Source organism: Kogia breviceps, chromosome 3 (assembly GCF_026419965.1).
Source record: "Kogia breviceps isolate mKogBre1 chromosome 3, mKogBre1 haplotype 1, whole genome shotgun sequence".
Taxonomy (NCBI): Eukaryota; Metazoa; Chordata; class Mammalia; order Artiodactyla; family Physeteridae; genus Kogia; species Kogia breviceps.
The window spans coordinates 82,093,298-82,165,386 of record NC_081312.1 but is presented as its reverse complement, the minus strand read 5'-3'; the positions used below and the strand labels follow the sequence as shown (position 1 = coordinate 82,165,386).

Genomic DNA, 72,089 nt, shown 5'->3' with positions numbered 1-72,089 from the left:
TCCTCCTAAAGGTAGGCTTTCCTATGTAATTTTCACAGCATTAGCCTTGCCTAATGCAGTTCATTCTTTGCTGTTACTTGTTGTTCGTGTTAAATAGCACATTAACACCTCCTTGCTACTTCCATAAGAAACACCAATGACTTAGTTGGTTTTCAATCCACTTCAGCTCTCAAGCCTCTGCGGGCATCAGATTCTGTGCAGCACTGTTTCCCTTCTGAATTCTCCTCTTAACTGTCTCTGCTCAAGTGTCTCTTAAACTAGGAGTGTGTAAGTTATTAGTACATTATCAGGGGCACTCATTCTTGAATTCATCTAACAATCATGTCACTTTGTTTTGTGTTTGTTTCGTGCCAACCACTGTGCTGGGAACTAAGAATATAAAGATAAATAAAACATTATTCCCTGACCTGGAAGGACGTCCAAAGATGGAGAGCGTCACATAAGCACATCATTATGACAGGATTTATGTGCTCCAGCAGGGCTAGGAGCACTGAATCAGCCTGGAGGAGTCAGAGAAGGTGATGTTGCAGTTGGGTGGTGACAGATGCATAAGAATTTAGCAGATGTGTAGTTATGTGGGGGTGGCAGCTGCAGAAATGATTTCTAGATTGAGGAAACAGCATGAATGGCTATGTAGAGACATGAAAGGACACAGCTGGCTTGGAGAATAGTGAGAAATTGGGTGTGACTGGAGTGTAGGGTGTGTGTGTGTGTGTGTGTGTGTGTGAGTATGAGAGAGAGAGAGAGAGAGAGAGAGAGAGAGAGAGAGAGAGAGAGAGAGAGAGAGAAAAGGAGATGGGCTCTCTGAGAGATGAGCTGGGCATGGGGAAGCTTGGGGAGAGAGAAGGATGCTGTAGACTGGGTGTGGAATTCTGACTTGTTGTGTAGCAGTGGGGGACAGTGGAAGTCCTAAAACAGAATAGTAACATGATAGGAAGATAGAACAAATAGAAGTATATAGATGAGAGTACAGTTGGGAGAGATGGGTCAGAAAGAGGCTCCATAAAAAGACACCTAACGCTGCCTACAGGAGGCAGCTGCCATGGAGCCCTCCATTAGTAGATCTGGGTTTGAGGTGCTTGGATTGGGCCAGGACTCAACCCAGTCATAGGGAGGGAAATGCAGAGGAGGGGCTCCAGCTGAGAAAATTACAGAGGTAGAATTTTCAAGATATTGTAACTGATGGGATGAGAAGGATGAGGGAGGGGGAATGAGGGAGAGTCCAGAATTTTCTCCTTGGGTGATTCATTGGCTATTGGCATTATTAATAAAAATAGAATACAGGAGAAGGATATAAGTTTAGGCTGGGAGGAAGGGAGGTAGGGTGGTATAGCAATCATCTGGTGTCCAATTCATATCCACTTGGCCTTCCCTCTGGGGTTTTTTTTTTTTTTTTTTTTTTTCGGTACGCAGTCCTGCCAACATTGTGGCCTCTCCCATTGCGGAGTACAGGCTCCGGATGTGCAGGCTCAGCGGCCATGGCTCACGGGCCCAGCCGCTCCGCGGCATGTGGGATCTTCCCGGACCGAGGCACGAACCCGTGTCACATGCATCGGCAGGCTGACTCTCAACCACTGCGCCACCAGGGAAGCCCCTTCCCTCTGTTTTTGACCATGACTGGGGTCGACCATTATAGGGCAGCTTCAATTCACTTGCGCTGAGAGCATCTTGCCTCCTGTGTGTGCACACTACGTCTTCACTTTCTGTTTTGGGGCTCTGAGTCCAAGCGTATACCTCGAAGGAGGTAACACTCACAGCACAATGTCAATCAATGCAGAAGGGATACAGAGGATAAATGCTCCCACTTCTATCCTGTGAGTGGTCAATCTCAAGATGCATTCTGTACCTTCTCAGGAATGTCTGTCAGAATCAAGCCTTGATGCTCACTGTGGAACCTCAATAATGCACTTTTATGTTGGCTTTTCTTGTCTTTTCCCTTTTCCTTGTCTCATTCTTTCGACTCCTACAGGTCTGCTCCTTTAGAATCACCTCTCAAGTAAACTACTTGCAACTAAGTTCTTATTTCAGGCATGACTTCTCAAGCAACCTAAGCTAAGATAGGTGGAGAGGCAAAGATTGGTTTGGCTTTAGACAAATTAAGTCTGTGGTGACTGCACCCTCTGCTTATATTTGGGGCTTGGTTAAAGGTTACAAATGGAGGCTCACATCTCATATTTCTAAATATTTAGGAGTTATAAATCAAGCAAACACGTTATTAAATAAAATGTTACCTTCTCCCACACACCTGTATGTATTTGAATGTTGAATTCTTGGACTCCTCTGAGTTCCATGCCAGAATGTGGCTATGTGAAAATGCCCAGGCCCACCGCTTACCCCCCTTCCCTTTCAACCTCTTTTTCTATCACATAACTGTGTGTGGACACCCCAGCCTGCAAGCTCTGCCCACACCTCCAACAAAGAGCCACCTTCACACCTAGGGATGTGTACAAAGCCATGCAGCTTGCCCTCAGGAGGATCAGTGTGGGAACGAGGACGCTGAAGGCTCTGAGAGTGGGTCCCGGCTACCTGGAGCACTGTTTAGAGGTGGGGGCCTGAGCTCTGGTGGACACCTTCCACTGGCCCGGAGAATTCTCATGTAGTGGTGAGGGTCCTACTCAGAGGAAAGCCACAGTGGAGCTGCTGAGACCTTGGGGCTCAGGGGGCCTTTCTGGCAACATTTAGGCATGGTGCAACCATGGGGCATCCTGCTGGAACTGTCCGGTGGGTGATTGGTAACATAGATCTGGAGCTTGGAGAAGTTGGAGCTTGATATAAATATTTGAAAGTTGGCAGCATATGGATCATCTTGCAATGGTGGGAGTAGAGGGACTCAACTAGGAAGATGAAGTAGACTGAGCAGAGAAGCAGGTCTAAGAACAGAACCCCGGGGGTGGCTGGGAGGTGGAGCCAGGGAAGGAGGCAAAGGAGCAGCAGCCTCTTGGAGTGACTCAGAGCCGTTTAGTCTTGACATTTTAAAGGAATTTTATTCTCCTAAGCTAAAAGGCAAACATAAGTTGATCCTTAAAGCAGCAAGATAGAGTTAAAGTGTTCTCTTCTTGTACTCACTCAGTGTCCTGTGTATGTAGACTCTTAATTATATCACTGGTCATATTATGCTCACCAGGCCGTCTGAGACTGAGGACTCAAGTGTTCAATGTCCACATGAAACAAAGTCTAACCTGGGGAGAAGCCTAGTGACTTTTGGAAGCATTAATATGATATTTAGACAAAGGATGTTATGGGACTGAGGGGGAAATTCCTCAGATCTCAAGTTCTCATATGTCTCTAGGTGTTCATTTCCTTAACTGTAATATAGGATTAATACTATCATCCTTAGTTTATTGTAAGAGTCAGGTAAAATAATAGATAGGGAAGCCCTTTGACAAAAATTAAATGTTCTATACAGATGCAGTGTATTGGGCTGATTCTAATGCTTTAATGTAGAAGAATATCAGATAGAAGCTTAGAGCTCTGGAAGAGCTTAAGTGATCATCTAATATGACTCATCCATTTTCCAAATAAAGAAAGAGAGGGTGCAGAAAGTGTAGAGAATTACCCCCAATTTTACAGCTATTTAGTGGCAAAGAAAGACCAAAAAAATCTAGGTTCATTGATTTAGTCTACTTCTATTCATAGCCCTTTGTGCTATAAGTAAGGATATTTGATGTCCTTAGGGAGAAAAGGAGGAAGGAAAAGAAAGATAAGCATATGAAAGTGTGACAAAAGAATCTGTTAGGAAGGTAAGGGAGAATGAGTTTTGTGATGTTTCCTAATAGTTCTACTCTCGGTTCGTTGTGCAGTGCTCTGATCAGGATTTGAATGAATGAAAGCATGGCTAGATACTCGGGCAATCCTGGGGAACAGCAAGGTGTAGTCCCCATGGGATTTTTTTCCCCAAACTTCTTTTTTTGAAATTTTATTATTATTTTTTCAATTGAAGTATAGTTGATTTACAATGTTGTGCCAATCTCTGCTGTAGAGCATAGTGACTCAGTTATATATATACAGACATTCTTTTTTTAATATTCTTTTCCATTATGGTTTCTCACAGGATATTGAATTATAGTTCACTGTGCTATACAGTAGGACCTTGTTGTTTATCCATCCTATATATAATAGTTTACATCTGCTAATCCCAAGCTCCCAGTCCTTCCCCACCCCCGACAACCACAAGTCTGTTCTCTTTGTCTGTGAGTCTGCTTCTGTTTCATAGATAGGTTCATTTGTGCCCTATTTTAGATTCCACATATAAGTGATATCATATGGTATTTGTCTTTCTCTTTTTGACGTACTTCACTTAGTATGATAACCTCTAGTTACATGCATGTTGCTGCAAAGACATTATTTCGTTCTTTTTTATGGCTAAGTAATATTCCATTGTATATATGTACTACATCTTCTTTATCCATTCGTCTGTAGATGGACATTTTGGTTGTTTCCATATCTTGGCTATTCTGAATAGTGCTTCTATGAACATAGGGATGCACGTATCTTTTTGAATTATGGTTTTATTATTGTATACATTTCTTGAGGTGGGAGATCCTAACTTAGTGATCCAATCACACATAGTGGATCTATATATACATACATAGATACAATCACACATACATTGTGACTCAAACATACAAGTCTGTTCATTTCAGGAATCTGGTCAAGTAAATCACACACAGTGGTCTGTCCAAGTGGGGTTGCTGGATCATATAGTAATTCTATTTTCAGTTTTCTGAGGAACCTCCACACTGTTTTCCATAGTGGCTGTACCAACTTCCCCATGGGATTTTATGCCAGCAGAGAAGATGGAAGTTAACAAGTAGTTATAAATATCAAATTTATATAATCAAGTAAATGATTGTGTGAATAATTAAGTGAAGAATTACTCTAGATTATGAACTTTATGAGGGCAGGATAATGCTTGTTTTGCCCCTTACATAGTCCCTTACATAGTACAGCATTTGACAAATAGTTGGTGATCTCCCAATAGTTACTGAATGATATGATAGATATTAAAATGGATACGAAGGAAAAAATTCCTGCTGTCCTGAAAGCATATAAAAGGTGGTCTAACCTGGTCTGTGGGGACAGGGAAAGCTCCTGAGGAAATGCTGTTTAGGCTGTTACAAAAAACAGTTGTCATGGTGACAGAAAGGCAAGGGAACAGCATGTGAGAAGACCTACAGGCAGGAGGGAGCCTGTCATGGTTCTGGAACTGAGGGAAGTCTAGCAAGGGGCAGTGGGCAGTGGAGGGGCTAGCGTGTTATACTGGATAACACTGACTGTATAACAAATGACTCTAGAACTTAGGGCCTTAAAACAACAAAATCTAATGGTCTCATAGTTTCTGTGGGTCAGGTATTGAGGAGTGGCTTAGGTGGTGATTCTGGCTCAGGGTCTGTTGTGGGGTTATAGTCAAAATATTGGATGGGGCTGTAGTAATCTGAAGGATTGACTGGGGTTGGAGCATTTGCTTCCAAGAGGCTCTTATATTTGGCTAATTGCTGGAGACTTCAATTCTTCCATGGCTTTAGAACCTTGCTTCTTCACCAAAGGGTGAAGTCTCTCCATAGGGTTCCTTAGAACACAGCAGCTAACTTTCTCCAAAGTAAGCAATCCACAAAAGAAAGAGAGGCAGAAGATGCAATGACTTTTATGATCTAGCCTCAAAAGTGGTATGTCATCACTTTTAATGTATGCTGTTGTTCGCACAAACTAATACTGATACAATGTGTGGTAGACTACAAAAGAATATGAATACCAGGAGGCTGGTGTCATTGGGGTCATCTTGGAGGCTGACTACCACAAGGCTAGATGGACTAGAGGCCATATTTAGGGTTTTAGACTTTATTATAAGAACAATGAGAAGACTTGGAAGGGTTTTAAGCAGAGTCTAGCCACAAGACTACAAGTCTAGCCACTGAAGAGTGTAAGGAAGTGGCAAGGTAGAGGCATGACCTCATTCCTAGGGCCTGAGTGTGCAGTAGTTCATTCAGCCAATGTTTACCTGGGAGCCTGGATGTGCTACCACACTTACCAGATGTGAGAATGCAGAGGTGAGAGGACCTACTCATAGTCTGACCTCCTGCAGCTTACAGTTCAAGGGGACATAGAAATTAATAAGTGGGCAGTTACACTTTAGCATGATAACTTCTATAATAGGGTAAAGTACAGGTTTCTATGAGAGCATTAGAAGGGAACATAACTCCTTCGGGAGAATCAGGAAAGGACTTCTGGAGGAGGTGCCATCTAAACAGGGACCTAAAGAATGAATAGGCAAAGGGTAATGTTCCAGGCATGGACATAGGCTGGGAAATAATCAAGAGAATGGCGTGTTTGGGGAACTGAAAGTAATTCAGTGTGTCTGGAGTCTAGATTGGAGGTGAGTATGGGTGGAGGGGTGAGCAACATAAAGTCAGTACAGTATCAGGATGAGCCCTTTATTCTTGTTAAAGAGTTTGGCCTTTATTTGGGGAGCAAGAGCAAGTTACTAAAGGCTTTAGGGAGAGAATACTCACTTAAGAAAGATTACTCTGGCTGCCACATGGTGAATAATTTGAAATCAGCGAATGTGGAGGCTGGGAGAGGCATTTAGAAGCCATGGTAATAATACAGGTGCAAATTGATGGTGGCCCAAATTGGGGTCAGTGAAAACTGGACTGGAGATATTTAGGAGGTAAAGTTGCTAGAATCTGATAATTATTAGTTGGAAGGTAGGGAAGAGGAACTTTAGGGTAATGCCCAGGATCATGGCTTAATTGTCTGTGACCCACTGGCACGAAAGAAGGCAGGAAGGGATATGATGACCAGAAATGAGGTACAAGTTCTGGGCTGTGTCCCTTTGATCCAGTTACTGGGATTCAGCTACAGGGGTAGAAGTACATCATCGGTAAGGTGGACTTTGTTCTAAATCTTCTGAAAATTATGTCACAGACCCTGGGAAGAGGGGAGCTTGCAAATGTAGCTCCTCCTTACTGTGGAGGTTGGAGTACAGGAAGTAAAACAATTCCTAAGAATTATAAAGGTTTCCTCCAACTCAAGGGCAAACTAGTATGAACTCATATACCCCAGAAGACAATGGAGTGAGTTCCAGGAGGTTTTATATGGTGGCAAAGGAAAAGTCAATTCTTACCTGAGATAATTTAACCAAAAATGTTCTATAGCAGCGAATGTGCCTCCGGTAAGAAACTTCATTTTTTCCCCTACTGGTATAAAAGCCTCTTATTTGTAAATACACATCAGTTATTCAGTACTTTTCTTTTCAAACTTCTCAGTTCTGAGAGAATTGAATTAGTGATGAAATCTACTTTACAATACCGATTTCCTGAATTACACTTCTAGGAATAGTGAACGATCAGCAGGCAACCACTCTGTGTGTGTGTTTGTGTGTGTGTGTTTATGTGTGTGTGTGTGTGTGTGTGTGTGTGTGTGTGTGTGTGTAGATACTATATATATAACAGCAACCCTAAGTGAGACCTAACTGGCATTGGGGGTCAAGATTTAAAATTATATCAAACACAGAGAGCCAAATAACTCTCCATTTGGCTCTCTCTTCTCTCCACTTTATTCCAGATCATTACTACTCCCACTAGTCCTTTTATACACCCTAGCTAGTCTGATTCATCTGCCTCTCTTTCCTCCTTTCCTCCTACAGAAACTGCTAAAATTATTTTCTATTGAACAGTATAACAGTATTTCTCTAGAATCTCAAGCTCCACCTTTAGGTTCCAGTGAGTATAGGCTCAAAGTAAGTCTCTATTTCGGATGATTTTTCTGACTTTCTTGTTGTGTCAAAGAATTCCTTTGTGGTCCATTCTGTGAGCTTATGGAAGAAGTTTTGGAGTCTGGTAGGACTAACTGTTTTGTACCAAGTGAGTTGGAGCCCCTTTCCAGGCAGAAAAAGCAGTTTTCTTAAGCTGTTTACTACCCTGTCCCTTGCCTCTCACCTCTCATTGCTGTTCTGTACATTCCGTCCCCCGCTGATTGTTAATGCTTGACTCCCTGCCCTTTTGGAAGAAACCATTTATACAACCACAATTATCTTGACTATATTTTTCCCCAAAAGTGATTCTGCAAACAGATCCTGTGCTGTGCTCTCTTCCAAAATACTTGTGTTTGAGACAATTCATAGAGAAATTAACCTGTAAGCACAAGTGAGTTTGCACAGGTAGATGCATTTGCTGAGAATTATTGAATGGAACATCAGCACTGGCTGAGCCAGTCACTCAAGTCAGAGGCTTATCCCATGTGGCAGCTGTCATATAAAGAGGCTTGAAACAGGCTGAATTAATGTGAAGCTAGCAATTCACTTCTAAACTCTTGAGCTCACTTCCTCAGCCTGTTACCTATGAAACTGGTTATTTGGGCTATGTTTTAACAAACACTCAGACAAAAACAATTCTGTTGAACACTACTTGCTCACAAACTTCAAATATCTTTTAAGGTGTCTACATATTATCAAGTTTTGTTCCATTTTACTGATGAAGAAAGTTAAGAATAGGGGGGTAAGTGACTGGATCTAGGTACTATGTTACACTGAGTAAGGAAGTGAGTTAGATGGAGAAGCCAGTTTTCTTAAATTGTGGCTTAATATTAGATCCTCTTAAAATATTCCAAATTTTCTTTTTCTTTTTCTTCAACAACAAATATTTATTGAGTACCTCTTTGTAAGAGATGCATATGATACCATGCCATATGTTAAGGTCCAAAGACATAGTTCCTACCTGCGTGGACCTTGTAGGTGTGAAGATCCTGGGAATAATGATGTACTTAGAAAGAAATAAAATGAGTCAGAATATGTCAAAGATAGTTCCAATGTATAAATACTATGAAAAGTAGGTCGTCAGGGTGGTTAGAAAAGGATTCTAGAAAAAGAGGTGACAAACATGAGATAAGATCCTTCTACTACACTATCCTCCAGACTGATAGGTAGAAATGCAGGCTAGCAGGAGGCTTCTAGAGACAAGGTGAGCATTTTGGTCGAAGAAAGATATAGGGTGGTGGTGGGAGCTTCCTTTCTGGAGGTTAGTAGGCCTGACTGCAAAGTCTTCAATAACCAGTTGAGTGTGAACTTCCCTTTGAAAGTTACTAATAAGGTCCTGAAGGTTTTGAACAGCAAAATGATAGCTTCCCAAAATATATTTATTGAGTGACAATTACATGCCAGACACTATTCTAGTCTAGGGATTCAATATCAAGGAAGACAGTATCTGTACTGTTGCCAGGCTTGTAGTTTAGTGAAGACAAACAAGTAGACAGGCATCTACAAAACTGTAGACACATTTGTTAACAGTCCTATAGACACCTATAGACAAGTATAGGTGGACCTGGGAACAGATAGAGGAAGGATCCCCAACCTGGGATTGAAGAATTAGGAAAGGCTTCCTGGAGGAACTTATAATTGAACTAAGTCTTTCAAAGCACATATTTTACTTTCTCTGATTGAGAAAATAATACATATTTTAAACACCAAACTGTTGCCAAGGCAATGAAGTAGTTGTACACCTGGCAGTAATGAGCTGGTGATAACCTATCCCCACCCCCGCTTCCCCTGCTGGAGTGTTGTCAGAAGAAACCAGGTAAAACAGAAAGTTTAATTAAGATTCAGAGTCCCAGAAGATCATATGCCAAATATCCAGACTTTAATTGAAAATCACTTATATCAACAACCAGGAATATCTCTTACTGAATGAAAAAAGACAATCAATAGATGCTGTGAACTAGCATCTTGAATAGAAAAAAGACAAATATTGAGATGACACAAATATTAGAATGATCTGCTAAAGACTGTAAAGGAGCTGTCATAAAAATCTTTCAATGAGCAATTATGAACGTGCATGAAATAAGTGAAAAAAAAATCTCAGGACAGAAATAGAAAATGTAAAGAAAAGCCAAATGGAAATTATGCAACTAAAAAAATAATAATTGAAATGAAAACTCAGTTAATGGACTCAACTGAAGAAAGGGAGAGGACAGAGGATGGAATCAGTGAACTGGAAAATAGAACAATAGAAGTTACCTAATCTGAACAACAGAGAATATAGACTGAAAAAAATTAACAGGGCCTTAGGGACATGTGGAACTGTAACAAATGTGTCATTAGAGTCCTGGAAGGGAAGGAGAAAGAGGGAAGTGTTTAAAAATGACTTGAAGGAATAAGGACTGAAAACCTTATAAATGTGGCAAAAAATAATATATTTACAGATCCGAGAAGCTGAGCTAACTTTAAACCAAAAAACATGCCAAGGTATATCATTGTCAAACTTGTGAAAGCTAAAGACAAAGAAAAAACTTGAAAGCAGCGAGAGGGAAATGACACCTGACCTTTGGGGAAGAATGATTTGAATGGTAGCAGTTATTGATCAGAAACCATGGAGACAGAAGGAACTGATACAACAGTTTTTTCAAGTGCTGAAAGAAAAGAACTGTCAGCCCAGAATCCTATAACCAGCAAAATATGCTTCCAGAATGTAGGGGAAATCAAGATGTTTTTGGATGAAGAAAAGCTAAAAGAATTTGTTGTCAGTAGACCTAACATAAAAGAATAGCTTAAGGAATTTTAGCCATCCTTTTCTTTCTTCCTATCATAGAAATAATAAAAGAAGGAATCTTAGAACATCAGAAAGGAAGAAAAAAAACACAGTAAGCAAAAATATAGGTAAGTACAATACAGTTTCCTCCTCCTCTGGAGTTTTCTAAATTATATTTGATTGTTGAAGCAAAAATTGTAACGCTTCTATTGTTATTCCCAATGTATATAGAGGAGTTATTTAAGATAATTATAAACAAAGGGGGGGTAAAAGTATATAAGAGTGGTAAGGATTCTATACCTTACTTAAGCTGGTAAAATGACTAGTAGACTATGATGTTATGTATATAATGTATACATATAATGTAATACATAGAGCACACACTAAAAAGCTATACAAAGAGATATACTCAAAAATATTATAGACAAATCAGAGTGGAATTCTAAAAAAGGTTCCAGTAATCCATAAGAAGGTGAGAAAAAGAAAACAAATGAAAAAAAACCCCAGAACAAACAGAAAACAAAAAATGACATGGTAGGGCTTCCCTGGTGGTGCAGCGGTTGAGAGTCCTCCTGCTGATGCAGGGGACGCGGGTTCGTGCCCTGGTCCGGGAGGATCCCACATGCCGCGGAGTGGCTGGGCCTGCGAGCCATGGCCGCTGAGCCTGTGCGTCTGGAGGCCGTGCTCTGCAACGGGAGAGGCCACAACAGCCACAACAGTGAGAGGCCCCGCGTACTGCAAAAAAAAAAAAAAAAAAAAAAAATGACATGGTAGATTTAAACCCTAATATACTAATAATTACACTAACTGTAAGTTCAAATGCACCAATTAAATGACATAATAGGGGAACCCCCACCCAATTTGAACTGAATAAAAGTTAATATTGAAGTAAATGAAAATGGAAATAAAACAAGTAAAAATTTATGGAATACAGCTGAAGCAATGCTAAGAAGGAAATTTATATCATTAAATGTTTACATTAGGAAAGGAGGATGGGTCTCATATAATTTATTCAAACATACACCTCAAGAACCTGAGAAAAAGAGCAAAATAAACCCAAAGCAAGCAAGAGGAAGGAAATACTAATAAAAATAAGAGCAGAAACGAGTTCAGTTTCAATGAAATTGAAAACAGAAAACAATGGAGAAAACCATTTCAATAAAGTGGCTAGTTCTTTGAAAAGATCCATAAAATTGACAAACATCCAGCAAAACTGATTAAGAAATAGAGAAGGCTTAAATTACCAATATCAGGAATGAAACAGGTGATATTACTACAGATCCTACAAATATCAAAAGGATAGTAAGGGAAAACTATGAACAACTATAAACATAGATTTGACAACTTAATATGAAATGGACCAATTCCTCAAAAAACAAAAACTTCCATTCACTATGGAATAGTTACTTACAGTGGCCTATAACTCATAAGGAAATGGAATATTTTTTAAAAAATTATTTTATTTTTATTTATTTTTGGCTGCGTTGGGTCTTGTTGCTGCATGTGGGCTTTCTCTAGTTGCAGTGAGCGGGGGCTACTCTTCATTGCAGTGCGCCGGCTTCTCTTCGCGGTGACTTCTCGTTGTGGAGCATGGGCTATAGTCGCGTGGGCTTCAGCAGTTGTGGCTCGCGGGCTCTAGAGTGCAGGCTCAGTAGTTGTGGCGCACGGGCTTAGTTGTTCTGTGGAATGTGGGATCTTCCCAGACCAGGGCTCGAACCTGTGTCCCCTGCATTGGCAGGTGGATTCTTAACCACTGTGCCACCAGGGAAGCCCCAAGGAAATGGAATTTTTAATGAAAAGACTCTCCAAACAGAAATTTCTAGAACCAGAGGCTTTCGCTGGAGAATTTTACTTTTAAAGAAGAATTAGCACCATTTCTCTATCATCTTTTCCAAAAGACAGAAGAAGAGGGAGTATTTCTTAATTCATTTTATGAATCTAGAATTACCCTGATTCCAAAACTGGACAAAGATAGTGTAAAAAAAGAAAACTACAGACCAGTGTCCCTTAAGAATATAGATGCAAAATTCTTAACAATATATTGGCAGATAGAATTGAATAATATATAAAAGAATTATATACCATTTCCAGGTAGGGTCTATTCCAGGCATGCAAAATTGGTCCAATATTTTAAAAAAATCAATATAATCCACCATGTTAACAAGATAAAGACAAATCACATAATTGTATCAATGAATGCAGAAAAATCATTTGCCAAATTCAACATTCATTCAAGATAAAAATCCTCAGACAAATAGGACTAGAGGGTAACCTCCTGAACTTGTTAAAGAACATCTATTAAAAAACCTACAGCTAACATTATACTTAATGATGAATGACTGAATGCTTTCTTTCAAAGATCAGGAGCAAGACAAAGATGTCTGCTCTCACCACTCTTATTCAGCATAGTGATTGAAGTTCTAACCAGTGCAACAAGGCAAGAAAAAATGGCATGCAGATCAGAAAGGAAGAAATAAAACTGCCCTTATTTGCAGATAACCTGATTTTCTATGTAGAAAATTTTAAGGAACCTACGAAAAAAAAAATCTGCTAGAACTAATAAGTGAATTCAGTGAGGTAGCAGGTACAAGATCAACATAAAAAATCAATTGTATTTCTGTATAATAGCAATAAACATGTGAACACTAAAATTAAAAATACTATTTACAATCAAAATAAATAAAATACTGAAGGTGCAAATCTAACAACTTGTGTAGGACTTTGCTAAAACTAGAAAATGCTGTTTAAAGTAATCACAGAAATTAACTACATGGAGTGACATACTCTCTTTGTGGACTGGAAGACTCAACAAAGTATAGTTGTCATTCTCTATAAATTGATATGCAGAATTAATGTATTCCCTATCAAAATCCCAGCAAGATGTTTTTGTAGACATAGACAGGATTATTCTAAAATGTATATGGAAAAGCAGAAGAACCAGAATAGATACAATGATTTTGATAAAAACAACGTAAGTTGGAGGAATCAGTCTTCCTGATTTCAAGACTTATTATTTAGCTATAGTAATCAAGATTGTGCAGTACTGATGGAGGGATAGACACATAAATCAATGGAACAGAATTGAGAACCCAGAAATAAATATACACAAATATGTCCAGCTTTTTTTTTTTTTTTCCTGTACACGGGCCTCTCACTGTTGTGGCCTCTCCCGTTGGTGAGCACATGCTCCGGATGCACAGGCCCAGTGGCCATGGCTCATGGGCTCAGCCACTCCTTGGCATGTGGGATCTTCCCGGACCAGGGCACGAACCCATGTCCTCTGCATTGGCAGGCTGACTCTCAACCACTGTGCCACTAGGGAAGCCCTGTCCAGCTTATTTTTGATAAAGGTGAAAAAAAATCAATTCAATGGAGGAAAGATATCTCATACCTTATACAAAAATTTCCTCAAAATGGATCATGGATTTAAATATAAAATGTAAAACTATAAAACTTTAAGGAAAAAAAATGGGAGGGGAACTTCCCTGGTGGCGAAGTGGTTAAGAATCTGCCTGACAATGCTGGGGACACGGGTTTGAGCCTTGGTCCGGGAAGATCCCACATGTGGTGGATCCCACAACTAACTGAGCCTGTGCGCTAGAGCCCGCGAGCCACAGTACTGTGCCCTCATGCCACAACTACTGAAGCCCGCGCGCCTAGAGCCCGTGCTCTTCAACAAGAGAAGCCACTGCGATGAGAAGACCACGCTCCTCAACAATGAGTAGCCCCCGCTCGCCACAGCTAGAGAAAGCCTGCGTGCAGCAACGAAGACCCAACGCAGCCAAAAAAATAAATAAATAAATAAATAAAAGTAGGAGAAAAATCTTTGGGATTTAAGATAAGATAAAGAGTTCTTAGACTTGATGGTAAAAGTACAGTCCATAAAAGGAAAGTTTGATAAATTGGGATTAATCAAAATTGAAACCTTTTTCTCCATGGGAGACTCAGTTAATACAACGAATAGGCAAGTTATAGGCTGGAGAAAGTATTTGCAAACCACGTATCTGACAGAGGACTAGTATCTGGAATATATATCTTAAAACTCAACAGTTTAAAAAAAATTGGGGGCTTCACTGGTGGCACAGTGGTTGAGAGTCCGCCTGACGATGCAGGGGACATGGGTTTGTGCTCCGGTCCGGGAAGATCCGACGTGCCATGGAGCGGCTGGGCCCGTGAGCCAGGGCTGCTGAGCCTGCGTGTCCGGAGCCTGTGCTCCGCAACGGGAGAGGCCACAACAGTGAGAGGCCCGCGTACTGAAAAAAAAAGGAAAAAAATCCATGAAGAGACATTTTACTAAAGAGGATATTCAGGTAAGTAAACACATGAAAAGTTGTTCAGCATCATTAGCCATTAGGAGAATGCAAATTATAACCACAATAAGGTATCACTTACATCTATCAGAATGGCTAAAATTAAAAAAAAAACACCACTAAATGCTGGTGAGGATGCAGAGAGGCTGGATAACTCGTACATTGCTGGTGGTAATGTGAAATGTAATAGCCACTCTGGAAAATATTTTGGCAGTAAAAAACAAAAACAAATTAAACATGCAACAACATATGATCCAGCAATTACACTCCTGGATATTTATCCCAAAGAAATGAAAACTTATGTTCACACAAAAACCTTTACATAAATGTTTATAGCAGCTTTATTCATAATAGAAAAAAAAAACTTTAAACAACCCAGATGGTTTTAATGGGTCAATGATTGAACAAATGGGCTGATGGATGAACAGGAACATCCACTCCATGTAATACTATTCAGCAATAAAGGAATAAACTACTGGTACATGCAACAACATGGATGATTCTCCAGAGAATTATGCTGAGTGAAATAAGCCAATCTCAAAAGGTTACATACCTTGTGATCATTTATATATCATTCTTGAAATGACAAAATTATAAAAAGGGAGAACAGGTTAGTGATTGCAAGGGGTTGAGAAGAGTACAGGGGTGGGAGGGAAGTGAGTGTGACTGTCATAGGGCATTTTGAGGGATCCTTGTGGTGGTAGAACACTTCTCTATCTTGATTGTATCAGCATTAATATTGGGTTGGCCAAAAAGTTTGTTTGGGTTTTTCATAAGATGTTACAGAAAACCTGAACAAACTTTCTGGCCAACCCAGTATTTTGGTTCTGATATTGTACTATAGTTTTGCAAGATGTTAGCATTGGGGGAATGTGGGTAAAGGGTACATGGGTTATCTCTGTATTATGTCTTACAACTGCATGTGAATCCACAATTATCTTAAAGTCAAAAGTTTAGTTTAAAAAATTAAACTCTTTTTAAGATTGGGTTAGCTGAGAGGCGATAGTAAGAGGGGCATTCTAGGTGGATGGACAAGTGGAACTGAAACTAGGCCAGTAAAACTGGAGTGCAGGGTGTGTGTTGGGCAGTGAGTAAGGATGGAGTGGTCAGTCAAGGCCAAATTGTAAAAAAACATTGTTTAAGGAATTTGAAATTTCTAAAACTTATAAAGAGCCTCTGAAGAATTTTAAGTAGGAGAGTAACACAGTCCAGTCAATAGAAAGGGGCAGGCAGACTGGGGGGAAATGTAGAATTAAAATTTTAGAGGTTGGGCTTCCCTGGTGGCGCAGTGGTTGAGAATCCGCCTGCCGATGCAGGGGACACGGGTTCGTGCCCTGGTCCGGGAAGATCCCACATGCCGCGGAGCAACTAAGCCCGTGAGCCATGGCCTCTAGGCCTGCGCGTCCGGAGCCTGTGCTCCGCAACGGGAGAAGCCACAACAGTGAGAGGCCCGCATACCGCAAAAAAAAAAAAAAAAAAAAATTTTAGAGGTATTGATAAGGTTTAAAATAGGGATACAGAAAATAAAGAGTAAGAGAATGTGGGAAGATGCAGTTTGGGGTGGATATCAGGATTTTAGCGTAAGAGGTGGAATAGATTTAGCAAATGGCAAAGAACTGGATTTGGAATAAGAGTAAATTGCTGCGATAGAATGGAGAGTCAAGGAACCATGATGCCAGATACCTTGTACACATGGACATCAGATTCACGTAGGACCTAAAATGATGACAGCACTAGAGAAGAATGGAAGGTAATAGTATGATCCAGGTGCTCTAACCTGTATTAAATGTGAGTAGTCACTATAAAATCAATAATAACAATGACAAGGGAAACAGTGGGGACTATAGACAGATGATATAATCCTCAGTAGAAGTGTTTTTATATGAAGGAGGAGGGGTAGTTCTCTGAAGGCAGCAACGCAGAGCAAGAAAAATGTGATGTGTCCCTCCCCTCATCATATGGATAGTGAGAAAATGAGCAGCCTAGGATTAGGAGGTGGAAACAGGCAGGTAGAGGGTGTGTTTGGGAGAAAGGTGGATAATCAGGGATAGTTTACAAAGAATGGGAATCCTAGAGAATAACATGAGAAGGGCTGATGGCTATGTCAGTATGGGGAGGATGATAGGTGAATATTGGGGACAGAGACACAGAACTGAATGGGGGTGAGCATAGAAGAAAGGACATGTGACCGGAGGGGCTTGCATTTTGGGTAGTGGTGAAGGATGACAGTCAGTGACAGGCATGGGTGAATTAACTGGCCCCAAGACACTGACTGGATTTCTGCCATCAAACAGCTTTTAGACTGGCAGAGCCATTAGGCCCTGGTGTTGTCTGAGACAGGATGACATGTGTTGTTTGTGTCCTGGTCAGTGGACTGTAGCCTTCAGAAAGCAGTTGGTTTCTGTTTCAGTAAAGCCCAACCCAAAGGATGGGAAGGAAGCACAGTTAGGCCAACATGAGATTGGAAAGAATTTCCAGCATTCGAAACACTTGGGCCTTGGTAGAGAAGGTTCATGTGGTTAAGTTCAGACTGGCCACTCCTGACATTTGTGGGACGTGGAGCAAAAGGACGAATTGAGGCCCCCAGCCTTGTTTTCCCCCTTGTCTTCGCAGTCCTGGCTTTGCTGTACACCAGGTAGTGTCCTGGGGAATCCCCAGCCCACACATCTGAGCTTTGTCCACTAAATCCTGACAACTGCTTTTGCCTGCCATTCTGGCCCAGTGGGGAGGACATTATTGGCCCAGTTCTTGTTCAGGAGATATGTCCTTGGACAAAGTCCAGGCAGGCCCTGGAAATGAGCTCAGGGCTATTAGCCGGGAATTCAAAGGTTCTGGGTACCTAGACTCTTGTCTAGATCGGGAGGTATGGGCACCACACTGGCATGTCCCCATGAACTCCTTGGCCTTTAAAAAGGGGCACAGCCCCAATGATGGTTGTTAAAGAGGGACCATTTAAATGACAGGCACAGTGCAGGGACTAAGGGTGGGGACCAATTTTGCATGGGTCTAAGGGTGGCACTAGGTTCAAGTCAAGGTAGAATGATGTTCCTCAGGTCTTTTGGCCTGAGTGAAACTCAGCACCTGGTAAAAGATAGGGACACCTCTCTTCACCCTTCTTCCTCCTCTCTAGTTTCATTCTCCAGCGGTAAACATTGTAAATGGATGGTATATTCTTCCAGAAGTTTTCATATATTGTTCAATAATTGCTTTCTTTTATCCTAAACATGTCATGGATATGTTTATTAGTTGGTATACATAGATATACAACATATTTTAAGAGAGTATAATTTTTTAGCAATGGTGTTACCATTATTTATTTAAAGAGCATTTAGATTATTTCTAATTTTTTCTTTTCACTATTATAAACAATGTTGAAATTCATCCATTCATTTAACACATTCTTATTACGGCACCAAGAATTGTTTTGTCACTGGAAATACAGCAGTGAACAACAGCAAAAATGGAGTTTATGTACTAGTGGGGTGAGTCAGTCCATTAAAAAAATTAAATTATATACAATGTCAGATGAAGGTAAGTGCTACAAAGAAAATAAAGTAGGAAAGGGGCATAAGGGTGTTGCAACTTTAAATAAGATGGTCTAGGGGAACCTTCCTGAGTAGATGAGGTCTGAGTGAAGAACAGGAGGAGGTGAGGGGATAGAGGCAGCAGGTACCTGGAAGGAATGTGTTTCAAGCAGAGGGTTTCAGTCAATCCAGCAATGATTTTTTTATATCCTTGGGTTAATATTTATGTAGAATAGACTCCTAAATGTGTTATAGCTGTGTCTAAGGCCAGGTGCATTTTAAATGTGTCTAATGTAGTTAATTTATACCTCTATCAACTATGTCTTAGAGTGATTCTTGCCCCAACCCTTGCCAAAGCCCTTGAAAGCAACTATTTTGATGGGAAAATATTTGGTAAGATTCTTAAGGTGGAGGGTGTACCTCCAAATTACTTTAGATGAAATAGGTAATTTCTGAATTGTTTTCCAAGGAGGTTTCATTTAGCTTTTGGAAAGGCTTTATTGATTTGTAGCCACTCTTTGTATGTTTTGGAAACCAACACTTTTTACGTATGTTGCAAGCATTGCCATGCATATACTAGTAAGTCCCCAGGGAATGTTGGAGCCCTAGGGTGAAAGTATCCTAAGTTCCTGTATTACATCATGGAGAGCTGCATGTTGACCTGCAGCACTTCCTCTGAACTATAAATAAACATTATCCATTAAGTAACTAAAATTTTGGTGTTTGTTACAGCAGTTTAACCTATCCTAATTAGTGCTTTGGGTTTTCTAGGTAGATTATTATATAATCTGATAGGAGTATGTTTAATTTTGTAAGAAACTGCCAAACTATCTTCTGAAATGACTGTACCATTTTGTATTTCCACCAACAATGAATGAGAGTACTTGTTGTTCCATATCCTCACCAGCATTCAGTGTGTCAGTGTTTTGGATTCTGACCATCTAATACATATTTAGTGGTATCTCACTGTTGTTTCCTAATTCCATTTTTATACTCTGCATTCTGGTTGAAAGCTGTCTTTGCCCTGAGAATCTTTCAATGCCCTAGAATTAATTATGTATTCCACTTTCTCTACTGCCATACATATACGGAGAAGCAGAATGACAGTAAAGAGTACTTGGAAAAGAGAGGGAAATAAAGTAAGCAACTTCAGGCTTGTGGGGTAGGACTTCGTATGTGTGTATGTGTGCCAAATGGCCATTTCCAACTGTTCATTAATCCAGAAATCCCTCTAAATCTTGGAAGACAGTTCAAGTTAATGTAGAGAGGTTGGAAGAGTTATTAATGGTCTGTGAGGAAACTTGTGTCATTAGGTCTAGTAAATTTAAAAGTTAAAGTATCGTCTGTTATTTAATAAAAAGGAATTACAAGGAGGTGAAAGTAGATTAAAATTAGGGGAGCTGAAGAGAAACCAAGGGTATCTGGTGGCTCATTTTGGCATCTTGGAAACTGGTTAGGTAGGTTTTGAGATCCTTTTATATAAGAAAGTACACAAGAAGCAAAAACTAGGTAATATTCAAGAGACTTTAATTTAAGGAAGGATTGTATGATATAAAAAATAATGGCCTCCCAAAGATCTCTATCTTAATCTCTAGACTTGTGAGTATATTACTACTTTTCATGGCAAGAGACTTTGTGGATGTGATTAAATTAAGGATATTTAGGTAGGGAGGTATTCTGGATTATCCTTGTGGGTCCAGTGTAATCACAAGCATCCTTGTAAAAGGGAGGCAGGAAGGACAAGTCAGACAGAAAATGTGAGGACAAGAGTAAGGTCAGGGAGAAGATAATACTGATAGCCAGGACATGGAACCAACCTAAATGTCCATCAACAGATGAGTGGATAAAGAAGATGTGGCACATATATACAATGGAATATTACTCAGCCATAAAAAGAAATGAAATTGGGTTATTTCTAGTGAGGTAGATGGACCTAGAGTCTGTCATACAGAGTGAAGTAAGTCAGAAAGAGAAAAACAAATACTTTATGCTAACGCATATATATGGAATCTAAAAAAAACCCATGGTACTGATGAACTTAGTTGCAGGGCAGGAATAAAGATATAGACATAGAGAATGGACTTGAGGACACGGGGTGGGAGGGGGAAGCTGGGGTGAAGTGAGAGTAGCATCAACATGTATATACTACTGAATGTAAAATAGTTAGCTAGTGGAAAGCAGCTGCATAGCACAGGGAGATCAGCTCAGTGCTTTGCGATGACCTGGAGCGGTGGGATAGGGAGGATGGGAGGGAGGCTCAAGAGGGAGGGGATATGGGGACATGTGTATGCATATGGCTGATTCACTTCATTGTACCACAGAAACTAACACAGTATTGTGAAGCAATTATACTACAATAAAGATCTATTAAAAAAAAAAAGAAAATAGAGGAAGAGGCCAGGAGCCAAGGAATGTAGCTCATCTCTAGAAGCTAGAAAAAAGAATGGATTCTTCCATAGAGCCCACAGAAGGAATGCAGCCCAGAAGACTCATTTTAGACTTCTGACCTCCAGAGCTGTAAGTGAATAAATTTGGGTTATTTTAAACCACTAAGTTTGTGGTAATTTGTTACAGCCAGTAATGGGCTGTTTTTACCCAAAACACTTCTGTCACCAAATGTGTGGGTTTTCCACACCAAGCAATTCTCCAGTTTTCTGTGGATACCAACTGGGTGTCCCACAATTTATTTCAATTCTGACACTACCTACTGTTAGCAGAGACCCCATAGGATAAAGACTCAGACCCACGAGACTGCCCCCACTTCAGATGCCAGTCTCAAGTCTGAGCTACCTGTACTTTAGACAAGCTGACTATAAATTGGGGGTTCCCATGGCCCTCTCCTCAGGTTCAATAATTTGATAGAATGGCTCACAGAACTCAGGAAAGCACTTTACTATTACCAGTATTTATTACAGAGGACATTATAATGCATATAAATGAACAGCCAGAACAACCAGATAAAGAGATACCCAAGGCAAGGTCTAGAAGGGTCCTCAGCATAGGAACTTCTGTCCTCATGCAGTTGGGGTTATCACCTTCCTGGCACATGGGTGTATTTATCATGTGCAGTAATTATTCTGGGTAGTGAATGATCTTAGACCTAGTGAATCACTTTTAACAAAGACAATGCAGCAAAAGTGATGGGATATCACTTCTGAGATTAGGTTAACAAGGATGTCTGACTTCCATCTCCCTCCCTGTTGATCTTTCTCTTACTCAGTCTGATGAAGTCAGCTGCGTGTTGTGAGTTGCATTATGGAGAGGCACACGTGACAAAGAACTGGGGGCAGCCTCTGACCATCATTCAGTGAGAATCTGAGGCCCTCAGGCTAGTACCTTGTGAAGGACTCAATCCTGCTTGGATATTTTTTCATTCAAGCCTTAAGATGATACCACAGCTCACACCTTGATTATAGCTTTGTGCAAGACTGAAGAAGAGATACCTAGCTAAGCTGTACCCATATTCCACATTCACAGAAACTGTGAGGTAATAAATATTTATTAAATGTTATTTAATTTATTATTAATTTGTTATTAACATATTCTTTAGTAAATGTTATTTAATAAATAAGCCACTAAGTTTTGTTATGTAGCAATAGAGAATCAATATGAATATATAACAAGTGTTACTTTCCTATGGCTGCTCTAACAAGTTACCACCAATTTGGTGGCTTTAAAACAACTGAAATTTGTTCTCTCATAATTCTGGAGGCCAGGAGTCCAAAATCTTTATCACTGGGCTGAAATCAAGGTGTTGGCAGGGCTGCACTCTCTCCGGAGGCTCTAGGGGAGAATCCTTGCTTCTTCTGGCTTCTGGTGTCTGCTGAAATTCTTTGCCTTGTGACCACATCACTCCAGTATTCAAGGCTAGCACCTTTAAATCTCTCTGCTCAGTCTTCATATTGGCTTTTCCTCAATGTGTGCATGTGTATGTGTACGTGTGTGTGAAATCACCCTCTGCCTCCTTTTTGTTTTTTGTAGAAGATGTTGGGGGTAGGAGTTTATTAATTAATTAATTTTTGCTGTGTTGGGTCTTCGTTTCTGTGCGAGGGCTTTCTCTAGTTGTGGCAAGTGGGGGCCACACTTCATCGCGGTGTGCGGGCCTCTCACTATCGTGGCCTCTCTTGTTGCGGAGCACAGGCTCCAGACGCGCAGGCTCAGTAGTTGTGGCTCACGGGGCTAGTGGCTCCGCGGCATGTGGGATCCTCCCAGACCAGGCCTCGAACCCGTGTCCCCTGCATTAGCAGGCAGATTCTCAACCACTGCGCCACCAGGGAAGCCCTGCTTCCTTCTTATAAGGATACCTGTGGTTGCATTTGGGGGGCCACTCAGATAATCTAGATGAGCTCCCCATCTCAAGATCCTTAACTTAATGACATCTGTGAAGATGCTTGTTCCACAAAAGGTAATATTTACAGGTTCCAGGTTTTTGGATGTAGATGTCTTTTGGGGGACCATTTTTCAGCCTACCACAAATAGCTAACATTTTAAAACTCTTATTATGCTCTAGATACCATGGTAAACACTTTATATGTATTTTCATCTATATGGATTATCGCTACTCATTTATATACAAGGAAACTGACTCTCAGAGAATTTCCATGACTTGCCTCAGGTCACACAGCTAGTAAATGATGAAGCTAGAGTGAACCCATGCAGTCTGACCTCAGAGCTCGTCTATCTAACTGCTATTTGGTATTGCCTCCCCCATAGGTTCATATGCTTAACCTAAGTAATTAGAAAAGGATATAACCATTTCATGGCATAGAATATATTCAGTGAGTTCTTATTAATGGTGTGTTTTGTGGTATCTTTTTTTTTTTTAAAAAATATTTATTTATTTATTTTTGGCTGTGTTGGGCCTTTGTTGTTGTGTGTGGGCTTTCCCTAGTTACAGTGAGCCGGGGCTACTCTTCGTTGCGGTGTGTGGGTTTCTCATTGCGGTGGCTTCTCTTGTTGTGGAGCACGGGCTCTAGGTGTGTGGGCTCAGTAGTTGTGGCACACAGGCTTAGTTGCTCTGCAGCATGTGGGATCTTCCCGGACCAGGGCTCGAACCCGTGTCCCCTTTGTTGGCAGATGGATTTTTAACCACTTCACCACCAGGGAAGTCCTGTGGTGTCTTTTTAATTACCAAGTTAAAACAATGTTCGTTATTTTGGAATTTTCAGTTATTTTTAAGGAAAGACACTTGAACTGGGAGGACCTTATCTAACATTTAGAATCAAAATTCTGTTGCCTAGAGAAGATAGACCAAGTAAATAGCATTCCTTAGAGAATGGATCCTGGATAAGGTCCACCCCTCTTTTGATGTGCCACATTTACATAAACCCAGTCGCTGATGTGCAGGCTCTGAATAGCTAGAACAGTCAAACTGTGAAGAACTGATTGATTTGAGCACTTAAAGGCACTTCTCCATAACTAGTTTTAGATGGATTTATTTTAGCTTTCCTGGGAAAAGTGCATCTAGAGATGAAATCTGAATGAAGATAGAGAGAGGTGATTCTTGTGTTGATCAAAGTTCAAAATGAGAATGTGTAATGTATTCCAGATTATGTTCTGCTTAGCATTTGCTATGTTATGCCTTTAACAATTTGCTGATTTTCTGTGTATGACCTGTTAGTCTAAAAATTCAGATCACACAGATATTTCAACTCTGCGTAGATTTAAACTTTAGACTTATGAATCTCTTTTCTATACATTTCTTCTTGGAAGCAGTCCAAATTTAAGGAAGTAATGCTGTCAGAGGCCTTGGAGCTATTTCTCCAGCTTTTGTTTTTATTGCCACTGCTTTAATGATGGCAGGGCCGTGCCTTCCCCAATGTGACATGCCTGAGCAGGTGTGCAAATGGTTAAAGACTAGGGAGATGGGACTCAGATGGCAGATGGTGATGCCTTGTCATGGTTCCAACTACACTTTGAACATTCTGTCCCTCCTCCGACATGCATCACTTCAGATGGCAGCCTCATTTGGAGGTGAATTGTTCTTTGCTATTTTTTTTTTTTTTTTTTCTGTGTTGGAGTTGACCTCATACCTGGCACTGTGTAAAACGTATTGGCCTAGATTCTGCCCCAGAGATGATAGAGGCTTATTGATATTTAGTGTATGCTTTGTCATATCAATTTTTAGAAAATAGAGCCTGAAGAGATCTTCTAATTTTACCGAGATTACCTAGTCGCTGGCACTATTCTGTTTACCTTCAACTGGTATTTCTCTAAGGACAGATGCTTCATGAAAAAAGGAGTTCTGGAGTCAAATTATGGAAGAAAGTGTTTTTTTTGCTCCGGACGCACAGGCTCAGCGGCCATGGCTCACGGGCCCAGCCGCTCCGCGGCATGTGGGATCTTCCCAGACCGGGGCACGAACCCGTGTCCCCTGCATCGGCAGGTGGACTCTCAACCACTGCGCCACCAGGGAAGTCCGAAGAAAGTGTTTTGATGGCAAATAAGATTAGGAAATGTTGATTCCTTTCCTCCCATTACCTCTGTAGCCAATGTGTTGACAGCCACACCTTATCTCTTCAACACCTCTCTGAATATAGCCATGGTATATGTTTCTGGCATGCTGATAGCTTCCTACCTTAATCCAGCTCTCTTCTTTGCCCGAGGGCTTTCTTCAGCACTCTGGGAGCTTCTCTGGGCTCCCTCCAGGTGCTACCCGGAAGCCATGAGAGTGTTCATGCCCTCAGGACAACCCTCCGTCTTTGGGAAGTTGGAGTTGATAAATTCTGAGACCACCCCACTCTCTTCAAAATAATTCTGAAGCCACACCATAGTTTCGTGGAGAGTTTCCAGCAGACTTGAGCTCTAGTTTCTCAGAGCAGTAACTTGTTCATTAACATGAACTACATGGTGTTTCCCATTTCCCTATCTCATTTTTCCCTGTCTCATTGTGTTTCCTATTTCTGTCTCTGACATACACTACCTGTACCCAAGTCCTTATCTGAAAGCCTGCTTTTGGAAGCCCCCGCCTCTGGATAGTCCTATGCATGTTAGGTTTGAGTAGAGTAGAGAAATTTACTTAGTCCTGTTTCCTAAACTTGCTGTGGCACAAATCTTTTATTACTCTAAAATTTTGTGTATCTAATGTTTTTTTGCAATATCATTCCTGAATTTGGCTGCTGGAGATATCTGAGAGAAGTATGGCATTATAGTATCCCATGAAAGGGTCCACAGATTCCCTTTCACAGTCCGTTTTTGTCTTTGAGTACCCTTGGCAAATGCCTCGAGGTCACAGGTCTGCAAGGGACCTTAGAGTCTAGTTACCTAATTTTATCAATAGAGAAACTAAGACCTAGAGTGATGAACTGTCATCTGGTTCAGTTATCTGAGATTTCATAGGAAGTGTGCAAATTGTCTAGCCCAAGGGTTAGTAAACTGGCTTATGGGCAAAACTTAGCCTGCTGCCTGTTTTTGTACAGCCTGCAAGCTAAGAATAGTTATTACATTTTTAAATGGTTGAAAACAATTTTAAAATAATATTTCATGACAATAATGAAAGTTAATATGAAATTACAATTTCAATGTCCATAAAGTTTTATTGCAACACAGACACAGCCATTTGTTTATGTCACTAACCTGCAGCTGCTTTATGCTACAATGGCAGAGTTTGAGTAGTTGTGACAGAGACTGTATGACCCACAAGCCTAAGACATTTATTATCTGATCCTTTACAGAAAAAGTTCGCCATTCCCTGCTTTCGATTCTCAAGACATGATAAAGGGAATTGCATACGTCAATGTGCTTTTCAGCATAAGTCAGTACAATGTAGCAGATAGGTCAGAGCTGTGAGTCCTGTATGAGAATCCTAATCTGTGCAGTGCTGTTAACAAGCTTCATTGGATTTTGGACAGATGACATCACATCTTTAAGTATCCATTTCCTCATTTATAAAATGGAGGGACTGGACTGAAGAGTTCTTAAATTCCCTAATGATCTGATTTCTCTTAGATTCTGTGTTTGTCTATTTGGCATCCACTAATCACCAGGCTAAACTCATGGTCAGAGCTGGTTACATCTCCCCTGTGGTCCAGCTTTCACAGGTGTGAAAAAAAATCATAAACTTACCAACCAGTTCTGAGTCCATACCCCCAACTACTTCCTTTATCTAAATCTCACATAAATCCAATAATTCTCCTGCCCTAATCACCTAGGGCCGGGTGCTAGACAACTAGAGACCACCTCTGTAGAGGCTGCCAATATTATTCAAACTAGCCAGTTTTAAACTGTTTTCTCTTCCCTGCTTTGCCTTTTCCATGGAAAACATAATCAAGACTCTAGGCCAGGCTTTCCTGTCCCTCTTGCTTCTGCCTCCTGATTGACTCTGGTGCTTCCCCATGTGCCTCTCATTTCTGGGGACTTGTAACAATAAACTCTTTTTCAATGATACTGACTTTTTTGTATCATCACTCAGTCACCTTTATAAATTAAGACTTGGGCACAGATTGCGTAAGCACAAATTATTTATAATTCTGTGAAGTTATCTCAGAGTTTAATGTATATATAATTCTAGAGCATGATTTGTTCCTGATGTTCAGCCTAAGTCAAACCTCCTTTATTGCAGCTCAGTTCCATCGTTCCTCATCCATGAGCTGTGGGAAAGTGAGCACATAGGCTGCATCCTTGCCACACAGGGAGCCTTTGGCTATTTCTAAAGTTCATATGACTCGTTGGTAAGTCTGTGGTTTGCCTCCTCATAAATCAAAAGCTGCGACTCAGGAACACTTTCTCATCATATGGTTTTTCATTTGTCTCTCCTCCTCACACTGCTCTGAGTCCTGGAAACTCTGTGCTTTCTCCTTAGCCCAGTATAAGCTGTGCTATATTAACTTTTCTCTAGATGTTTCCTTTAGTTCTGTCAGGTATGAATGACGCTGTTTTTTCCAGAAAATTTTTGTCTTTTGGGACCTCCCTTCACTGTAGGCATCATCATCTTTTAAGCATTTTCTCTTCTATGTAGCCCTCAGGAATCAAGGTCAGTTAGGAATTAAAGTGGCATGTGATGGCACAGATGAGTGAAGTACACCAGGTATGATACAATTGGGGTAATGGGGGCTATGGTGAACAAATGGCCGTGTACTGTTGACTCAGCTGTTATTTCTCAGCTTTGAGAAATTATTGTCCCATGAGAATTCTGTCCAGTGGTGACAAAACTTTTCCCTTTTTAATGTCCAAACTCTGGAATTTTAGATGGTATCTCTAGAATTTACAGTAAATTCAAATTAAAAAAAAAAAACACTGAGCCAAATGAAATGCAACTCTGAATTTGATTGAGCCTGTGAGCCATCACTTTGCTATGTCTGATCTGTGATAAATGGGAAAATCCTTCCAGACTCATTCCAGATTCATTCTTACTTGTACTCCAAGTCATTGGACCCTGGAACCTATGACTGCTGAACTCTTTGGCTTTTGTCAACACTTGTCTCATACGGCATGTTCTCAGGATCCAGCTCCGTGCTATTTCCAGGGTAAATCAGGCAGTCTAGTGACCTCGTTCACTCTAATGGGCATTTTTGCTAGGGTGTTTCCTTTCTTCTCTGTTAAGATGTATATTTTATGAATGAAATTGTAGGGACAATATTCTTGCAGCTCTTGTCTAAAGTTGAGGATTTTAAACATGTAAAAGGGTCAAAAGTCCATGGTAGGCCAGAGGGGGATATTTAGGCATAATGGTAAGTGGTACTTTGTGTTCTCTCCCAAATCACAGGTATTAGGAAGCTGCCAGTGTCTAGGGCCAGGTCTGAAAACAGTTTGGACTTGCATCCTTGTGGTCATGATTGTCATTGTTATCTATATCAGCGTCAGGTATGGGCTGGCTTACAGAGTACTTACAGAGCACCACTAACCAACTTTTGTCAGTTCTCCCTTTCTAAAGTTGAGGGTGCTTTTGGTGTTGACAGGCACTACGTTTTTAAAAGTTGTTTGTTTATGTATCTGGTAATTGGTTCCATCTGGCATCATCTGCTTTGCCTAAGCACTATTTAGCATGCTTAATGAGATCCCCCTGAGCTTTGAAAACATTTAAGTGGAAGAGCTAGATTCCACAAATAGAAGAGGCGGCTGGTGAGACTTGGTCATTACGCCTGGTGGAGGGCATATTTTGGGGTTTAGAAGCCAAAACCAGACTTTCTGTTCTTCTCTGCCCATTGCCCTGGAAGGTACCCACATTGAACCCACCTTGTTTTTATTCAGTGACACAAGTGAAATGTCTGCTGTTCCTACCTTCTTAGACTGCCATCAGCACTTAACAAGAACCCAGTGACGAACCTTATAGATGGCTGTAGCTGACCAGCTCTCCCCAGGCTACCCCAGCTCCCCCTCAGGAATAATAAGATTCTGTGCCAGGATTGTACACATCCAACGGCCCAGCATGAGTCATTCTTTTGCCCCAGGGTCGGTCAAGATTGAATCAGTGAGTTGGAAAAAAAAAAACCCTGGTGATTTGGTTCCTTTTATTCCCCCTGGGAAGTAGGGTGGGGATGAGGATGAGGAGAAACTCATTTATTTTACATGCTTATTTGCAGAATTAATGTAAATTAATCACCCTTCCATGAGTGATGTTTTGAGCACAGTATACAGATTTATCATTAATGAGAGGAAAGTGGAACACTTTTATTTCCTTTTTGGGTAATTCTTTGAGGCTAGCACCACCGTGTGGAGAAAGTGGATACAGACTTTTCTTTGGCTTGCATAACCGGCCGGCGCTGTGCCTCTCTGGCAACGTGATTTTGGTATCTTCTCACCTGTTTCATCTTTTCTGAGTCATCGCAGAGCAGCATAGTGATAGAAATATTTTTTGCAGCAGTGTCATACAGTGCTGGGCTCTCAAGGATCTTGTGCTTCTACAAAATGACTGAACCGCATGCAGGGAGATGACAGTGGCAGATTCACAGAGCAGCTTTGTATCAGGCAGAGTGTAAATTAGACACCTAGTTCAGGATTAGCCACTGGGCTCTAAAGTGGATATTACCAATTTGGACTCTGTAATAAATGTCAGGACCTGTTCTGAGGGAACTTTCTGACCTCTATTACCCAAGAGGTGCAGGCTGAGTAAGAGGAAAGGAAGAGACATAAGATCTGGTGGTAGGGTGCAAAAGAATTTTACCAAACCACATGGTTTGCCTCCTGTGGGGTGGGAATGTGAAGTGGAGCTTCTCTCCTGACTCTTTTGGTAGAATGAAGATGAGAGAAGAATATAGAGCAGTTCTACTGACTGTGGCTTTAAATCCCACAGAGGGGAGTGGCTAGCAAAGAGAGGAGAAAGATTGGTACCTCCATAGTGGCCTTTCCTGTGTGGCTGGCACCAAGATCCCTGGAGAGGGGCAAGCCTACTTCTCCGTGAGAGGTTGCTTCTTCATTTCCAAATTGACTGGTGTGTGTGTGTGTTGGGATGGGGCTCTAATAGGTGGAGGTAGGGAAAATTGTTGCTTATAAAGAACTAGCACTGTGTAACTCCTAATAGGCCACCCTTCCAGTCTTACTCTTTCTGTAGTCTCCTAACGCCAAAAGAGAAAAAGTTTTACCAGCACTTAAAACAGAGAGCTGTGATTGTGGAAATTTGGTGGAGTCAAAAACAAATCAAGATGTGCTAACATTCCTCTCTTCGATGAGCTACTAAAGTGATAGGGAAATGTATAGAACAGTCCTTGCCACCCACAAATCACTATTGCCTTTAAATGTCTCCTTTACTCTTTCCCATAACTGACCTGGCTCCTATAGCTGTAGACATTAACATATATGGGGTTTCAGATTGAAACAGCTTCTTGTGGCTGAGTATGGGGCTGATGCTAATCTGGAGGGGGTTTCAAGGGACATGTTATGGAACTTTCCACTGTAGAAGGCCATTTATCAAACTTAAATGAGACAGGAAGCTGGGTGGGCCATCTTCACATTTTTATCATCTCAATTGATACAGAAAAAGCATTTGACAAAATTCAACATCCTTTCATGATAAAGTAAAAACACTCAACAAACTGGGAATAGGAGAAAACCATAATTAAAATTAAAAGCATATATGAAAAACTTACAGTGAACATCATATGCAGTGGTAAAAGACTGAAAGCTTTCCCTCTAAAATCAGGAACAAAGCAAGGATGCCAGCATTCGTCACCTCCATTCAATATAGTTCTGAAAATCTTAGCCAGAGCAATTAGGCAAGGATAAGAAATAAAAGGCATCCAAATGGGAAAGGAAGAAGTAAAATTATCTCTGTTCACAGATTATATGATTTTATCTATAGAAACCCAAAAAGATTCCATACAAAAAAACCCTGTTAAAAACTAATTAAAAAATTCAGCATAATAACAGGATACAAAATCAACACACAAAAATCAGTTGCATTTCTAGACACTAACAAGGAATTCTACAAATTTTGGAAGCTAAAGAATGATAAAGGCATATTACTTTCTGAGTGAATAATTGGTTCCTTGAACAGAAGAGATATGTTCTATATCTCCTACCAAGATATGTTCTTTCTGCAGAGAATATAGTAAAATTTGGATTAACTTTGGGACTGCTAATATGACTTAGTGAGAAATTGAGTTTTAAATAAATACAATCTCAAAAACAATTTGATTTTAGAGAGGATAACATGGTAGCTGGGTAGAGACCATGTTTCAATTAATAGATAAATATGAGCAAGGCAAAACTTTTTAGTCAGACATCTGAATGAACTCAGATTTTGAATTAAAGGGATTCAAGGTAATATGGGTCACTAGTCTGTCTGCCTTAAAATCATTTTCATAGTTCTCTGTGATGTCTCTAAAGGTGAGAAATTCAACCTACTTAATTATTTTCTTAAAAACAGAATGGAAAGGAAATTTAAAATTCCTAAAAAAAATTTTCCTTATCGTGGTACAGTACTACATTTCCTATAATTATCCACAGAATTTAAAAAATTTTACAATGTATTGTTAGAACTCCAACAGAAACTTATGTTGGGGTGCTTTCACTTGGGATGCAAGAAGACAGTAGAAGTTTAATTTTGGTTAATTTGCATTGAAATATTTTTATAAGAGCATGGAACCCAATAATAAAAACCAGGGTAAATCATTCTAATTTTAGAAGAAAAATTAACACTGTACTCCCCTACAACCTTAAAATTAAAATCTGGTAGAATGACTACCATTGTACTCTTTATTACTATGAGTTCAACTTTTTTTTTAAGATTCCACATATATATGAGTTTCTTTACTTAGCATGATGTCCTCCATGTTCATCCATGTTGTCTCAAATGGCAGGATTTCCTTTTTTCTTTTTTTAGGCTGAATAAAATTCCATTGTGTATATATATATATATATATACACACGTATATATATATGTGTGTGTGTGTATACATATACATACATACACAACATTTTCTTGATCCATTCATCTGTCAATGAACAATTTAGGTTTTTTCCATGTCTCGGCTACTGTGGATAATGGTGCAGTGAACATGGGAGTTCAGATACGTATTTCAAATAGTGATTTTATTTCCTTTGGATATATACTCAGAAGTGGGATTCCTGAATCATATGGTAGTTCTAGCTTAATTTTTTGAAGAATCTCTCTACTGTTTTCCATAATAGCTGTCTCAGTTTATATTCCCATCAACAGTATATAATAGTTATCGGTTTTTTCCACATCTTCATCAATACTTGTTATCTTTTGATTTTTTGATAGTAGCTATCCTAACAGGTATGAAGTAATAACTCATTGTGGTTTTGATTTGCATTTCCCTGATCATTAGTGATGTTGAGCATCTTTTCATACACCTGTCAGCCATTTATATGTCTTCTGTGGAGAAATTTCTATTCAGATTCTTTGCCCATTTTAAAATTGGGTTATTTGGATTTTTGCTATTTGGAACTTTGGATTTTGTTATTTGGATTTTTGAATTGTAAGTGTTCCTTATATATTTTAGATATTAATCCCTTATCAGATATATGATTTGCAAAAAATTTTTCCATTCTGTAGGTTGCTTTTTCATTTTGTTGATTGTTTCCTTGGCTGTGTGGAAGCTTTTAAGTTTGATGTAGTCCCACTTGCTTATCCTTTTTCTAAGGATTTCTGCAAATCTTTTCTCCTAGTTATTTCTCTATTCTATAACTTAATGGCTGTTTCTTTATATCTGATTCAGCATTGACTCAAACTTGAGAGATAACAGCTTCTTTTCTCCCAGAATTCACTTGTAAGAGTCAATAAAAGGCAACTTGAAGAGGCAAATATATACAACTATATCTGGTGGATTTTACTGGCCAGTTAAGTAAGTATGTAAGAGCATATATTGCAGCACCACTTATTAGAAAATAATCTAAAATTGAATATCAACTTTCCTTGTCCTCTGAAAGTCCTTTGTCCATTTCTACCAACTTGGATTTCAGTGTCATCATTTTGTTTAGCTTTCTCTTCTGCTTCTTCTCTCAGATATGATAAAAATTCCATGTATTTCATTATTATGAAGATCATTTCAGTTTTAGCACTTATCACTCCCCCACAGCTCACACTTTGCATAACTCAAGATTTATTAATGTACTCTGCTAGAAAAAGGTTCATGCATGCCAAGTGTCACCCTTTCTTCTCTCCTCTTCCCCTGTTAGGGGCAGGGAGAGAAATATGGAGGTTTATTTCCCCAGAGTTACGAATTGTGTCTTTACATTAGAAGACAGGAGGGTGCAGTTGATTTTGGTTTTTTTTTTTTTTTTGCGGTATGCGGGCCTCTCACTGTTGTGGCCTCTCCCGTTGCGGAGCACAGGCTCCGGACACGCAGGCCTAGCGGCCATGGCTCACGGGCTTAGTTGCTCCGCGGCATGTGGGATCTTCCCGGACCAGGGCACGAACCCGTGTCTCCTGCATCGGCAGGCGGATTCTCAACCACTGCGCCACCAGGGAAGCCCTTGATTTTGGTTTTAAATAACAATTTCAGCAATATCTTCATTGTATTATTGCCTGACTGTAAAGAGCTGGGAAATGCTAGTTTCCCAGAAGGGACTCTGAAAAATACTCGAGATAAGTTCTTATTCTGGTTCTGTCACTAACTAGTTATGTGATTTGGGGGAAAGGGCCTCACTGGGTCTGAATGAGTAATTTCTAAATTCCTTGCCAATTCTATGAATTTATGATTTGTCTGAGGGTCTCCCTAATTCTATAAATGTAGCCATGGCTGGGATTTCCCCCTTCACAGGTGAGTAAATATCCCACCACTCTGGACTATGGCTCAGCCTCTCCCTGGCCAGCTGTCTGGTCCATGTTTGCTATTAATATTAGAAACATTAGAGGTTATAGAGGCCAAGGTTTTGAGCCAGACACAGGCACAGGTTCTGGTTCTTTCAACTTAGAACTTTGATTGTTTTATTTGCTCTCAGAACTGGCTTATTTGTAAACTGGGTAGAGTATCTACCTTGCAAGGTTGTATTTAATACAATAATGCACATGAACTACGTAGTACAGTGCCTGGCATGTGATACAGGTGCTTAATAAATGGAATTCATGATCATGAACATTATGTCTATTATAAAGGGGCTGGGTGAGTGTCATGGCAAACTGTTTCTGGGTCTGCTGAGACATCTTAGTGTGTGTGGTAGAATGTTTCTCTTCTCAAGGGGCAGAAGTTCAGAAAAGTTCCCAGGCACTGGGAAATGCCTGGAAGGGAAGGTGTGCACCTCGGAGCCTCCCTTGTAGGGTATCATTGAGTCCTTGTGTTTTGAGGGTTGAGTCTTCAGACCAACTCCTTGACCTCCAGAGGGTGGGTTTCCTGAGAGTAGGCTGACTTCCCAGACTGCAGGGCTTCCTGTGGAGGCAAGGGTGATCGTGGCAGAAACTGGAGTCAATCTTAATCCTCTAGGAACTTGACCTTGGAACATACATCTGGGTTTGTGAAAGGAAGGAGAGGTGCAGCTTCAGCTGTGGCGCTAGGGTCCTAAGCATGGGCACTCTTAACAGTGAAGAATGAGACATAGCAGCCTCAGCAAAATACACCATGTCAACAAGATCTTGGATTTTTATATATGGCAATACATCCTGGTTTGCTGAAACAGTCCTATCTAGTTTCTCTTGTCCTGACATAATTATTAATAGTGTCCTTTCCTATTATCAGATATGTCTCAATTTGGATAATTAATTATTTAATCAACCTGTGTAGGACCAGTTTTCAACAGTGACATCATGTGGCCCCAAGAAGAAATGACAGTGAACCAAAGCGTTAAAGTTAATTCCCTGCTAGTATGGAAGCCAGAATGACCCCTTTGTGCTCTTGGACTTCAGAGCTGTTAAGGGTCCTGATCATTTAGGAGGGTGGGAAAGAGGTATTTTGAGTATATCCTGTTAATAAGGCACATGGATGGTTCAGAAATTAATTGGAAAAATAGGAGGTTTGACCATATTTAGGTTACCCGAAGTTCGTGAAGCAGTTAATATGTCATGTGCTATTTACTTTAGAATCCTTGCTTACTTTAGCCCTAGAGACCTGGTTCTTTACATATTTATATTGAGCTCTTTGCAGTAGTTTATCTTGATTTATGATCTTGAGAAGCTATAGTTTTTACTGGTAAGAAGACATATGAAGTGAGCTACAGCTTTGAGTTTTAATTGCCGAAGTCGGATATTTATATGTATGGCTAAAACTAGTGATTAAGTGAACGTCAGCTTTTGTCAGTCCACTATCCCTTTCCCCTTCTCTGGGAATTGAGTGCCCCCTTTCCTTTGGGAAACACATTCCATATAGTTTACGTGGGGCTGACTCCCTTATCTCTTTCTTGTCCCCTTACCTCCCCTGCCCCTTACAGGAGTTTGGACATATGGCTCATGGATTCATGCTTGACTAATCAGAGTATTCCCATCCCTTTGGCCACATTGATTGTGGGACAGGTAGACAGTTGACCACAACTAAGTCAGTTTATCTGAAATTTCCTGCTGGAGCTATTAGAAAAGACTCTTTCATTCTGCTAAGGATGCTAATCTGGTAGTATGAGATTAGCATCAGGTTGTTGGCAGCATCTTCCCACTAAAAGGAAAATGCCCATCCAATGAGATGAAAAGAGAGAGATGAAACTCCAATGACATTACATTGAGGCTTCTGGATCCAGCCATGCCTGAAGCCCCAGATTTTTAGTTCCATGAGGTAATACTTTTTTGTGTCCTGTAAATTTATAAATTAGCTTAAACTAAGGCAACTTACAACCAAAGGGTTCTAATGTAAGTAATGAACAATCTTCTGTTTTGCAGGGCTCCTGTGTCTTAGATTTTTAAGATTCACTGGAAGAATTGATCAACTCTAATTTTTCTCAGCATTTATGATATTATTCCAAAAATAGTCTACTTTGTTTACTCTTGGTATTATTTAGCTTATCCATATAGCCACAGAAATCCATTGACAGAGCTCTTTACTGGGCAAGGTTAATCTTGGAAAGACTGTGTGAGGAGGGATGGTAATCAAGTAGGCAAACCTCAAGGAAATAACTGAAGAAAACCTCTTTCCTCCACAAGTTCCACCATCTCTTAGTCTATGGACTCAGATACCACTTGCCTTCTTTTGCTCCAGGATATTTCTTGGGGGTCAGTGGGGTAACATGTCCTCTGTCTCAAGCATGAGAGATGGAAAGAGAAAGCACTTAGCTTCCACAAGATGTTCCTGCTCAGTATCTTGGGCAGTATATTGATAAAGAGATCTGGATTTATAAAACTTATGTGGAACAACAAGTAGCCCAGCAGTCTGATGAAAAACCGGGTGGTGAGAAAGAAATATTGAAAAATCCTGGAAAGAGAAAGCCAAGAAAATGTTAACTAGAGGTTAGGAAACCTGGAACAAAATAGTCATAATCTAAATGCATGTCTGACTCTTTGATATTCATGTCTCTACTCTTAACAACCCCTTATAAAGGTAGCCTCTTCCCATATGCTGGCCTGCCAGCTACTCTCTCTCCCATCACCATGTTTAATTTTCTTTCAGCATTTATCACTATCTGAAATTATCTTGTTTTGTTTTTTATTTTTATTTTGGAAAATTGTTTTCCAAAGTAGTTACACAAATTTATACTCTACCAGCAGGGTTTATGTTTCTGTGGATCCACATCCTCTCCAACATTTGATGTTATCAGATTTTTAAACTTTTGCCAATCAGTTGGGTATAAAGTAATATCTCATTATGGTCTTGGCTTGTACTTCCTTGATGAACGATGGTGCTGAACATCTGTTCATAGGTTTATTCGTCTTATGTGTTTCCTCCTGCCCGTTTATCTACTATGTTGTTTGGGCTTTTCTTATTAATTTGTAGGAATTCTTTATATGTTCGTGATATTAATTCTTTTCCATTGTGTGTATTTTGAATATCTGCCCTCTACTTTATAACTTTCACTTGAAAGTTATAAAGAACAAAATTTATTTATTTTTTAATGTGCATTTTATTTATTTATTTTTGGCTGCACTGGGTCTTCATTGCTAAGCCCAGGCTTTCGCTAGTTGCGGCGAGTGTGGGCTACTCTTTGTTGAGGTGTGCGGGCTTCTCATTGCGGTGGCTTCTCTTATTGAGGAGCACAGGCTGTAGGCTCACGGGCTTCAGTAGTTGTGGCTTGCAGGCTCTAGAGCGCAGGCTCAGTAGTTGTGGTGCACAGGCTTAGTTGCTCTGTGGCATGTGGGATCTTCCTGGACCAGGGATCGAACCCGTGTCCCCTGCATTGGCAGGCAGATTCTTAACCACTGTGCCACCAGGGAAGTCCTTAAAGTTATTTTTAATAAAGTCTAATCTATCATTTCCTTTAATTAGAACCACTGCTTTTTGTATCTTGTTTGAAAAATCATTCCCTACCCCAAGGCCTAAAAGATACTATTTTGTATTAAGAGTTTATGGTAGTTTAAAAATATGTCCACAAATTCTTTGGTATTCCTCCTTTAGAGAGATTCTTCTCCACTGGAGTGTGGAATAGACTTAATGAATTGCTTCTAAAGAATAACATATTATGGAAATGACAGTGTGTGATTTCCTAGACTATGTACTAAAAGCACTGTGGCTTCCTCCTTACTCTGAGGAGAAAGCCAGCTGTCAGGTTATAAGGACACACAAGTAGCCTGGTGGAGAGGTCCATGTGATGAAGAACTGAGACCTCCGGCCAGCAACCAGCTGTGTGAGTAAGCTCCTTTGGACATAGATCCTTTAGCCTCAGCCCAGCCTTCTAATAACTGTAATTTCAGCCAACATCTTAACATCAACCTCGTAACAGACCATGAGCTAGAACCACCCAGCTAAGTAGCTCACAGATTTACGATGCACAGAAAGTGTGAGTTCATAAATGTTTGTTGTTTGTAGCCACTAAATTTTGGGGTAATTTGTTATGTGGCAATAGATAACTAATACTGAGTTTTGTAGGTTTTTTTAAAAAATTGGTATTTAAGTCTTTAACACATCTGGGCTTGCGTTTTTGTTATACTGTATAGTAGTAATTCAATCTTATTTCTTTCTCATCTGGATAACCATTTTTTCCCCACCATATTTACTGAACAGTCAATCCTTTCTTTCCTCTCTGACATACAATCACTGTCATATATCAAGCTTCTATATGTGTGCTGTTTCTGAGCACATGTTCTTTTCCATTGGTCGATTTTCCTATTCCTGTGATAATACTACACTATCATAATTACTGTAGCTTCCCAGTAAGTCTTGATATCTCAAAGGGCATGTTTCTCATTTCTTGCTCTTCTTTAAAATTGCCCAGGTTATTTTTGACCCATTTACTCTCCCATATACAATATTTTAGTATCATTTTATTCAATTCCATGAAAAATCTTCTGGGGAGTTTGATTGGAATTGAACTGATTCTATTAATTACTTGGAGACCATTGATATGTTTATGATATTAAGGCTTCCTATCCATGATCATGGTATTTCTCTTCTTTCATTTATATTACCTTTAATATTTCCTATTAAATTTCTATAAATTTCCTTATGGTAGTCTTGATTTCTTATATAACTGATAAATTATTTTGCCCTTGTGGTTTTAATATGATTTCCACGAGCAAACCTCCACTGTTTCCTTTGCTATGTTCCCTTATCTGGTTGTGCTGGGCTGCATTCTGCCTCAGGACAAATTCACGGCCCACCTCCACTCACCAGTCAAAAACAGCCCCTTCCCCTCCAGTTTTCTTAAGTTTTCCTGTAGAGTTAATCTTGGTGACAAGAGCCAGGATCCATTCTAATACAGGATCTTGCTCAAAATTAGAATCAAAAGCCTTTTAAAAGCCTCTTCCCACCACTCTCCTTGAAGCTGGATACAGTATTCATGAGAAGGGTCTGGGATGACATGCCCAGGGACAATCTTAGGAATAACCTAGCTTTCTAATTTCTTATCAGTGCACAGTATACCAGTGCTCCAAGGATGCTGGATCAGAGCAAGAGGAAAGACATTTGTAGTTTGATGTGATGAGCTAGACTTGCTGGGCTTATGTTTCTTTAGGCTACTAACTCTCTTTATGGCAGATAGTTCTTATCCCAAGAACATGGGCAAGTCCATGCTGGGCACTGGTGTTGAATTATAGGCAAAGGTGGCCTAGGAGTTCTAGGGAAAATTCTGCTAGTTGTTCTGGGAACATGTATTTAAGGATATTGAAATATATAATTCTTCACTTAACTGGTATGAAGGAGTATCCCTCTTAAGCAAATTTTCCAGACAGTTGGAGCTGACCTTTAAGCACCAATAATTTCATGTTAACTATTTTGATTGGACTTTTTCTAAATCACATTTCATACCACTTTAAATATATGTTTCTTTCTGCCTTCTTAAACATACTATACTCAACATAATTTGACCTTTTCTTAAAAATGCAGGGGCTTTAATACCAATTTTACTTTGCTCTCACAGTGATTCCCTAAGGACTAATATCCACTCATTTGTTTGAATCTTGAGTTCTTATTTGGTTTAACAAGATTTTTGAGCAATTATTATGTGCTGAATACTGTTAGGTGCTGTCTCCTTTTCCCAATCATTTTCTCTCTCTTTTATCTGCTGTGAGGCAGTGGTATACTTGCATTTAGAAATTCTCTCCCTATTTTTATTTTTATTTTTCACATTAGGGGGTAATGTGCTGACATTGTGATAAAGTTTGAGGGAGGCACATCTCACACAATAGTGTAAAAACCCAATCTTCATGCTTACCAACCACAGAAGGATCTCCCCATTTCTTTTTTTTTTTAAGTTTAAAAAAAAATTTGTTTTATTGTGGTGAGAACACTTCACATGAGATTTACCTTCCTAACAAATTTTTAAGTGTGGAACACATTACCTTTGACTACAGGTGCAATGTTATACAGCAGATCTCTAGCATCTTGTTTAACCAAAGCTTTATGCCAATGGATTAGTAAATTCCTGTGCCTCCTCCCCCCAACCCCTGGCAGCCATCATTCCACACTTTGATTCATGAACTTGACTGTTTTAGATACCTCATATAAGTGGAATCATGCAGTATTTGTCTTTCTGTGACTAGCTTATTTCACTTAGCATAATGTCCTCAAGGTGCCTCAGTGTTATTGTATATTGCAGAAGTTCCTTCTTTCTTTTTTATAACCCTCCTTGTTTATTCTTTTTATTTTTAAAAATTTCTTTTGTTTTTGTTTTTAATTTTTATTTTTTAATTTTTAATTTTTTTATTGGAGTCCCCATTTCTAATCAACTGATGTTACTGGGAAACCAGACACATCAAACTAGTTGAAAGTGTTGAAGGGAAAAGGGGGTAAGTATGAGACTTGTCACATCTCTTCTAGGTGATAGGATTCCTGTTTCTGATTACTGCTAGGCCACGCTTCTACTACTGGAAAGCTGAGATTAGTCATCGCCTTTGGACAAGGAATTCATAACAGTGAACTGAGAAATGTGGTCATTGATAAAACAAATTTGTTGACTTGACTGTGTGTGCGCGTGTGTGTGTGTATACAGTGTTCTCCTTGTCTAGACTTTGCTATCTGCTAGTATGGCTAAGTAGAACTCCCAGTTTTCTGGGAAGTTTACTCAAAGGGATTTACTTACATTTTATAGAACCCTGTTTTCTTCTTTTGGAGAGAGTTATCCTAGGAGAAGAAGAAAGGACAGTGATAAATAAACAATTTCTGGAGGCTATCACTGCCAAGTTGTACTGAGCCATTAATTAAATGTTATTTTAGGTAAAATTTTATAATTTTTTCATATACATAAGCAGATGAAATTTTCAAAGCCAAATATATGTACATATATATGTATGTGTGTGTGTGTATATATATATATAAAACTGCATTACATTTTTATATATTGATAGGAATAAATTAAGACTTAGAAGGGTAGGGTCATACAGCTTGTAAGTGGCAGGACCAGGCCTGGAACCCAGGTCCTCTCAGTTCACATTTTGGGCTCTCTCAACTATACCCTTACCTTCTACTTAGTCAGTGACCCTTAGAGAAGTTTACAGGCTATAAAAACCACACAAACATATTCCAAGAGATAAATTTTGAAATCTATAAAAGTGTAAAGATGAGAACATATCCTGGATTTCTGTAACATCCGTCTTCCAAAATATTTTCTCAGTTACTTCATTTTCCTTTAAACTTCCTTGTGAGATAAAAAGGAAGAGGAATTATGATCACACTTTAAAACTGTGGAAATGAGGCTTGCAGAATTGGAATTAGAAAGCAGCTTTCTGGGTTACAAATTTGATTCTATAGCTTGAGTGAGATTAAGTGGCATGCTAGCTGGTCAGCTGCTCAGGCAGCCTCTCTAAAGAGATTGCTCAAACATCATAGGTCGTTGAACCATCACATGGACTCTGGTCATCTTGATGAAGACAGTCCTGTTGTTTCTCTGATAGGTGGTCAGAGGAATACTTTAATAAGTCACCGGGAATAGATGGTGGCACACATCAGGTAGCATGCCAAACTTGGTTCTAGAGAGGTGGACTTCAGTTAATTTCAGGAGTTTTGCTTGCTGAGTGGAATACATAAGCTTGGGACCAGAATAACTTGTTCAGGACAGTGGGAACTATAGTCACTGTGGAAATGGTCTAACATATATTCAGACATCTGGAGGACCTCAAGGGTAATAGTCAAATGTTGATATTTGCTTTTAAGGAAGAGATGACTTCTCTTTTCTGAGATTATAAAGACCATATATCTCAACAACATAAAATTTCTGCTGAATGTCCACCTTGGCTCTAAAGGAAATATAAATTACAATTAAAGTCCAATAAACTTTATCTATGTACTTGCTTCCACAAGAAAGACACCAAGCAGGCCAAGAGGCCGGGTGCTTTACATCCACATCTGTTTCCTTCTGACCTTTGCATATGTGCTGGTGACATCATGATGTTAAAGATGAATAGACACTGAAGCTGTATCATAAAGAAGCAACTGCTTCCTATGTTTTAACTCATAGGCCAACTCTGATTAGATGGTGATAGATGCCCTTGGTGTTCTGTGTAGTAAAAGATTCTGGACAATGCTGGGATCATCAGGAAAGAGTTCTGTGATTACGGGAGATAGAGGAGTGGTGTATGTGTCATGTATTGGCCTTCTCTCCACAGAGTGCACCCTCAGTTAATGTTCCTTCTCGCTTCTATTCGAAATTTTCTTTGGTCTTGGGCTGGTTTCTTTGAGAACACATCATTTGCACAGCTGTAAGAGGTAAGACAACTGTTCCTTAGCATCCTCTCTGTTTGTTTAGGGTTGAAATGCTTTGGAATTATATCTGGTACTGTTCTTGGAAAATTCACATGGGAAGATTGCTCGATGTTTAGTGGCTTATAGTGATTTTGGAAACTCCTTTGAAAGGCGATGATGCTGAAGAAGCTGAAGTAGGTGCTTACCTTGTTATTTTGGCTGTTAACACTCTTTGCTTGCTGAGTTCATGCTTATGACTTTTGACCTAGGGGGAAAAGAACCAAGATAGAGAATGGATAAAGTGCGCTTAAAGATTCATATTATATGATGGTTGTTTAAAAACAGTTTTATATTCTAATTGTACTGTAGCCAGTTGCTACATGTAGCTATTTAAATTTAAATTAATTAAAATAAAAAATAAGTTCCTCAGTCATACTACCTGTTCTTCAAGTACTCAGTAAGTGGCCAAGTAATAGATAGTATAGCAATTTCTGTTGAATAGCCTTGTTCTAGAAACTTAGCTTAGCAGTCAAGCCATACCTAGTACTCAGGAAGGATTTTGGGAGACTTGAAGGTATCCTTTAGGGGCGAGGACCTCCAAGTCCTGGTGTCTTGGACACACGACCACGGTGTGTACATGCCTATTTAGAGGCTTTATGCAGTTTGGGTCTCTTTCTCTTCACCACAAGATTCTAAAATATTTAATATATAGAGATACTTCTTGACTGAATTAAGATTTAACATCTAAAGAGGGTCAAGAAATGGAAGAGAGGTTTTTGGTTTAGTTTCTCATCATTTAAACTCTTTTGACAAACTCAAGGGGTATTTTTTTGGGGAAGGAAGCTTTTATTTATGTTTAATATGAATGTTCTACTTATCAAGGTGCCTGACCACTAACCCTTTTAAAGCACATGTTCCTACCCTTAATATAAACCCAAATAATTGGTAACGTGATAAAGCTATGAAGGGAGATGTGGTTCTACAGTCTTTGAAGAAGGATGGGAGAAGGACCTGCGTTTTAAAGTTGGTGGGGGGCTTCCCTGGTGGCGCAGTGATTGAGAGTCTGCCTGTCGATGCAGGGGACACAGGTTCATGCCCCGGTCCGGGAAGATCCCACATACCGTGGACCAGTTGGGCCCGTAAGCCATGGCTGCTGAGCCTGCGCGTCCAGAGCCTGTGCTCTGCAACGGGAGAGGCCGCAACAGTGAGAGGCCCGCATACCGCAAAAAAAAAAATAAAAAAATAAAAAAAAAATAAAGTTGGTGGGGTTCAGTGGGAGTCGACCTGATCACTACAGAGGGGAAATATATGTGGTGTTGGGGGCCTCACAATTCCAAACTGGAATTAGAGAGGTGTTTGCTCTGACCCAGGCTGAGATGGAGTTACCACTAAAATCAGGATGTTCCTTTGTTTGCCAAAGCTTACACTTCTCTCTCAAGGAACCGAGTCTCTAGTTCTTCTATTTTCTTCAAAGTTTCCTGGTACTTCTTCAAAGAGAAATAAAAGAAAGCACGGTTACTAATTAAAGCCCTATGCTTTTCCTAATCATAATAAACATGCATTATTACATTGTGACATAAATGTTTGGTATTCCCACTGCCACGTTTTCTGCTTCCTAGCCTCCACCCCACCACTACTGATCTCTCACTATATTTCACCACTGGACAGGCCCCTGGGGGTAATTGGAATTATAAACAGGAAAAGTGTTCATTATTAAGTTAAGGGCACAGAGGTTAGGAGACCAGGCAAGTAACAGAATGATATCGGTGGTGGAGTGTCAGAGACCCTACAATCCCTCTGGAATGACACCTTGAAGAGTTCAAATTGTTCCAGACAGTATGCTCTGAAAAACCTGGTTCCATTTCACCCTGTACCTGAACAAACCCTTTGCTGTCCCTTTACTGAGAGGCTGTACCTTTATGCAGAGGACCTGATCTTCACAGAGCTGGGCCACAAGTGCATAGTCTTCTATTACCTGGGGAGACTAAAATTTATTAGTCTTAAATTTTCTCAGTGAATTGCTGTAAGAACAATAGTATACTTGTTTCCTCCTGTGTACCAGACCCTAAATGTGGTTTTCTAATTGTTCTAAATATGTTTTTTTGTACATATAAACTAATCTTTTTGAGGGTAAACAAGCTATATTTTATAGTCCTTTGGGGATTATTTGGGGACAGTTGGGAGAAGAATAGATACTAATTTGTGGAAGATATAGATTATGAAATGTATCCTATAAAAAATATTAAATAGAAGATAACTTAGGAGACTATAGTCATCTTTCTTTCTTTCATACCCTCCTGATCCCATAGTGGTTTGGGATCTAGAACCTTTTTATAACTCAATTATTTGAGGAATGCATTAGATCACCTGACCAAGAATCTAGTATCCCTTCCTTTGGGAGGAGTAACATTGAAGTTACTGTGGTTACCTTGGCCAGCTCCTTCTCTTGGTCTGCACAGGAGGCTTCCAGCTGTTGTAACTTAACCTATAGACAGGGAAGGAGGCTGGTAACTCAGCAAGGCAAAAACAGGATTCCATTCTGAAATGCTATAGCAAAGGTTATCTCACAGGTGGTTGAAGTGCATTGGGCACCATTTCAGATATCTTTGATGGAGGGCAGTCAAACTGTCCTTTGCAGCTGCCTGGTGAGCCTGCACTCTTGATCACTGAGTATTCATCAGTGCTTCGTTCGCCCTTAAACTTCAATTCTTAGCTTCCTTCTTCCTTAGCTATTTCTCTTAGAAAAACATCAACCTTGAAAAATTCACTGTCACTTTTGCTTTTATATATTCATGGCTCACTCCTTTCTTTCTCCCTGTATTTCTTCTTTCCTCTCTTCCTTCCTTGAATATTTGATGAAAGCCTATTCTGTATCGGCCACTACGCTGGACTGACAGGGCAAGGGCAGGGGGAGTGCTGAGGATACAGTGGTGAACGGAATTGATAGGCTTTCTGCCTCACAGAGCTGACATTCTAGTTGGGGGACATAACAAGTGAGTCAACATGGTAATGGTAAGTGCTGTGAAGGAAATAAAAGCAGAGTAATGTGCTGAGAATGAGAGTGAGTGATGGCATAAGAGCTAATATAGGTGGTTGGCAAAGGCCTCTCTGATGATACTTGAGCTGAAATCTGAAAGATAATATTAGTCAAATGGAGATCTGGAGGAAATATGTCCCATGCAGAGGTTACAACAAGGGCCAAGACTGTGAACTTTGGTATGTATGAAGAAGTTATGTGGCTGAAGCACAGGGGATACTGGTAAGGTGGGGAAAGGTAGCCACTGATGAGATTACATATGTAGGGCCTTATAGCTTCTAAAAAAATTTGGTTCTTTTATTTTAATTAATTAATTAATTAATTAATTTATGGCTACGTTGGGTCTTTGTTGCTGTGTGCGGGCTTTCTCTAGTTGTGGCGAGAGGGGGCTACTCTTTGTTGTGGTGCACGGGCTTCTCACTGCAGTGGTTTTTCTTGCTGTGGAGCACGGGCTCTAGGCACATGGGCTTCAGTAGCTGTGGCTTGCGGGCTCTAGAGCACAGGCTCAGTAGTTGTGGTGCGTGGGCTTAGTTGCTCCGTGGCATGTGAGATCTTCTCAGACCAGAGCTCGATACTGTGTCCCCTGCATTGGCAGGTGATTCTTAACCAGTGCGCCACCAGGGAAGTCCCCAAAATTTGGTTCTTTATTCTAATTGTAGTGAAAAGTGAGGAGAGAGCTTCAAGTGGTAAAGACACAATCTGACCTGTGTTTTTAAAGAAGAGACTTTTCAATATGTGGAAAGTGAGATTGTTTAGGAGTAAGAGTTGAAGCAGGAAGACTTGTTAGGAGGCTACTTCAGCATCCAGGTGAGGGTTATGGTGGCTTGCAAGAGGCTAGTACTATTAGTAGTAGTCGATAGGGAAGAATGGATGCATTTGGGTTATATTCTGTAGGAACAGCAGATATAACTGTATTTTCCCTTCCTTCCCTTTCAGCTCTGTTGTTCCCACTTTTATCTAGGGATCATTATTTTACATCTGGATGCTTCTAACAGTTCCTTTCCCCTCCAGTCATTTACAACCAGGGCCAGAAAGAAAAATGTGCTTAAGGCTGTATTTTCAAGACAGTGGCCTGAGTCACAAGGAGTTGAAGCAGGCATCCCATTAAACTGCTGAACTAATCACCAGTGTGCAAGAGGAACAGAAGCAAAGGAGATGCTGTATATTTCATAGAATTAGAGATATCACCTAAGAATTCTACAAAACAGGTGGGCAAAAGGGAGTGAGTGATTCAGAGGGTTAATAATACTCTAGAACTCTTTAGGGCTGGGCTGGTTTGCTGCTAGGAAAATAATGGCCATTGTTCTGACAACACCTGGAACTCTCTATCTATAGTCTGTCAGCTCAGCTCACCTGACATAGCCAGCATTAAACTGTCCCCACTAGATTCTGGTGGCCTTACTGTCAGGGAAACTTGTTTTGGGCAGGAGAAGGAAGAAAATCAATCTCTGACTGCTGCAGTTATATGGTAAGGATAGTCATGGGGCTTCGTAATCCTTTCTAGTCTTAACTTCACTTTCTTCCTGATGTACACACAGGATCCAGATTTCTTTCTTTCCAGGTAAATTTCGTGGATGTGCATGACTAAGCAAGCTTACTTGGTGGCCTTAAACTTCTTCTTCCTTTTTTTTTTTTTTGGTGGCCATCAGCACTAATTTGGCCAAGAGAAGATAGGCGAGTGATTCTTTATTCTTTCATTTTATATATCTATTTTCAGTGTGTCCATATCTTCATAGGCTTCATATACACAGTATGGGCTTAAGTGTGGGCTTAATAAGCTAAAGAAAAATTAAGGCAAGGATAAAGATGTAATTCTACAGAAAGTATCAAGTTAGAATTTTACCTCTTCTCTAAATAAAAAAAAATAAGTCTCTAATTCTTCTTGCATCTTTGATTGGATGTGTTGTGGTTGTGTCCAGGTTCTTAGCTCTGGAACACAATTAGAGAAATGCTAAGCACTGTCTGATGCATTTAGCATGCAGAACTCACTAGATACTTGAATGACCAATTTAATGATTTCTTTTCTAGATTGGATTCCATGACAGGATGTGTAAGTTGCCTAGCATGCAGTAGATTTACAGATCCTAGCTCTGCCTCTATGACTTCATATACATGCCTTAGCCAGACTCTTAAATAGTCACTTTAAAATTATGTGACTTCAGGTTTTAGCTCTCCAAAAAAGGGAAAGAATACTTTATATACACAATTTCACTCAATTTTCAAACGGAGGCTGGGAGGGACTGATTAAATTGCCCTTCATGTACCACACTAAGTACTGGGGGCAGGATTTAAATTAGGGACTTCAACTGCCTCCAGTGTTATATATGCATTTGTGTTCTGCTCTTCCTCATGGAAGAAAGAACAAAATATATGGCTTCAGAGTAAAATTCCTTACTAAGAGCAGAGGAAATGTCAGTAGTCAGTGGCCCAGGCTTATGCCTGACATGGGTAAAACTACAAAGAATTTATCCCAACTTTGACAGTTGTTTACACTTGAAAGCTTGTTTCCTGTTCATATAGTCTAAACCCATTCAAGATTGCTTTTCCATTTACCTTTGACTCTTCTGGGGTTCCCTTTAGATCGCCTTGTTCACACTTAGTTGCCTTTTGAGATTTCCTTGTAAGCTACAGTTTCAAATAAAAAAATACATTGCAAATAAAAAATACATCAAATAAAAAAAATAAAGAAAACAAAGACATTCTCTGGTGTGTGTGTGTGTGTGGTTTTGATAAAAGCTGCCAGGAGGTGGTCCTTTGGTGGATACTTGGTGCTCTTGGAAACATCTTTATTCTACCTCTAACTTCTTCTCACTAGTCTTGGCCACAAAAGCTAGAGCCTGCTCAAGGCAGGGGTACTTTCCTGAACCCCTAATCCATGCTGGGTTATTCAGGTATGGGTCAGAAAGTAGGGTATCATAGGAAACCCACTGTATTCTGAGCAGGAGTTGAGGTAGAGGGAATGCCTAGACAAGGAAGAGGGAATCTTTAGGAATTAAGTATTTTTAAGTCTTTGTTGAAAGTAAAATTAACTCTCACTACAAAGTTGCCAGCCAATCACTTTAGCAGAGTGTCTACTGGAATCCCTTTTCTTGTAATAGAATGAAGGAACCTATGGGATCACTGAATACCCTGAATAACTCACTCACTCCCTCCATCTGATACTTGCAGGGAAGATGCATGGCATTTATTTAGGTCATGAAGCTCAGCCTCAGGAGAGTAGTATCCACCCCAGCACAGGCCTCTCTGACATGTGGGATCCCCTATGATCACTTTTGCTCCCTTGCCTCTTTGGTGCCTGGGGATGCTGTGGGAACACAAGAGCCCCATCCCACCTTTCTTTCAAGTTCTGCTATACTGTGGACCAGAGTCTCATTCTTCCTTTCCTGTTGAGAGAAAGAAGCAGAGTGTAAGTGTGCATCTGCATACTGTCATCCGTCTTTATTTAGTTGATTGTTCTCCATTTCGCTCCAGTGATGATTTCCTGCAGGAACTCTACCTTATTGCATAATGTCTGGTAAAGAACGTGTGGTTTGATCTCAATCCATACACACCAACTTACCAGGGATAGAGATGCCCACACGCAGGGTTTCCCAATACTAAATATGACCAAAGAAACCCTACCCTCCACACATCCCTTTCCATGCATGGACACATCCTGCCATGACTTTTGAGTTGACTACTAGTTGTACCTAAAAAGGAGAGACTAGCTTATCTGATAGTTGATGAGAGACAGGATGATGAACAAAACCTATCATATAGCTCTTCCCAGGTTCTTGCTTACCAGTCTGGCTGTTTCTTCTTCTAGCTCCTGCAAGGCTCTTTCCCTTTCCATCATGGTACAGTTCTCCTTCTCCCAGTCCTCATCCTCTGCCAGGTCTCTGGTCTGAGTGATGTCATTTTCCAGCCTAGATGACGCAAGCACACATTGTGAGGATCTGGCAGTTTCAGAACTGATAAAACACAAATATCAGTTTCAAGGGTACCTCAGTGACAATAAACATGAATCTCAAGTTGGAAACCATTCTTTTTTTTTTTTTTTTTTTTCTTTTTGTGGTACGCGGGCCTCTCGCTGTTGTGGCCTCTCCCATTGCGGAGCACAGCCTCCGGACGCACAGGCTCAGCCGCCATGGCTCACGGGCCCAGCCGCTCCATGGCATGTGGGATCTTCCCGGACCGGGGCATGAACCCGCCTCCCCTGCATCGGCAGGCAGACTCTCAACCACTGTGCCACCAGGGAAGCCCGGAAACCATTCTTTCCTGGATCCTTAGACTCAGAATCACTTTCAAGGCAGGAAAAGTAAGATTCCTCTGATTCCCAAGTCAAACACCACAAACTCAGGTAAGTATCACCCAGTTTTTTAAGGAATCTCTTTAAAACTTGCTGTATTTCAGGGTTTGAGCCACAGAGAAATGCCAAAGAATGCAGAAGAAACTTTGCTGTACAAGATTTAGGTCTCTAGAACAAACAGGAAAATTTAGTGTTGTCTCTTCTCTTCCACCCCATCCTCTGGATGGAGAACTTCCCTCATGGAACCCTAACACTCACCTCTGAATCTCATCTTCTTTCTCGCGGATTTTGAGAAGAAGGTCCTGATTTGCTTCATCAATTCTCTGCATATCCCTTTCAAGGTCCATATTCAAACTGTTAATGTTCCTCTTTGACTGGGCCAGTCTTAAGATTTCCACTTTCTCTGACCTGTAGACTCAGTCCCCAAATTGAACAAGGGCCAGTTATCTTAAGATCAGTAATCTTTGGACTAAAGGGGATATCTAGAAGGCATGTAGTTCATTAACCTGGCTGTTTCTGGAAGCACATCTTTCCTTTTTCATTCTTAGGAAATTATATTTTTTAATCATGTTCTACAATTTGTTTCAATAATTCTCAACGTGGTCAGCAAGAGAGGTTTTTTCTCAGTCTTTCTCAGTCAAAGTGCTCAATATACTAGTGCACCTCCACTCTGTTTTCAGAAGTCTTGCTTCCTTAAATAGTCTCCTGCATTGGTTTCTCAGACAAATTGTTCACAAAATCTGCTCATGCAATACACTTTTATTGAGTACTTTTATCCAGGTAGCTGGCACATTCCTTATGATTGAACCCAGCTTTATGCAGAGCCACAAGAGATTTCCAACAGCAGGTAGGGCTTCAGTCTTTCCCTTCCTCCTCCCATCTCAAAACTTCTCTTACAGTGCCTGCTACAAAGCTTGAGTATCTATCATGAGAGTCACTTCACTGAGCACACAGGTATGATTCAGGCATTCACTTTCAAGAATGCAAAAATCTTTTTGAAGTAAATTTGAATAAAATAAGGGTAACACTAGAGTAATCTAGAAAGGGTACCTGGCACATGGAAGCTCTCAATAAACTTTTCTTTTTCTTGTATCAGTTAATTAGTTTGCTTTTCAAATGATTAACCATAAATAAGTTAATGACACAGACTTTTGAGTAAGGATGAGGGATGATTTTGGAAAAGAAGACTTTATAATAGCTATCACTTCAGGAGGGCATGAAGGGCTTGAGGTGGAGTGCAATGGGGGAGGGATAGATAGTAGATGGAGAGAGAGAGGGAGACTAGAAGATGAAGGAAGACATCAACAGCAGACCTGCTTTATACCTTGGTCCTTGGATATGGCTTTGCATAATCATGATTACTTACTCAGGATCTAGTTGATCTTCCTTGTGTTCTTCCATTGTAGATTCACTAAAATATCAGCAGAGATGTATTTAATGAGTTGGGGAAATGGGTCCATTTGTGAAGTAGAGTAACTAGCCAAGAGCCCCCAAATGTAGAAACCAAATCAACTGGTTTCTTCCAACTTCACATTTTGGCCATGACAAAATTCAGCCTTTTGGTTTTCTGCTCAAGTTCTGATTATGCCTCAGTAAGGATACAGTGAGGATACAGGGATAATGCTGGAAATTTCAGTATATATCCTGCTAGCAGGTATATTCAGAGATAGTTCAACAACACAAAACCCTTTGGAATTTATACACAGCAATAAGAATCAATAGAGGTTATCAATTGTTCTTAAGTCCCTTTCTAGTCTAGGGCCACTTGTTTTTCTAAAGGGCCCATGGGCATGGGTGTAGGTGTATAACTTCTCTGAAAAGTGATCTCTCTGCTCTCTAGCCTGGCCTCTATAAGAATCTCCAGTTATTAAGATCTTAGTATTAAACAGGGCTCAGAAAAACCAAGCAGAAGTAAATTTGGCTTGCTCTGCCCCTTTGGTTTCCTCTTTAAATCCATTACTTCCATAAACTCCACCTCTCTTCTGATGTGTATGGTCTTCCTGATTCTGCTCTAGGCATTTAGCTTCTGAAGAGTCTAATCTTTCCCCAGTGGAACTGTCCAATAGAATCTCAGAACCTTCTGAGGTGTCATGACTCTGCTGTTGACATGGGGGGCAGCTTGTCACAGTGGGGTGGGTGGCAACGGTTTCTCATCATCTGTGGAGACTTCAGACCCTAGATGGTTGTGTGTGTTTCATGGTCACGTCTTCCCTTTGGCAGCAGTAGTTTAATGGATCTGATTTCTGGGCAGTATGAAGGGGTAGCCCCTGTCTTTTATTTCTCTGGTAGATTGAGCTCCCTTGCTTCAAAGTGTGACTCATATGGAAAGTCTGATTCCTAAGGCCAGCAGTCTAATCCCATCATGTAGCCAACTAACTACTCATTCATTGGACAAACACTGAAACATTGAAGGAGCTCCTATGTATGCCAGGCACTGTTCTAAGCATTAGGGAAACAGAGTAAACAAAACAGCCAAGACACCTGCCCGTTTACATACTAGGACGTGTGTGTGTGTGTGTGTGTGTGTGTTGTGGGGAGGGATAGCACAAGCAGCATGGGCCAGCATACAGCCTGAAAGGCAAGCAGACCCAGGAGCAGCAAGAGGGGCCATGAAGACCTGGAGCTCCTCCTTCAACCCTCCTTAAGGATGTGTAGTTTTTCCCTGAACCTGCCAGTATCCTGGGAAAGAGGAGAGCTCTGGAGAGGGAGAATCTCCCTAAGACTGAGAAATTACCTGAAAGATTTTTAAGTGGGAAAAGTCTATGGTGTCTTGAATTGGCCCCATTGGGTCTTTTCTGCCAACTTAAGGAATCAGAGCTAGAGGGGAAGATAAGATCATTTGCAGAATATAAAGAATATGTTTCTGCATACCTGAGTATGTACATTTTGACCAGATTCTGCACCACTTGTAACTTTATGTGTGTGAATCATGGAAACCTGGGAAGGTTTGGATCTCAACTTAATAAGGACCGCATGGAGTTGATTTGTGGGCCAGAGTGACTTCTTAACATACTGTAGTATCTAACAAACTATTTGTAAAATTAATGGCCTCTGATGACCCCCATTACCATCTCCCTTCTTCCTGAAAGAAGGCATTTCATTGCTTTATGAAGCTGTACACAGAAGAGTAATTAAGTAACCATTCAGGCCAATGGCCTCTCCCAGGAATTAATGGTAGGGAGAGTTCATTAACCCCAGCTGGTTATAGATTCTCCAGGAAATGCCCTGGACCAAGGTTATTGTAGCTATTAATGGATTGGATAGGGACTTTAACTGGGATAAAAATAAAGCTCTATCTCCTTCCTGGGGAGCTTTTCTCCTTGAGGGGCTACCAAAGGCAAGCCTGTAGGAGCAGCAGAATCCCATGCTCGGCACCTGTGTGGGATGAGGACAACAGATTACTATAGTGAGAACTGCTAAATCAAGGTGAAAACAGGGCCTAGGGGGCAAATTAAGGTCCTCCATATAAGCCTTCCTGCTCTTTAGGACGTTTGACTAACATCCGGTGCAGCTTTAGGGCAGCTGTTTTCACCTTGTTAACTTTTCCGTGCTGTGCCCTGATAGCCACACCTATCAGAATGGCTCTTTACAAAAATACAAGAAATAACAAGTGTCGGTGAGGATGTGGAGAAAAGGGAATCCTAGTGCACTGTTGGTGGGAATGTAAGTTGGTGCAGCCACTATGGAAAATGATATGGAGGTTCTTCAGAAACTTAAAAATAGAACTATCATATGATCTAGCAATTCCACTTCTGGGTATTTACCTGAAGAAAACATAAACATAAATTTAAAAAGATATATATTGTACATCTCTGTGTTCTGTACAATCTTTAGGCTCAGAAAATCTTTTTGAATTCCCTTTCAAGAATAACTTTCTCAAAAGCAGAGACTTGAACTAAACCAAAATGTGAAGGAAAAAAGAAAAAAAGGGTGAATGTATCAGTAAAATTAAATATTTAAAAATTTATTGCATCATTGCTATTATAACAACAATAAAGAACTAAAAAATGAAATTTCATCAAGGTTTCACCTCAGCAAAAAACTCTGTTTTTCCAAGTTTTCTTTTATTTTTTGTCTATTAGTAAACCATGTTTTATAGTAATCATAGAATAGCTATGTTGCTGTGTTTTGCCTTTTCACTTAATGTTTTTTATAAACATTTTTTCAGGCTGTTACACGCTCTCCATAATTATCATTTTGATCACCGCATAAATTCTGCTGAGTTGATAGTATGCAAAATTTGCTTCACCATATCCTTCTCACCAAACTATTTCTCTGTTTATATATCTGTCCCCTCTTGAGGGCCAGGAAAATGCCTGTGTTTTCTAGGGCTGCCATAACGAAGTATTAAACAAGACTGGGTGGCTTAAACAAGAGAAATTTATTTTCTCACAGTTCTGGAGGTTGTGTCCTGATCAAGGTGTTGGCAGAGTTGGTTCCTCCTGAGGCCTCTCTCCTTGGCTCGCAGATGGCTGTGTTCTCTCTGTGTCCTCACATGGTCATTCCTCTGTGTGGCTGTGTCCTCATCGCTGCTTCTTATAAGGACACCATTCATATAGGATTAGGGCCCACCCAATGACCTAACTTTAAATTAATTACCTCTTTAAAGACCCCATCTCTAAACAAAGTCACATTCTCGGGTACTAGGAATTAGGATTTCCACCTATGAGTTTCGGGGGAACACAACTCAACCAATATGAGATACTCAACGATTGTTTTACTGTGACCAGATTTATGAACATTCAGATTGTTTCCCCACCTTCCAGATGAAAACAATTCAAAGAACATATTTGTGTAGTTATTATATTTTTCACGTATAACCAAAATATAATGTTAAAAATATACACTTTAGCATATGAGTCAACTGCTTTATATTTTACAGATAGGAAAACAGGACAAGAAAGAGTAAATGTCTTGCTGGGATTAAAAAGATTAAAAAGAACTCCCATACCTGTGACCGCATCCCTCAAGATTTTCTAGTTCATTCTGCAGTAAGCCTGGGAAGGTGCAATAGGAAGAGGGAATTTCCTCAGCTATAATATGGAGCTGGTATTATGGAGTACTGATTCAGTGTAACCCACATTTTTGTGACATAATTTTTGTTTTCAGTGAGGTCATTTCTTCTGAGGTAACCAATGCTTGGTCTCTAATCACCCTGTATTTTATTTTAAATTTGCTTCTCTAGCTTTACTTAAAAATTTACAATCACAGAGTGATCGTTAAATGGAGGATTCCTAAAAAGGATAACTAGTGCCTGTGCATGCACACTTTCATAAGAAATTTACACTGAAATTTGGTGTAGTTTTATACTCCCTTCTCAATTTTTCTAAGTTTGTGTTCTTTCTGTCCTATGTTGGAAACACAGTTCTTCAGGTTGTACCTGAAAAATATTACAATAACACAAATTTGTTACTGTACAGTTCTGGAGGTCAGAAGTCTTCCATGGCTCTCACTGGATAAAATCAAGGTGTTGGCAGACCTGCATTCCTTTTGGAGGCTCTAGGAACAAATCTGTTTCCTTGCCTTTTCCAGCTTCTAGAAGCCACCTGTATTCCTAGACTTGTGTCCCCTTCCTTCACCTTCACAGCCAGGAGTATAGAATCTTCACATTTCTCTCAGACTCTGACCTTTGCTTCTGTCATCATGGTGCCTTGTCTCACTCTCATCCTCCTTCCCTTCTCTTATAAGGACCCTAATGATTACCTCCGGTCCATCTAAATAACCCAGGATAATCTCCCTATTTCAAGATCCTTAATCACATCTGCAAAGACCCCTTGCCATGTAAAGTAACATACATATTCACTGGGGATCACAACATGGACATATTTAGGGGTCATTAGTCTAGGTCACTTATCTTAAGGAAGGGGAGAAGCAGCTCTCCCACCCTTCCCTTAGGAACTCGCATCTCACTAGGCTAGGGAGGGGTAGCACTCCCACCCTCCCCCTTTGTGGGTACAGACTCACAGCACAGCCCTCTGAAGAAATCCCTCCAATCTTACTTCAACTTTAATTCTAAAAGTAGACAAGGGGTTTAAGAATCATCTGAGAAGTTCTCCAAGTAAACTATTTACACTCAAGTCTTTATCCCGAAGTCTGTTTAAAATTCATTTTTTGTCTTATGCTTTCCGGATTTCCCTGTTAAAATATTCCAGTAGCAATTAGTATGTCAACTTTGGTGCCTACATAAGGTATTATAATAGCAGTCAAGTAGGGAGACAATAATATATTATTTCATTTTCTATCAGTTAAATGATTTACTTCCCTCTGATGAAGAGTTAATTTTGAAAATTCTAGGACATTGTTTTCTTTTACTTCTTACTGTGTGTCCTGATACCTTGCAGTTTTCACATTTATATGACTTAGAGTAAAATCTTCAAGTGGCATTTCACAGAAAAGGTTTATTGAAAAAATTTCAAAATGTTATATTGGAATGGATAGCTGTGTGTGATCTGTTTGATTTTTCTGCTCCACCGCCTGACAGCTACAAGATTCAGCTCTGAGTCAGGCTCCAGTACCACTCCTCTGATCATGGGACTCTAACTCAGATAGAACCCAGTTAGCCTGCCCTCCTGTTTTCTCTGACTGTGCTCCCAGCCTGGCACCTGAGCTCATGCCCCATTACTGTGATGAGTGTCCTATTTTGTTCCTCAGTTTCAGGGTCTGGAACTCTGTTACAAGTCTATCTGGGAATGCAGTTCTGGCTAATTCTGCAGGTGGAGTATGTTTTTATTAGAACCTCATGCATAGGTCTCTGACCCTAATTTCTTCCTCAAAGCTGGAGCCCATCCAGGGCTTCCTCATCTCTTCAAGGTAGTGCCTGCCGAAGTCCCCGTGTTTCCTTGGTCTGTCTATAGGGACATGCCCCTATTAGCATTTGTTGGATTTCCTTGGTTTTAAACACCTGCCCTGTCCCCCTCCTTTGTTTATACCAACTCTCTACAACTCAAACACTTCCTGGGGAGCCATCCTCCTCTTTGCTGCTGAATTGGAATCTTAAAAGCTGCATTTTCCAGAAGTTGTGTTTCACTCATGTCTCAGCAGTCCCTCCTCATATGGAACATTCTGCCATGGGTAGAATCCTTGTAGTACTAATTTTAATGTATAAATTGAAGTATTTCTTGTGGAAATTAAAAATGAGATTTTAGAAATGGGATATATTTTGAAAATTCTATGTATGGGGTGTAGTCTGGTGATTTTTAAACACATAAAATCATTTTGGGGAACTATTTTCACAAATAACATAGTGTTGTCAAAGGCTGAGTTATGCTACTGTTCAGGAGAGAGGTTGCTCCCCATTAAAGTTGATCTTTTTCTTCCAATATTCATTGCTTTTTGTTTGGGTCCTTGTAATATTCAGTAGGCCTCTTTCCTAAGAAAATATGAATAAACAAACAAAGATAAAGTTGAATGTTTTCTTAAGCCAATTTTAGTTTTGAACAAAACATCTCAGAGAGGTCAAACTCAAGATAATTTCAGAATTCTAAACAGGTTTTATAACCTCTATTGGCAAGAGATGTGTATTTGCAGAATCCATAAAGCTTTTAAGGCACAGTTGATATTGAAACAATAATGACCCAGGAACAGGATATTTCCCAGAGATTAATGACCAGCTGGGAGGGGTTGATGGCCTGAGGTGTAGTTGAGGGCCATTAACCTCAGATAGTCTTTAAAGCCCAGGAAACGTCCTATGTCTAGGTCGTTATTGTTATTATAAATTGAAAATGGAAAAAAGAAACAGGCATACAGATGATCTGAAGGGCGACTCCATTTCCAATGGTTTGAACAGGGAGCGTTCTGGGAGAATTTATTCCCCCATCCATTAGCCGGCCAATCTCCCTGAATCCTCTGTCCCATTGCCCTTCAACTGATGGTTCTTTGTGCTGGAAACCCCTGAATTCCCCAGTACTGAGTAGAGAGAACAGTTCCTCGTTGTAGCTACCTTTGCTCAGAGTGACTGGAGACTTTGCCACTGCTCTTAATTGCATCCCACATTGCCATCTACTTGCTTCCCCTGGGATCAGCTGTTTTCTTCTCTATTTAGCTGCAGTAATTTCCCACAGCTGAATTTTAAGCCCTTGACTATTTTGTTTGTGCTTATTTCCCAGGTCATTGGGGGTGAAAGTGCACGTTATTTGCTTTGCAGTTGTGTTGTCTCTAGTAAAGCTAGATAAGGCATGCCAGTCCGATTCCTTCTTCAATTTCCCAAAAATACCATGACTCAGAGATATTTTGAATTCCTAACTAATAAATAATGCTGAGCTTTGAATGTTATAAGTTTCAACTTTGAATTAGTCCTATAGCAGCAGATTCACTTTCCTCTTTTTTTTTCCAAGCAAAACATTCAAAATGGAGAAGTAATCACTTTAGGTTTCCAATATCACTTCAGGGCTTCATAACAAATAGTTGGATATGAAAAATTCAGCTGGTTTATTCTGAAACAGAACTTGCCAATTTGTTTTGTTCATTGGCTATAGGAAATTTCATGTAAGACAAAAAAAAAGCAGAACAATATGAGCATCATGAGGATACAGTTTCCTTTACTCAGTGGTCACAAGGAGGTGTGAGCCATGTATTGGATCAGCTCAAATTCATCACCAGTGGCTGTAAAAAAACAGAAAAAAACCCAAAACATTTCCCTTGATAACACTGGTCAGAAATGTCAGCTTTGTAGAATAGCATATCATTGTATAGTACTAGGCTGCCAATATTGTTAAGAATTTTATAATTTTGAAGTCTGTCCTCAAAAGGCTCCTCTTCTCCCTGTAGTGGTGCCTGACATTCCTATGTTACATATGACTTTGGCCTAAGATATTGAAAGACCCATTTAAAATACAAATGCTAAGTTTTCAACCATTGATTCTCATCTTCATTTTAAGCTATTAAATCATCCAGACCACAGTTAACCTGGGGATTCAGTATAACCAAAATGATAAGATTAATAAAGAATAAAGGGAAGTATGATGAAAGTATTCTTTTTTTCAAATCCCTGTCAGTGTAATCTGTGAAATCCCTTTTCTTGGCAGGGTCTTCAGAGTAGTTCACATTCTCTTGTATCCCTCAAAGTCCTCGTATTCCATCATTTATTCTCATTTTAACAACTATTTATTAAACGTGTTTTTTTTGTGTGTGTGCCAGTCTGTGCTCTGTTTCCTTCTAGCTCTCTTCTTTAGGCTGGCATTCCTGGTAAGGTGGGCAAACTTTCATTCAGGCCACAGGACTTGTCATTGCCTTATGGTGATACAACTCTTGAAATTAATGTCACCCTGTAGGGCTGTAAGTGTTGCTCTGATGATGTGGGGAAGAACTCTCTTTTCACCAGCTACGATTTTTTTGTACAATACTCTGATTTTGAGTTTTATTTTCTTAGTGTGCCTGTTGATTTTCTAATTTTTTTTACTTTAATGATTCTCTTCCTCACCTCTTTGACTTCCTATATCTCCTCTTCTAGTGGAATTTGGTGTGAGTTATTATGGAAATGGGTTGGGAGATATTACAAATGATGTTGCCCTTGGTGACCTATAACATTAACCACTGGCCCTCTACTGAAATAGGCGTCTCGAATCTCCTATTGACATGAATTCCCTCCGTATTTCACACTGCCATGGAGTTCCAGCATCCTTTTGCTGAATGTGTATGTAACTGTTTCTACTCCATGAGGTCATTTCTCATTGATAAAGGCCCTGTAATCACCCTGTGTAGTCTACACATAAGCCCACTGGCATATCTGAACTCTTTCATTGCAGAGGTAGAATAGGGACCCTTTGAGGACTCTCATATCAGATTATTTTTCCGAGTCATTTTTATTGTGCCTGCTGTAACGGATACCAAAAGGCATAAGTATCCTGAGTACACAACCACAGTATAATCCAGACAAGGGAGAAAAAGGGAGAGAACATCAAATAATGACAGTCTGCTGTCCTCATTCTAAAAGAAGATGAGAGCATGGGAAGATATAACTAAATATATTTGTTGAAGAGTTTCAGTGCATTTGGGTTTAAGCTTCCAATTACTGCTCTTTTTCATTGTACTATGGTACCATTAAGTACCATACTACCTCACTGTAGGCAGTTAATAACAGGTACCTTAATAATATGTTGGCTAGATTGCAGAATGTTCCAGTCACTTTAAATTATTAGAATAGTCTTGTGTTGTTGTTTCAAGTTTTAAATTAAATTCAGAGCTCTTTTCCTCTCATTCTAGAAAGAATTGACTTCACACTCCTCCTTACTCTAGCTTCTATCGTCTTCATGCAGTGTAGAAGAGGGACAGGGCAAACACCTCCTTCACTGCCCATGGTGAGGTTGAGTTCTTTGCTTGGCTAGCTGTCCTCATTGGTTTGGCTCAAGGTAATTGTTGATGCCTTCTGTGTGGCTGGCGCGTAGTTGCTGGTCCTCTCGTATGTGAGTTCTTTTGAGTGTCTCCAAAGTCCTTCCCTTCTTAATGCATATTTCCTGATGTGAGAAATCTGGCTTTACCTTTTCTACTCCCTTAGGCCCTCCGAAAGGTGATCACCTCCAAACTGAGATCCTCTTTCTTGGTGATCAGCCCTCTTGGTGGTCTGGAAAGACAGAGTTTAGCAGATTTTCTCCTCATCTCTTGACCCTTAGGAAAATCATCCATCCATGACATGTCAAATAATGAGGCAAATAACTTCTTGGCGGCCTCTCCTCCCAGGCTCACTGTGCTCTCTAATTCTCTTTTCCTTGGCTCAGGTGACTCAGGTGTGCTAGCCAAACAGATTGTCAACTGGAAAATGAACTGCGCATATTCCTTTCATGTAGTCACCCCCTATTCTTTTTTTGTTTTTTTAAACATCTTTATTGGAGTATAATTGCTTTACAATGGTGTATTAGTTTCTGCTTTATAACAAAGTGAATCAGTTATACATATACACATATATCCCCATATCTCTTCCCTCTTGCGTCTCCCTCCCTCCCACCCTCCCTATCCCACCCCTCTAGGTGGTCACAAAGCACCAAGCTGATCTCTTTGTGCTCTGCGGCTACCTCCCTCTAGCTGTTTTACATTTGGTGGTGTATATATGTCCATGCCACTCTCTCACTTCATCCCGGCTTACCCTTCCCCCTCCCCATATCCTCAAGTCTATTCTTTACTAGGTCTGCGTCTTTATTCATGACCATTTTTTTTTAAGATTCCATATATATCTGTTAGCATACGGTATTTGTTTTTCTCTTTCACCCCCTATTCTTAACATGAATTCCCTTTGAGCCCTCTTCCCTTGGTTTTCGGTAACAAGATAACCTATTTTCTTTCTCCCTCATGGAATAGTGTCTCTTTAAACAGCTGCCATCCTCACTGCCCTCTAAGTTCTCTTCTCACATTGTCCAGGGAGAGATGGTAATGATTAGTAGTAAGGCTTGTTCTAAACTGATGCCTATTAGAAAGCTCCTATATATTAGAATATGGGGGTCTTATAGTATGTTAGCATTGACCTTTGATCTTAGATGCCATACTGGGGAAATTGGAAAATTTCCACTTGATATCCTGCTTCAATCCAGAGGAAAAAGAAAAGGGGACAATATTAAATAAAATCACTGTTGCTGTTCCTATCCTAAAAGAATAAAATCAGAGTCAGATAACCAAAGATGAATGGGCAGAAGCTACTATGAACCATTTGGGGAAATTTGCTGGCCCAGAGAGGGAGAGGCTTGCCAGAAATCCTAAAAGGAGTCCAGAGGGATGAGACTGCTTTCAGGGGCACCTGGTATAATAGTCACAGTTAATAGAAAAAAAAAATCACGTTATGCTTCTGTTCTGAGTCCCTGATCTCCTTCCTGGGAAGAGCAGAACTGAAAATATGAAGATAGAATCAAATTATAGGGAGCTGGAGGGAAACAGAGAGTACCAGTGTGCCTTAAGTAAGTTCAGATCTTCAGACCCTGATACATTACATCCCAGGATACAAAGAACCAGTGAATATGATTTCTGATTACATTTTGGTCATCACTAAGAGTAGTTGTTTTTTGTTGTTGGTTCAGTTTTTTTCTTGAAAGTTTACTGAAAGTTTACAGAGAAAATGCCAAAAAGTCAATTAAAAAAAAAAAAAAGGAAAGGCTTCCCTGGTGGCGCAGTGGTTGAGAGTCTGCCTGCTAATGCAGGGGACATGGGTTCGAGCCCTGGTCTGGGAGGATCCCACATGCCGCGGAGCGACTAGGCCTCTGAGCCACAACTACTGAGCCTGCGCGCCTGGAGCCTGTGCTCCACAACAATATAGGCCGCTATAGTGAGAGGCCCGCGCACCGCGATGAAGAGTGGCCCCCACTTGCCACAACTAGAGAGAGCCCTTGCACAGAGGCGAAGACCCAACACAGCAAAAATAAATAAATAAATAAACTCCTACCCCCAACAAAAAAAAGGAAAAGGATTTTGAAAAAAAACTATAGCCTAATAATTTTGATGTCATTGTAAGCATAATGCTTGACTAAGCTATTCTGTAGATGGTTTATGAGCAGTTATGAGAGGAGGGTGTTCACTGAGAGAAACATGGATTCAAGAGAAACATTAGCGGGACTATTCAAATATCTTTTCCCTTTTGTTAGACTAGGAAATCAGAGTAAAGCTGAAATATAATGTATCCTAAATTTCATAGAACATTTCACATTCTCTCATTGCATTCTCAAAGATGTCATGGGGAAACTAGGGTGCATTATTGTTTTCATAGGTGGATTCACAGCTGTTTGAGAAGAAATTCCTTCAAGAAATATTTTTGAATTCTTGTATTCTAGGCATGTGCTTAACCCTCAGGGTAAGAGAATTCGATAAGTGTCTTCTGTGTATACTTATGCTAGGTGTTTTACACATAGGATCATTTTTGCTTCTCTGAGAGATGGCTGTCATTCTCTTGGTTTTACACGTGAGGAAACAAATGTTCAGAGTTGTTGCTCAAGATGATAATACTAGTACAATGGTAGCCAAGATTCAAACTTTGATCTACCTGATGATAAAGCCATGATCCTCCCATGACATGATTTTCATTGCCCAGAGAGTAAAACTAAAATTAACGATTTGAAGTTACCAAGATGTGAGTCAACATAAGTTCAGAATAAGATGCTCAGTTAATATAAGGAGGAACTCTCCATCATTTACAGCTATGAGCCTTCTTGACTATGGATGAACTCTGTGCCTTGCCCCTCCCATTCTCACTGCAGGTCTTCAAATAGAGGAAACGTTGATCCACATCATCTCTGAAATCTCTTCCAATTAGAGTACCCTTTGAGTCTGTGATATCCTGTACCCTCCAAGAGTCCATATACTTCTGAGAAAATGGGACAGAGGAGCAAGTAATTTAAAAAAAAATTCCTTTGACTACCAAGATTACACTTATAGGCAATTAGGAAAATTCAGAAAAGTAGGGTGAAGAAAATAAATATTACCCAACTACCCAGTGATAGTCACTATAAACACTGGTAAACTAAACCAATGTTTAGTTTTTTTCTCTCAATGTTCTATTTTTTTCTCTGCCTACATAATTTTCCAGTCACAATCACATTATAAACACAAGTTTGTTTACTACCTTTTTGATTTAAGGATATAATGAAAATATTTTACTATGCTTTTAAAACTTTGTAAATTTTATTTTTAATGACATGATTTTTGAGGTTTCTTATACATGTTGTTTTATCTCTATTTCATATTATTCCTTAGGATGATGATTATAATAATGTGGAATTATTATAACAAAGTGTTGGAGCCTTTAAGTCTTTCTCTCTCTTGTATATAATATAATATAATATAATATATTATCCAGTAGTTCTTTAAAAAGTTGTTGGAGGAGGTCACAGAGAGGACGTGACTGCCTGTTGACCCTCAAGCTGGACCCAGGCAATCAGAGGCTTCTTACCCCACCCCTGTCCTTGGAATGTGCATTCTGCCTATTGTTCCCACAGCTGGAGCTGATTCAAGGACGCAGCCTTGAGATAGTAATGTGTTGTTGAGACCATCTGGATTGAATATATGACTGAACGCCATTAAGGCATCTATATAAACTTTTAAGATTCTGGTGGGCAGGTATAGAAATCTACTCATCTAGAGGTCACTCAAGACAAGCCTTGAATGTAAGTTCCCTTGCTTGTTAAGTCCGCCACCTACCAGTCTGAAGTGATCTGCCTTTTTCTTCTGTCTCTCCTTACCCTCACTGTATGGGGGCCAGTTTCAAATTTCACCTGGGAAGCTCCCGAGGTTTTGAACCAACAAAAATATCTATATAGACTTATCTTCCCACAAGCAGTGCTTGAGAGTACTTGTCTTATCTCATCTTTGTTTCCATTTTTCATGATTATCACAACTTTATAGGTGAAAAATGACATCTAAAATATTAATTATATCTCTTTGATTATTAATATGGTATATTAAAAATTTTTCATTTTTATTAGCCATTTTATCCTCTTATTAAATTGCTCATTTTTTGACGAGGTTAAATGCTTAACAATTTACATGAGTAATTTATATAGCCAGAAAATTACCACCTTTATGAAATGTATATTGTATTTTTCTTCCCCCCCTTGTGTTGAGTTTTAATGCTTTTTGGTTATAAGAGACAGAAAGCCACATCAAACTAGCTTAATAAATATGGGTATTTACTGGCTCACTGAAGGCTCCAGAGAACTGCCTTTGGGTAGAGCCCAGTTTAGGGACTTAATAGCATCATCCAGACTCAGAATCTGTCCATCTCGCAGCTGAGATTTCCTGGATTGACCTAATTCAGACTGATCTTTTCTCTTGGTGGTGAAATGACCATGTAGAGATTCAGCCCTCTCAGTCACCACAGTGAAGGAAGATTCTCTTTCCCAGCCATTGTAGTACAGTCTCTTGAAGTGAGTTTCACAGGGTGGACATGGCCTTGTGCCCATTCCTGAAACAGTCCATATCCAGGGATATAAAATGTGGTGTTGGCCATATTTACCTTGCTCATCCATTTTTGGAGGGATTGGAGACAGACCCAAATAGACCAAGCGGGAGCACTGTTTGCCCAAAGGGAAATAAAGGTTCTGCTACCAAAAAAATTAGATGTATATTATATTTTTTAATTTGTTCAAGGTGTATTCTGATATGAAAACAAAGTATATGTTGTTAAATTTAACGTTTTCTATAATTTCTTATCTAACCTTAAAGCTTAACGAGCCAAAAAGTCAATAAAATTACTTTTTTCCAATTTTTTTATGGTTTATATTTTTGCATTTATCTTTAAAATAGACTAGAATAAGTATATTTAAAAGCCAAATAGATAACATAATATTTTAATAATATTGCTGAAACTGATTTATCACATTTACAATATATAAATTTTAATAAACACTGCTTTCTATTTCTAAGCCAGTTATTGCCTTTTTTTCTGTCTTATGCCAAGCCCACAGTATTTTTAGTTATTGTAGCTATGTAATATGCTTTGATATTTGGTGGGGCAAATAAGTGGCAGGTAACTTGAATGACAGGGGATAGAAAGACCTGGAGCCAGGAGCTTTACCAACAATAACAGAGCCTATTTTCACCCAAAAGAGGCAGCCTATGTACCTGGACTGTCCTGGAGCTGAGGTTAAGGGAAACAACGTAAGTGTCCATCGACAGATGAATGGTTAAAGAAGATGTGGCCCATATATACAATGGAATATTACTCAGCCATAAAAAGAAACAAAATTGAGTTATTTGTTAGTGAGGTTGATAGACCTAGAGTCTGTCATACAGAGTGAAGTAAGTCAGGAAGAGAAAAACAAATACCGTATGCTAACACGTATATATGGTATCTTAAAAAAAATGGTTCTGAAGAATCTAGGGGCAGGACAGGAATAAAGATGCAAACATAGAGAATGGACTTGAGGACATGGGGAGGGGGAAGGGTAAGCTGTGACGAAGTGAGAGAGTGGCATGGACATATATACACTACCAAATGTAAAATAGATAGCTAGTGGGAAGCAGCCGCATAGCACAGGGAGATCAGCTCGGTGCTTTGTGACCACCTAGAGGGGTGGGATAGGGAGGGTGGGAGGGAAACGCAAAAGAGAGGGGATATGGGGATATATGTATATGTATAGCTGATTCACTTTGTTATAAAGCAGAAACTAACACACCATTGTAAAGCAATTATACTCCAATAAAGATGCTAAAAAATAAATAAATAATTAAAAAAATAATAAAAGGAAGAAGAGAGTAAGAAAGGGAGGACATAGCACCAGAGAATCCAAATATTGCTACTGCTATAAAATATGGCGGTGTCTCTGTGTTACAAAAGATGTGGTCTTCTCTATTTGGAGCTCAAAGCAAATTAAGTGGGTGGTTTCTTTTTGAAAATTCCTTTTTTTTGGTCCTCATTTGCTTTTAATATCTCCAAATCAGGCTATTCATGCCACTTGTGCTTCGGAGAGTGACATCCATTAGATGTTAGTACTGTATTTCATGAACTTGCTGCTCCCAGGGCCATTCTTCCAGGAGGGAGGGCAATGCCTATTACTGAGAAATGACCCTCCCATGATCACATTTGAGCCTAACATGAGGGCTGTCAAAGAAGTTCAGTGAAAGAAGGTGCCCTCTCCCCTTCTCAGGTAACATCACCTAAGCGATGTACATTTTTCTCAGGGTGAGGCTTATTCTTTTTTTTTTTTTTTTCCGGTATACGAGCCTCTCACTGTTGTGGCCTCTCCCGTTGTGGAGCACAGGCTCCGGACGCGCAGTGGCCATGGCTCACGGGCCCAGCCGCTCCGCGGTATGTGGTATCTTCCCAGACCGGGTCACGAACCCGTGTCCCCTGCAATGGCAGGTGGATTCTCAACCACTGTGCCAGCAGGGAAGCCTGTGTGGCTTATTCTGTATCATCCATCTTCATTTCACGGACTCTTAGAAGGGACATCATGCCTCTGTTTAGCCATCAAATGTTTATTAAGCTCTTAATATTTTCTGGGCATTGTGCTTGGTACTGGAAATTCTAATATAAATAAAATATTATCCCATTCTTTAAGGAGTTCATTGTCAGGTCCAGTAGTTCTTAGTTCCTTGCATTTGCTTCCCCAGAGGTTAGGCTCCCACTCTGAGGACCTAAAGTACTTGACATTGTTCCAAGCAGTCCATTTAGAGGTTAGAATAAATTGCCTTACATATTTAAACAGATTTTGTAGCCTTTAGGGTTCCCACCTATGCCCACTTTGTGGCAAGGACTCCCTGGTTCTCCCAATACTTCTCCCACCCCTCACCCCAGGCCTGGCTTTGTTTGTAAGTGTGCAATGTAGAGGTTGGTTTTTGTTTTGTTGTTTCTACTTGTGATAGGATACTTTACTTAGTTTTTTAAACTCAGTGTGCCCCTTTTGCTAATGTTGATGTTACAAGATTTTTCTACATTAGACATCACAAATCTGGGCTCGTCAAAGCCTGAGCTTTAACTTGCATACCCCTCTCAGAGTTTGGGGTACTTAATAATTACATTTTATTCTATTTCTATGAAATTCTGTTGTTGATAGGGACCTTCTGGTAGGTCAGAAGATGAACTTGTAGCTGTGCCCAAACCATCTTACTCTCAACAAGGCAGAGATACAGCAGCTCTGGGTGCTTCTCTGTGGCCAAAGATATGCTTCTCTTTTCACTGATCCTGTTAAGTGACAATATCCTGTCTTCTGGGGTGAAAAATATCCATGTGGTTAAATGCTCTAATTTATAATGCAATGATCATATTAGCTCTGTCGCTTTCTTGCATTCTGTCATTTGGGTCCTACTGAAAGGTGAGGCTATTACCCTTCTCAGGAAGGCACTGACTTACTCATCAAGAGGGGGCTACTTCCTGTCTATACTCCTGTGTCTCCCTGGAAGCCTTCCAAAGGAACATCCATCGTTTACAGATTGATTTGCACTGCCTTGGCCAACATGTAATTCCAATTTCAGTTTCTTCTGTGGGCCTTCTACAAAATTCCAACTATTTCCTTCTGAGTTTCCCTTTCTTGTTGTCCGATAGTTGTTATTTAGTTTTATTTGTTTATTTGCTAGCTCTGACAAAATCTACCTTTACCAAGCTTATTTATCCTTCAAGGCTCTATTTATTTTCCAGCCTGCTGAACCACTTTAACTGACTTCTAAGTCACAATATCAGTTATATGCTACTAGTTTAGTACTTAATTGTTGAACACCTTGTATCATAGTGTAGCAGTTAAGGTCATAGTTCTTAGAGACAGATTTTCTAGATTTTCAAGCTGCTTGACCTTGGGCAAGTTATTTACCCTTTGTAGGCTTCATTTTCTTCATCTGTAAAATAGGGCTAAGAATGACCTTTCTTGACATTACTACAGAGTCCATTAAGTGTTATATACATAGTAGATGCTTAAGAAAGGAAGAAGTGCTTGCAGTTCTTTTTTCCAATGATGGGTTTACTTTAAAAAGTATTTCCCTGCTGTTCTAGTATAAAATTTCTTATAAATGAGTGGTCTGTCTGTGGGCAAAAATTTTATTGAGTTTATGGATTAAGGATTATGGACTAATGGATTACAATCTCAGAATTTCTGAATCAGCAATGTAACGAGAGACTCATTTAGTTAATTTTATTGGAGCTCAAATCAGGATATTAACAATTGTCATATACTTACCTGACAGATATCAAAAGAATGAGTAGCAAATTGACAAAAGAATGTGGCTACACATAAATTATATTACTTATTGAAACATTCAGAGTGACTGACTTTTCTCATGAATAATATTGAAACAAATCTAAACAGATTTTTAGGAAGTTTTCTTTATGCTTTGCTTTTGCTTAGATTTTCGCATCAGTCTTCTTGTTTGTGTTTAATCATAGTTGTATAAGTGATGATTGATCTCTAGGAGCAGGAATTTTTCCAGATAACTTGTTCTAATGTTGTTTAAGGAGAGTTCCTGGCTGGTCCTAATTTGGTCTGTCCCTTAGGTCAAGGCATGTCATTTCACGCTCTCCCATTCTCCCTTTCATGTCCACCTGCTTAGTTCACAATTCTAGTTTGAGTTCTGTTGCAAGTGAGCTGTGCGACCATAGGATCTTACTTTTTAAAACAAAGGGATGAATTAGGTGATTCTCAACAATTCTGAAAGTTAGCATATTTCCTATATCACCATCAATTTTTCTTTTTTTGGTAGTAGAAGAAACAATGCATTAACTGTACATAGGTTTTATGTACGATTTTAAAAAATAATCAATGATCCATACAATTTCATGCCATTTTTATAACTCTCACAAGTGAAATTTATATTTAAGCATTTTATACTCCAGCATTCAAAGGTCCTCAGTCACTGGCCTTTATAAATGGCATGGTGGTACACTGCTCTTCTTTCTTGTAACCTCATCCTTTTTAGAACCTAGAGTTAAATCTTGTCAAGAGTTCCAGGGTTTTGTTTGCATTTCCATTTTACTTTTGGTTAAATTCATACATATGAAAAAATTTTATATAATATATATTCAATATATAACACAGTATATATTCAATATAGATTATATTCAATGTATAATTCAATTGAGGGAAAATTATGTATAATACATGTCAATTATATTTCATATAAAATTTCCCTTAATTGAATTATACGTTGAATGTAATATATTGAATATATAATATATTGGCTATAATATATATTGAATATATAATATTTTGACCATAAAGTATATAAATATATATTGAATGTAATATACTGAATATACAATTTAATGAATATAATATATAGTGACTATATATAATTGAATTATGTATTGAAAGTTAGTTGAAAGGTTTTGTCAGGTGATGTACTAGCTTGAGTGTCAGTCTCCAAGACACATGTGCTCATCATTCCAACCTCTATTAACTTAAAAAATTTTGAGTTATTTTGAGTGATTCAGCAATTTCTATTGCCTCTGATCACATTGCCTGTGTGAAACAAATTTCTGCAAACTGAACAAATTAAAAATGCTGTATTTCAATGTAATATTTTGAAGATATTTTAAGCCAAAACTTGGAATCCAAATTTAAGTTAAAAATTCAACGATGTTGGTTCCAGCAAAAGAAATAATACAGCTGAGGTGATTGGATGAATGTTTACCTTAAAATGTTCACCAGTTTGCACATATGTAGGAAATGATGACTATTGGCACTTCACAACTTATTCTTTTGTCTGGCGGTTGTCAGATATTTTTTAGACATCTATTCTATGCATCTCGATTTTAGAAATGTTGCAATGGAAAATTTTTATCTTAGAAACAAGAAAGCGTGGGGTATAACTTTGTAAATCAGGTGTAACTTACTTCCTCTCACTGCCCTGTTCCCAAAGGCATGATAATATTATTTCTGTTGGTTTATCATACATATGGCCTTTAAAAGATTTAAGGGTTTGAGAGCCACAAATACTGATGTTGCTGGGTGTGACCAAAATAAAGGCCATCAAATTGGTTGAAAAGCTTGGTAAGAGTCTTGGTATCCTCTTATTCCTCAGGGGAGCCTTTCTATTAAGGTATCAGAAGCTTGCCTGTTGCTTCAAAAAGCCCATTGTCCTGCCCAGGAGAGAAATTCAGTTGGTGGGGTACTTTATAGGTCTATCTTGTTCCTCCAGGACAGAGCAGGAAAAGCCCAACACCTGACACTTTTGGAGAGCTTGAGTATCTGAATGAAAAATTGCCATGAATTTGAATGAAGATAAGAGAGAAGGGGACAGTGAAAAGTATTCCAGAGGTGAGGGATTGTCGGTGTTGGCGGCCACCCATCCCTATCTCACCTAATGGCAGGTGCCTGCCAATGTTTATTTGGCCATTGCCATTTACCAGCTGTTCCTCTACCATGTTGTTTTTCTTCCCAGATGGCAACATGATGTTTCACGATAAAACTGACACAAAAAACAATGCAAAATTTGTCTAAGAGAGGTTCAGCAAGCATGAGAAAAACATCTGATATCTCTCAGAGCCCGCCAAGTTCACAGCTTACAGTGCCAGAGTAATTATGGCATGATTTGGGCAGAGGCAATGCATGGGGAAGCCACTTCCAAATGTATCAGGTAGGTTTCCAGAAGAGGCAAAACATTCGGCTCTCTCGTTTCTCTGGCGCCCTGACAGAATCGATGAGTGCAGTCTGTGGCTCCCAGAAGCCTCATACATTACTGAATCTGTGCTTTACCCCATGCCGCCTAATTAATGGCCCACTATTTTAAAAACTCTTTTATTCAATTAGACTCTGCTTTCAAGCAGAGATAAAGATAGAACACTACTGCTATCAAAATCCTAGGAAACCAACATTTATAGGCTGCCTTCTCGCCAAAGCATCTGTTTTTCTGTTGCCCTTGGTCTCTTATTCTGTCCAGTCTTCATTTGGCTGTTTGATTCTGTAACAAATGGCTGCTATTTGGGGGGAGTGATATGAAAGGAGAGCGTGTCCCTGCCATCTTGTTACTCTGAGGGCTATTTCCCCCTCAGCCTCTACACAAGAACACAGACTAAAGAGAATTCTTTTATTATTATTGATTACAAAGAGCCACAGATGTTATTTTAAATGGGACATTGACTGGATTTCAAATTCATCACTATTACTCAAAGTACTGCCTTTTATGTAGGTTACCATTACTACATTGTTTGTCAGATCAGATTTTTAGGTGAAATGCTAGAGAGCTCTTTCTTCTTTAACCATTGTGCCTTTTCATTTGACTCAGAATTGTCTCCTAGGGATAATTGTGTTCATGTCTGTTTGGTTAGATTTTTCATTGTTATTACAGTTTATATGACCTACACGAGAGATAATACTGGGAAAAATAGTTTTGAAAAAATATTCTATCAGCATTTAAGGAATCTGCCCCAAACTGGCCCTCCTGTGTAACTATTGGTTTTAACCATTGTTAATGAAAATATAGAATAGAAAATCTCCAGTAATCTTTGAGGAGAAATGCTATTTTAATGAATGAATTTATCCTTTCTGACTTATGAGTGGTATAATATATTAATAAAATTTAAAAACAGATTTTGCATTTACTTGTTCTGGGAAAGAAGTTTTTATTTTGGGTAGCATCTAACAGGAAAACAGGTTCAAGAAATGTTGACACATTCCCCTATATAGGGAAAGGCAGTTGAAAGGACCTTTCTTGAATAAGACCTAAATTTAGGTCTTATCTATGCTGTTACCTTTGGATGGGTCACTTAACCATTTGTAATTTCTATTTTCTTTTATAGAAAATGGAAATATGAGTAATAGTCACCAAATACAATTGTTGTGAGGATCAAATCAATTGACAGATGCAGAAGAGTTTTGTTAAGTCGTATAGGATGGCATAACTATTAGATATTAACATGGAATTGACATGTTTCTCTGTTTAGCTGCAACTTCATGAAGTCTTACTTTTTCTTAGGCTATAACTTTCCTTCAGTAGGGAATTTCTTTTTATTTTATAATTTGTTACTGCAGCTTCAGAAGTCCTGGGAGGATAGGGTAGTTTAGATTTTATGACTGTTGTGAATATTTGACCTTCTAAGGGCAGAGGAAAAATCTGAATATATTAACATTTGAGGTCATGCTCTAATTCAGTTTTGTAGGAAGCAACGTCATTTGACATTTCAACCTTTTTGCAGGACAGATTGTTGGGCATTTTCCAAGGCAGCAAGAGCTGAACTTTTCCTTCTAGCATTGAAATCACTTGACTGTCTATATACAGGTGGAATTAATATAATGTACATATTCTAGTTCATATTCATGTTGGATCAAAATGATTCCATAGAGTAGAACAAGGTCAGGTTGGGGACTCTCAGAATATTGAGAGAGAGGTTGATTTTACTAATCTATGCCTGCTGGAGTTCATATTCATCTAGAATAGAACAATGGTTCTCAATCCTGGCTTAAAATTACCTGTATAGCATTTGTGTTTG

General features: G+C 39.6%; 1 protein-coding gene and 1 non-coding gene across 2 annotated transcripts; both read right to left on the bottom strand.

Moving 5' to 3' along the window:
- Positions 1-35,885: 35,885 nt before the first annotated feature.
- On the bottom strand, positions 35,886-50,665 carry TMCO5A (transmembrane and coiled-coil domains 5A). The gene is given in 13 exon segments (XM_059056451.1): positions 35,886-35,941; positions 35,944-36,083; positions 40,342-40,382; positions 42,146-42,166; positions 42,168-42,204; positions 43,365-43,426; positions 43,855-43,914; positions 44,368-44,424; positions 47,530-47,601; positions 48,309-48,359; positions 48,758-48,881; positions 49,523-49,672; positions 50,631-50,665. Coding segments are annotated over 13 exon segments (906 nt in total).
- On the bottom strand, positions 39,382-39,489 carry LOC131754203 (small nucleolar RNA U13). The gene has a single exon (XR_009335233.1). It is a non-coding gene; the product is annotated as a small nucleolar RNA U13 (small nucleolar RNA).
- Positions 50,666-72,089: the final 21,424 nt, after the last annotated feature.